The sequence below is a fragment of the Chiloscyllium punctatum genome, chromosome 46 (assembly GCF_047496795.1).
Source record: "Chiloscyllium punctatum isolate Juve2018m chromosome 46, sChiPun1.3, whole genome shotgun sequence".
Lineage (NCBI taxonomy): Eukaryota > Metazoa > Chordata > Chondrichthyes > Orectolobiformes > Hemiscylliidae > Chiloscyllium > Chiloscyllium punctatum.
This window is the reverse complement of record NC_092784.1, coordinates 50,894,224-50,964,069: the sequence shown is the minus strand read 5'-3', so window position 1 is coordinate 50,964,069 and position 69,846 is coordinate 50,894,224. Positions and strand designations below refer to the sequence as shown.

The 69,846-nt window shown below is 46.5% G+C and overlaps 1 protein-coding gene across 1 annotated transcript; it reads right to left on the bottom strand.

Moving 5' to 3' along the window:
• Positions 1 to 36,245: 36,245 nt before the first annotated feature.
• LOC140468041 (G-protein coupled receptor 54-like) lies at positions 36,246 to 69,596 on the bottom strand. Its single transcript, XM_072564214.1, has 5 exons — positions 69,024 to 69,596; positions 45,988 to 46,112; positions 43,810 to 43,945; positions 40,871 to 41,109; positions 36,246 to 38,505 (listed from the first exon to the last, which is right to left on the bottom strand). Exons 1-5 carry the CDS (start codon positions 69,424 to 69,426, stop codon positions 38,146 to 38,148), a joined length of 1,263 nt encoding a protein of 420 aa, XP_072420315.1. The 5' UTR covers positions 69,427 to 69,596; the 3' UTR covers positions 36,246 to 38,145.
• Between the last annotated feature and the right edge of the window lie 250 nt (positions 69,597 to 69,846).

Sequence of the window (69,846 nt, the reverse complement as noted above, 5' to 3'; positions counted from 1 at the left end):
CGAACCCGGGTCCCTGGCACTGAGAGGCAGCAGTTCTATTTATTGCCCGCCCCTAACTACCTTTAAGAAGGTGGTGTTGAGCTTCCATCTTGAATAAAACTGAGTTGCCATGGCATCTTAGAGTGAAGGTAAGAATCAATCCTCTGGAAGTGTATAAAGAACATAATAGCAGATTTTCTTTACCAAAGGACAATATGAGTTTTTTTAACGATCATGTAGTGTCTGTCACCAGTTCCGATAACAGCTTATTTTTAATTCCAGATTTATTTTATGAAGTGAATTTGAATTCCCTCAGCTGCCGTGATTGAATTTAATCTCAGATCTCTGGAATATTGGCCTGGTTACGAGTCATATAACATCCTCAAATTCAATCTAAACACGGTGGGGGAGGTGGGGGTTCCCTGATTTAAAAACGTCTGACTTACAAACACTCATACTTACAAACTGGATCCCATACAGAGTTGAAAGTGTTGACAATGAAGGAGGCCCAGGATCTGCATGGGGGAGTTGAAGTGTTCAGCACAGGGCGGTGGGGTTGGTTTGTGCGGATGTATTCGGAAATGATCTGCAAGTTGACATCCTGTACAGGGATGTATTAATATTAATTAAGGATCCACCACGTGAGTGCTTGCTCATGCTTAGGAACATTTTTCACTTATTTTATAGTGTACTGCGTTGCACTCCAACTTTCATGCAAATCGACTTACAATTGTACTAACGAATGGAATCAGTTGTAAGCCGGGAACTGCCTGTAGCATATTACACTGCAAGTATTCAGTAAAAGTCAGATGACCAACAATTGTAGTTATAATCTCCCAGCTTCTCTCTCTCTCTGTCACGTCTGTCCTGAAGGTGTCATCTTCCATAGGGGATGCCTCAGAAATGTCGCACTATTTCCTCAATCCAGGATTCCCTGCCACTGTGCCCTCAGCCATCTCCCACATTCTGACCTCATCACAACGATGATAGGTTCCTCTAGTCCTCACTTACCAACCCCCTCAACATCCGCATCCAAAGGGATTGGAAGCCGTTATTTTGTTTGGATGCCAATACCAGACGAATCTCCCCCTCCCCTCCCCTGTCAACATTCCACAGGGACCATTCCACTCCAGGGCACCCTGGTCCACTCCTCCTCCATTCCCAACAGCTCGCAAACACCTGCCCGTCCAATCACAGACAGCGTAAACCCTGTCTGTTTAGTTCCTCCCTCCCTCCTCTGTATCCAAAGGCCTGGACACACCTTCCAGGTGAAGCAACCTTTTACCTACCTTTCACTCAGTCCAGTCGAACTGCATTCGCTGTCCTCCACACTGGGGAGATGAAACGCTGACTGGGTGATTGCTTGGCAGAACACCTACATTCTGTCTTTGAAAATACAACCCTGGACTTGGGGTTGTCTGGCATTTCAACACCACGCCTGTTCCCTGACCAACATCCCTGTCTTGGGCTTGCTGCAGTGCTCCAGTGAAGCTGGAAGAACAGCGACTCCATTTTCCGCTTGGGGACCCCGCAGCCCTTCTGGATTCAACACTGAGTTCAATGACGTTCCACCCTGATTCCATTCTTCCAAGCGTTTTTCCCACTCTTACACCCAGTCCTGCTGTTGAGCACAGGCACATATTCCCAAGTACTCCTGGGACCATTATCACGGGATATCATTCACATTCTGAGGAAGGGTTACTGGATCATTAACGTCAACTTTGCTTTCTCTCTTTCCACAGATGCTGCCAGATCTGCTGAACTTTTCCAACTTCTGGTTGTTCCTTTATATTATGTGGGCTGCTTTCAGCCATTCTCTCCTGTGCTTAGCTTTTGCTATCACTTACTCAGCTTTTCCACTGTCCTGGCCTGCTATGTATTACCTCCTGGTTTACCTACTCCTTTTATAACTCTCTCTGTCTGTGTTCCCTGTCCACCTCTCTGCTCATCTCTTTCCCCACTGCCCCCTATTCAGTATCAACACTGTGATGCTGCTGCTCCTTTAACAGGGTTATGTTCGATTTGGTCTTTGTTTTTCAGAGTGGTCGTAAAGACACAGGTTCCCAGATGTCTTGGTTTGAAGGGTTTTAGGACTTCAGGTAAAAGCTTTTAAAAAAAATTACTTGTACAATGAAAGAGGAGTGGCCAGCCCTCCCAGTTCAGCTTTTCTCTGGTTTGGTTTTTAGCAAGCAGTCAGTTTCTTGAGACTACTCTTCAAAGAAACAGCTACATGGGAGAAGGTGTTCCATCCTGAGCCCCTCTGCCATCTTTCTCTCTCTTCTGTAAGACCTTGGGTTTGATTTTACCTTTTGTGCCAAGGGGTGGTTATGGGGATTGTTGTGGAAATTTGGAACAGCATCGTCAAGTTGGGATGATCTGTTGGGTTTTGGGGTAGGTTACATTATTCTATATTCTGTTCTCCTTTGTTTCATTCGGTAATCTTGCAAATAAATTCTGTTTAGTTTAAAACGGGATGGTTGGGCCAGCTCCTGGAAAATCCACTTTACACCTGCTTAAGACAACGAGCAAAGTTAGGGTCTGAAATGTTTTGAAGGCCTCTGGATTGGTCCATAACAATATCATTCTTTTCCTGACTCCACTGTTCTGATGGAACGTTCAGTCTACCTTCTTCCCATGGATGCTGCCAGACGTGCTGAGTTTTGCTGGCAATTTCTGCTAGTTGCGTGAGCTCTGCCGTCTGTTTTGGTCATGTGGACCGAGGGATGAAGGACAGCCGGGACACTGAGGATTTCTACCCTTGAGGAGGTGGGTTCCTTGTGCCCCACCTGAGCAAGGCAAGATCTCATTGGAAATGGTATCTCCAACGATGCAGCAGACCCCCTGGAGAGTCTGACTTGATTTGATTTAAGCTTTGGGCGTTTGAGTGCCAGCCCAGGACTTGAACCCACAACCTGATTCAGATCAACTGTGCCACATGGGTCAAGCTGTCACTATTGTCGCCTCATTCTTTGCAAACAATTGACATGTGGGATCTGCCAGTGCACACCTCTCGGGCTGATTCACGCCTCAGCGGCCCCCCTGGCACTGTGCCTTAATTCTAAAGAAAGTATGCTGGCGACACAGAGAGAGAACAGGGTGTAGCCGAAAGAAAAACACATCTCTACTTCCTGAGCAGTCTGAGTCACCGCGCAATTAAACTTTCTTACATCTTTGTCCCGTGTTCGACTTTGCCGCAACAGTTTTCAAATTTCTTTCACTGATGTTTCAATTCACTGAGGCCTGAATGGTCCAGGTTTTGTGCTTTAGCTGACTGCCAATTAGTTTAATTGGAAATGAAGAAGGCCAATTTAGCAGCAGGCAGTCTGAACAGAGTCTAGACTCTAGACCGAGCTCCAGCTGACTTTAGCAAAGGTTATAGGCCAACAGATTTGTTTGAAAGCACTAGCTTTCAGAGCGCTGTCACAATCACCTGATGTAGGAGCAGCACTCTGAAAGCTAGTGCTTCCATTTAAACCTGTTGGACTATTACCTGGTATTGTGTGATTTTTAACTTTGTACCCCCCAGTGCAACACTGGCTCCTCAACTGCCTATACCATTTCCTATTCCCCCTCTGTAAAATAAGGCTTTTTAAAGCACCTATTTTTCCTGATATTGAGTGAATTCACACCAACCTTACCCTCACATTTTGCCTTCTCTCAATCACCTAATATATTGGTTGGTGGTGTGCACTGAACTTCATAGAGAAACCACAGAATCCCTACAGTGCCATTCAGCCCGTCGAGTCCACACCAACCTTCTGAAGAGCATCCCACACAGACCCACCCCTATCCCGCTACCCCTGCATTCCCCATGGCTAACCTCACCCAGTCTGTACATCCCTGAACACTACGTGCAATTTAGCACAACCAATCCACCCTAACCTGCACATCTTTGGACTGTGGGAAGAAATCAGAGCACCCAGAGGAAACCCACGCAGACACAGGGAGAATGTGCAAACTCCACACAGAAAGTCATCCGAGGCTGGAATTGAACCCAGGTCCCTAGTGCTGCAAGGCAGCAGTGTTAACCACCGAGCCACCGTGCCATGTCATAGAACACAAAGTTCCGACTTCCAAATCCGTGCTCCAGGCGGGATTGTGTCCACAATCAAGGCCGGAGTGCCAGTCCGATACTGGGTGTGTAGACTTACTATCAGAGGCCCAGTCTTTCAGATGGGAGTGTTAGACGGAAAAATCATTGGTCTGTCAGGGAATAGACTCCGCAATCTTTCACAGGACGGCTGTCTCCCTGATATTCTACGTATTTAATGTGTGCATTTCAACATCATCACAAAGTGGAGCATCATAAGTGTGTAAATTCACGAGAATGTGAACTGAATTGATCCCTGTGCACAGAAGCCCAACCTAACGAAAGTCCAGAGACAGTATGTTCCTGTCATGGTGAAAGGCAAGGCGGTAGGTTTAGGGAATGGTGGATGAAGAGAGAAATTGAGGTTTTGATCAAGAAAAAGAAGGAAGCCTGTGTCAGGTATAGACAGTGGGGGTCGGTAAATCCTTAGAAGAGTATAAAGGCAGTAGGAGCATACTTAAGAGGGAAATCAGGAGAGCGAAAAGGGGACATGAGATAGCTTTGGCAAATGGGGTTAAGGATAATCCAAAGGGATTTTATAAATACATGAAAGACAAAAGGGTAGCTAGGGAGAGAGTAGGACCCCTTCTAAGATCATCAAGGCAGCCTATGTGTAGAACCACATGAGATGGGGGAGATACTAAACATGTATTTTGCCTTAGTGTTTACTTTCGAGAGGACATGGAAGATGTAGAATGTGAGGAGATAGATGGTGATATCTTGAAAAATGTCCATATTACAGAGGAGGAAGTGCTGGATGTTTTAATATGCAGAAAGGCAGAGAAATTCCCAGCACCTGATCAGAGCTCTGTGGGAAGCTAGAGAAGTGATTGCTGGGCCCCTTGCTGAGATATTTGTATCACCAAGTCACAGGTGAGGTGCCGGAAAACTGGAGGTTGGCAAACGCGGTGCCACTGTTAAAGAAAGATGGTAAGGAAAAGCCAGGGAACTATAGACCAGTGAGCCTGACCTCGGTGGTGGGCAAGTTGTTGGAGGGAATCCTGAGGGACTGGATGTACATGTATTTGGAAAGGCAAGGACTGATTAGGGATAATCAACATGGCTTTGTGCGTGGGAAATCATGTCTTACAAACTTGATTGAGTTTTTTGAAGAAGTAACAAAGAGGATTGATGAGGGGAGAGTGGTGGATGTGATTTATATGGACTTCAATAAGGTGTTCGACAAGGTTCCTCATGGGAGACTGGTTAGCAAGGTTAGATCACATGGACTACAGGGAGAAATAACCATTTGGATATAGAATTGGCTCGAAGGTAGAAGACAGAGAGTGGTGGTGGAGGGTTGTTTTTCAGACTGGAGGCCTGTGACCAGTGGAGTGTCACAAGGATCGGTGCTGGGTTCTCTATTTTTTGTAATTTATATAAACGATTTGGATGTGAAAATAGGAGGTATAGTTAGTAAGTTTGCAGATGATACCAAAATTGGAGGTGTCGTGAACAGTGAAGAAGGTTACCTCAGAGTACAATGGGATCTTGATCAGATGGGGCAATGGGCTGAGAAGTGGCAGATGGAGTTTAATTTAGATAAATGTCAGGCGCTGCATTTTGGAAAGGCAATTCAGGGCAGGACTTATACACTTAATGGTAAGGTCCTAGGGAGTGTTGTTGAACAAAGAGACCTTGGAGTGCAGGTTCATAGCTCCTTGAAAGCAGAGTCACAGGTAGATAGGATAGTGAAGAAGGCATTTGGTATGCTTTCCTTTATTGGTCAGAGTATTGAGTACAGGAGTTGGGAGGTCACATTGCCACTGAACAGGACATCAGTTAGGCCACTTTTGGAATACTGCATTCAATTCTGGTCTCCCTACTATTGGAAGGATATTGTGAAACGTGAAGGGGTTCAGAAAAGATTTACAAGGATGTTGCCAGGGTTGGAGAGTTTGAGCTACAGGGAGAGGCTGAATAAGCTGGGGCCGTTATCTCTGGAGTGTCAGAGGCTGAGGGGTGACCTTACAGAGGTTGACAAAATCATGAGGGGCATAGATAGGGTAAATAGATAAGGTCTTTTCCCTAGAGTGGGGGAGTCCAGAACTAGAGGGCATAGGTTTAGGGTGAGAGGGGAAAGATATAAAAGAGACCTTAGGGGCAACTTTTTCACACAGAGGGTGGTGCGTGTATGGAATGAGCTGCCAGAGGAAGTGGTGGAGGCTGGTACAATTATAGCATTTAAAAGGCACCTGGATGGGCATATGAATAGGAAGGGTTTGGAGAGATAGGGGCTGGGTGCTGCAAATGGGACCGGATTTATCTCGGATATTTGGTCGGCATGGATGTGTTGGACTGAAGGGTCTGTTTCTCCCTGTATGTCTATTACAGGCAGCCCCTGCTTGATTGGCACCGCATCCACAAACATCCACTCCCTCCACCACCAACGCTCAGTAGCAGCAGTGTGTACTATCTGCATGATGCACTGCAGACATTCACCAAAGATGTAGGGAGTCTCATTCCTACTGTTGTGAGAGGTTGATGGAGAGTGGGGGAGAGATTGAGTGAGAGGGGAAACGAAGAGAGAGGCAGAGATTGAGTGAAGGGGGGAACTGAGAGAGGAGAGATGGAGTGAGAGAGGTCAGGGAACGGGAGAGGGAGAGATTGAGTGAGAGAGGGACAGAGGGAAGGGGAGAGATTTAGTGAGGGGGGATGGAGAGAGGGGGAGAGATTGAATGAGAGGGGGATGGAGAAAGGGAGTGATTGAGTGAGGGGGACGGAGAAAAGGAGTGATTGAGTGAGGGGGATGGAGAGAGGAGTGATTGAGTGAGGGGGATGGAGAGAGGAGTGATTGAGTGAGAGAGGTCAGGGAGAGGGAGAGATTGAGTGAGAGGGGGACAGAGAGAGAGATGATTGAGTTAACGCGAGCAGGAGATGACATAAAGACGGTTATCCTGCTTTCGTTTCCAGAGGTTTATTTTGAACGCTCTAGCTTGGCAGGAAACCATCGCACTGGCATTGATTTGACGTCAAGCACAGGATGGTGAGGGAACAAAAAGCTGCTGGCACAGGAAATGACTTAAGTTCCCTCATCACTTGTCCAATTTCCTCAGCCACAAGTTAACTGAGGAGACGCAGCGCGTGAAGTCGATAAGAGAGGTTGTTCCCCTTTGTTTCAGGGCTTCCTCATGACTTTGTCTTGAGCCTGCAACAGTTCTGACAATGGGAACGTACAATCACTTGTATCCGCTGTGAGGTGACGGGTTCCAGCGCTCCTAAGAGAACAATGGAGCTATCTATCCACTGGGGAGGGGCTGAACTTCCTCCTGTACTATCCTCAGGGGTCCCACTGTCAACAAAATGCCAGTAAAGTGGCCCTTCACGGTGCCTTTGACTGGAGGGAATAGCAGCTGCTCCCAGCTCCTGGGAGGAGGCTATCTCTCTACTTCAGGTCTTACCTTCAGCAAAACACCTCACTGGTGGCACCATCTATTTAAGACACGCGTCACGGCTTTCCTCTGTGGCCTTCCAGTCAGGAGCTGCACTCTGTCCACGCTCGGTGGCCGCATTAATGAAAACGTCAACTGACGTTCCTTGATTATGTCCATAAGACGTCGGAACAGAAATTAGGCCGTTTGGCCCATCGAGTCTGCTCGAACCATTCAATCATGGCCAATAAGGTTCTCAACCCCATTCTCCCGCTTTCTCTCCATAACCTTGGATTCCCTTGACAATGGAAATCCTATCTGTCTCCATCTTAAATATACTCAACAATCTGGCCTACATGGGCATTGGATTCCACAGGTTCACCGGCGTCTGGCTGGCGAAGTTTCTCTTCATCTCCATCCTAAAGGCTCTTCTCTCCACTCTCAGGCTGTGCCCTTGGATCCCCATCTCTCCTAACAATGGAAACATCTTCCCAGCATCCACTCCGTGCTTTGAGGAGATGCAGATTAAGACTTAGGGAAAGGTGCTCCAGTTCTAACTGTGCTTAGAGGGGTGGGGTTGGGAGTTGGATTAGTGAAGGAGCCATATTGGGGTGTGTACAGTTGGTGTTATTAATGGTCAGGCCTGATCACTTTATGGCCTTGGTGTATGGCATTGCTTCGAAATATCGGCTTGATACTTAATTAGCAAGCTAGCATCCAGACTCTGTTCCTCCACTTTGGAGGCGATGCCAAATTGGTAATAAGACCAACAAGGAGACGCTGGTGGTAGCTTGTGTGTAATTGCTTGTAACAAAGTAAGCACCCGTAATTAAATTTTCTCAAGTTTCACAAGATTGTAACATCAGAACCTAGTCAACCTTGCCTTTTCTTCCTGGAGAGTTACTCCCCAGGAGTTACTGGATATGAGACAATCATCAGGGAGCAAAAAAAAAAGGTCACTGGAGAGATCAAGAAGAAAAAAGAAAATGCTCTGAGATATTATTGGAAAAGGGCACATTTTTGTCTGAGATATCTATCTTGCGCTCATCAAGACAATTTGCATGAATACCAGTTGGAGGAGGAAACCAGCATTTACACTGTCTGAGGTCAGAGTGCCAATGGGTCGACTCTGACTGGTCGAGGCATTGCCATGGAGAGTGCACCGACTGGCGACGATCGACAGTTAACTGCCAAGTTTCATTCAAGCCCTAAATGAGGGCGGGTTGACTCTGATTGGCCGGGATGTGGTCCTGAAAATTGAATAAGTGAAATAAGTGTCACCTGTCCCGTGAAAGCAGGTGGAGGTGCATGACCAAGTTCTATCAACACGTGTCAGAATCTGTGCAGTCTGTGGTACATGCTGACTGACACACCTGAAATTTGTGCCGTGACTGAAGCCAGAGAAGGGAATGGCCAGGTAAGAGAGGAAATTGCCCCTCACCTCCATTTTACGTGGTACACAATTGCTGTTCAGGACATGACACGACACCTTCGGCTGGAGGCAGTTGATGCTATCAACACCTGTCACTTTGCGTAAACACTAATCACCTTGCTGTTTAACTGTTGCGCTGAGCAAGGTAAAGACAGCTTTCGACTCGGACCTACATGCCAAGGGTGTGTCGTTAGATTGTCAACTTGGCTGGCCTGCCCCATCATTTATCACTGTCAAAACCCTCATCAAAGCCATCACCTTCTTCCACAGCTGTTGCTTTCACACGTGTCATGATTCTAAGGTGTTGGGCGTTTGAAATTGATACCCTCCCACAAATTGACAACACTTAAATGCCTCAGTCATCGCTGGAACTGTCAGCGGATCAGAGAATATCCTGCCCTTCCTGACTCAGACTGACTGGGTTTGTTGTCAACGTACACACGGGATTCAGAATATGATACACAGAGGGATTGCCTCATGTGTAAATGGCACATTGTTCCTTACCCGTTGAGCAACTGAACCCCACTGGCTGAAAAACTTCAATCGCATGTTTTGTTGATTTATCTCCAATGCATCACTAGATTATTTTTTCCCTCTCGACAAAGAAAGTTTTGGATTATTACCGGGGCCTAAGGATAGGTCAAACGACTTTGCACCCAAAGGGTACTTTTGTCTTCGAGTGTAGCCGCTGTTATCATGTGGGAAATGGGGCAGACGAGGGGTGCATAGCAAGATTCCACCAAAAAAACGTTGACACTGACTCGCACTGTTTTCACAGCTGACTCAGTGTTTCAGACCCACTGAAGTACTTTGGAACAACATTCACTTTTGTAATGTCACAAAGGCAGGGCCCAATCGATGCACACTGACACCATGATGTCCAAATAGCGTCATAGAGATGTACAGCATGGAAACACACCCTTCGGTCCAACCCGTCCATGCCAATCAGATATCCCAACCCCATCTAGTCCCATCTGCCAGCACCCGGAACATATCCCTCCAAACCTTTCCTATTCATATACCCATCCAAATGCCTCTCAAATGTTGCAATTGTACCAGCCGCCACCACTTCCTCTGGCAGCTCATTCCATACACGTACCACCCTCTGCGTGAAAAAGTTGCCCATAGGTCTCTTTTATATCTTTCCCCTCTCACCCTAAACTCATGCCCTCTAGTTCTGGACTGCCCCACCCCAGGGAAAAGACTTTGTCCATTTTATCCTATCCATGCCCCCTTATGATTTTTTAAACCTCCATAAGGTCACCCCTCAGCCTCCAAGGAAAACAGCCCCAGCCTATTCAGCCTCTCACTATAGCTCAAATGATCTGCTTTTGCGACAGAAACTGAGATCACTGGAGAGAGGGAGCACAGGGTTAGCGTTTCGATTCCGGTGACCTTTATTCAGAACTCGAAAAGGTTAACCCGGTTTCTCTCTCCTCAGATGCTGCCCGACCTGTGGAGTTAAAAGGAAAAAGCTGCACTTTGTGAACAGTCTGGTTCCACATTTATCGCGTTCCAAGGGGCCAGATTCTCCAAGCGGTCGCTCCGGCGTGAATGTGGATCATTTAATGTTTCATATTCAGCACCTAGCCTTTTCCTGTCAGGATGCCACAGAAAATTCTGAAACAAAATTAAACCTTAATTGAGGAAGTAAAAGGCTAATTATGAGGCTTTGTTTTATGGTTTCAAATGATTTTGTTTTAATGAAGGGCACCGAGGGGCAGGAATGATAGCATCATTTAAGATCTATCGAGACAGATACATGTATAGGCAGGGAGCAGAGGGATACAGACCCTAAGAAAGTAGGCAGCAGGTTTAGGTGGAGGATCTGGATCAGCGCAGACTTGGAGGGCAGAAGGGCCTGTTCCTGTGCTGTAATTTTCTTTGTTCTTCTGCTCCAGAGAAACCTATTTGGGTGATAAAGCTACAGCAATGGTTAAAGCAAGCCCCCTCATATTTGCGAACACCTTTGACCCCAATGTTGTTGAGACAATGAGCCATTCTGTGTGACTAGAAGCTAATTCGATCGTAAAATTGGTCGCTGGAGAAAAATGATTTGATTTGATTTGTCATCACATGTACCTAAGTACAGTGGAAAGTTTTGTTTTACAAGCAGTGCAGGCAGATCATAGCAAACAAGGAGATACAGATCATCGGGTGCTCAGACAGAGTGTGAGGTATACAGGTTACACTGCACAGGAGGTTTGCAAAACAAGACCAACATTAGATTTGAGATCTGAGAGGACCGTTTATCAGTTTAATAATGGCAGGAAAGAAGTAGTTCTTAAACCTGCTAGTGTGTCTGTTCAAGCTTTTGTATCTTCAGCCTGTTGGAGGAGATTGTAGAAGACATTACCAGGGTGAGATCGGTCATTGATGATGTTGGCAGCCTTTCCACGGCAACAAGCTACATAAATGGAGTACATCGGTGGGAGGTTGGCTTCCGTGATGGTCTGGACTGTACACACAACCTTCTTCAGTTTCTTACTGTCCCATACCAGGCCATTATGCACCTGGACAGTTTGCTTTGTGTTGGCGCATCTGTAGAAGATGGTGAGGGGCCTTATGGACATGCTGTATTCCCTCAGCCGCCTGAGAAAGAAGAGGCGTTGTCACCATTTCCAAAGACAAGATTTACTCGAAAAGAGTCACAAAGATCTGGAGTACCTTTGGCCCAATGATTCTGTGTTGCTCAAAAACAGCCAGCTAATCATCCTCATCCCGTTTTCCCAACCCTTGGCCCAAAGCCTTGTGTGCCTTGGCATCACAAGTGCACCCAAATATGTCTCAAGGCTTTCTGCCTCTCCCACCCTGACAGATTCCCAGAATCCTCTGGGTGAAAGTGTTTCCCTCACATCCCCATCTAACACTCCTGTCCCTTTCCTTAAATCCACGCCCTCCTCAGTCATTGATCACTCCACCAAGGGGAAAAGTTCCTTCCTGTCCACTCTCTCTATGCCCCTCATCATATTATACGTCTCAATGATATTCCCCATTGCTCTAAGGAAAACAGTCCCAGCCTGTCCAATCTCTTCATCACTGACACTCCCCGACACATGCTTTGCTGACAAAATTGTAGTGAGCAAAAGTCAAAAAAAGTAACAATGCAGAGCTATTTTGATTTCACGTTTCTTCCATTGATAAATAAATGCAATCTATATATTTCGCTATCATAGAATCCCTACAATGTGGAAACAGGCCCTTCGGCCCAACAGGTCCACACTGACCCTCTGAAGAGTAATCCACCCAGACCCATTCCCCTAACCTTATTACCCTATATTTACCCCTGACCAATGCACCTAACCGACACATCCCTGGGCACTATGGGCAATTTAGCATGGCCGATCCACCCTAATCTGTACACTACAGGTAATTTAGCATGGCCAGTCCAACCTAACCTGCACAACCCTGGACACTACAGGTAATTTAGCATGGCCAATCCATCCTAACCCGTATATTACAAGTAATTTAGCATGGCTAATACACCCTTACGTGCACATCCCTGGACACTATGGGTAATTTAGCATAGCCAATCCACCCTAACCTGTACAGCCCTGGACTCTATGGGCAATTTAGCATGGCCAATCCACCCTAACCTGCACATCCCTGGACTCTATGGGTAATTTAGCATGGCCAATCCACCCTAACCTGTACATCCCTGGGCACTATGGGTAATTTAGCATGGCCAATCCACCCTAACCTGTACATCCCTGGGCACTATGGGTAATTTAGCATGGCCAATCCACCCTAACCTGTACATCCCTGGGCACTATGGGTAATTTAGCATGGCCAATCCACCCTAACCTGTACATCCCTGGGCACTATGGGTAATTTAGCATGGCCAATCCACCCTAACTGCACATCTTTGGACTGTGGGAGGAAATGCACACAGACACTCACCTGAGGCTGGAATCGAACCCGGTTCCCTGGTGCTGTGAGGCAGCAGTGCTAACCATTGAGCCACCGTGCTGTTAATTATGCATACTACAATAAAGACTTGGCAAGTTACGTTTAGAATTGTGTGGATACCAAGTTTTTATTTTAGTTAGGTTCGTTTTAAGAAGCTATATATATTTTGGGCGGCACGGTGGCACAGTGGCACAATGGTTAGCACTGCTGCCTCACAGCGCCAGGGCCCCGGTTTCAATTCCCAGCGACTGACTGTGTGGAGTTTGCACATTCTCCCCGCGTCTGCATGGGTTTCCTCCCACAGTCCAAATATGTGCAGGTCAGGTGAATTGGCCATGGTAAATTGCCTGTAGTGTTAGGTAAGGGGTAGATGTAGGGGTATGGGTGGGTTGCGCTTCGGCGGGGCAGTGTGGACTTGTTGGGCCGAAGGGCCTGTTTCCACACTGTAAGTAATCTAATCTAATCTAATCTAATTTTCTTGCCCCTTGGTAGAGATATTTTCTAATCAATCTCTTCCAAGATGTTATTAATCACCCCCGGAGTAGGTCAGACTTGAATCCAAGCTTCATGACTCATGTAGGTATGTATCATGAGAGAGATGATAAACAAGCAATTGGTGCTAACCTGATGTTGCTCTTGTCTTAAGGTTCCCATTCACCACTCTGATTCCCACGACCAACCCCTTCAATTCCCTTTACTTTGTTCAGATGAATCAGTCAGATTTTCCTGCATCAACTTCCTGTGCAAGACCCTGCATACCAATCCGTTTTGTGTAAGGGTCACGCGACCTGAAACATTAACTGTGATTTCTCTCTGCAGATGCTGCCAGACCTGCTGAGCTTTTCCAGTAATTTGCTTTTTTGTTGCTATAATCCAGGTTGGTCGAGTATCTGAATCCTCACATTCCAATGAGTCAGTGTTGGACTTTCTCCCATGATAGAACACCTTTTTGTATTATTGCTCCAAATTGAATATAACACTGTCCCTGACTCTGGTTTGAATACTTTATTCATCACGTTCATGGGGTGGCACGGTGACTCAGTCATTATCACTGTTGCCTCACAGTGCCAGGGACCCAGGTTCGATTCCAGCCTCGGGTGACTGTCTATGTGGGGTTTGCACATTCTCCCCGTGTCTGAGTGGGTTTCCTCCAGGTGCTCTAGTTTCAAAGATGTGCAGGCTAGGGTGGATTGGCCATGCTAAATTGACCAGGGATGTGTAGGTTAGGTGCATTAGTTAGGGGTAAATGTAGAGCAATAGAGGAGGGGAATCGGTTTGGGTAGGGTTGGTGTGGGCTTCTGCATTGTAGCAATTCTGATTTGTAAAACCTATTTCAGAAACCTTTCAGTTTGAGACCACCATTGGAGTATTGTGCACAACTTTGGTCTCACTGCCATAGAGGGAGTGCAGGGGTAGTTCTCTTGGTGGTAGCAGGGTTGGCTGGGCTGTCATAGAATCCCTACAGTGTGGAAACAGACCATTCGGCCCAACAAGTCCACATTGACCCTCCAAAGAGCATCACGCTCCCTTTCTCCATCCCTGTAACCCTGCTTTTCCCATGGCTAATCCACCTAACCTATGCATCCCTGGATGCTACGGGCAATTTAGCATGGCCAATCCACTCAATCTGCATATCTTTGGACTGTGGGAGGAAACCGGAGCACCCGGAGGAAACCCACGCAGACACGGGGAGAATGTGCCAACTCCACACAGACAATCGCCCAGTCCTTTGAGGAGAGATTGGTATGACTGGGCCTGTATTCACTGGAAGGATGAGAGTGGAATCTGATTGAAACGTGAAGAATTCTAACACAGCTGGACAGACATGGATGCAGGGAAGATGCTTCCTTTGGTTGGAGAGTCTAGAACCAGGGAATTAGGAATTAGGTTTTATTGCCACACGGACTTGAGTACACGAGGACACTGAAAAGTCAGCAGTCCCACAGCCATCTTGGATACAAAAGTACAAAATCTTAGAAACAAAGTAGAGAAATGAAGAAATAAGTTAAAAGTTCAATATTACAGTTCTTTGCATTATAAAGCAGTAAATAAAGAAATTAAGTTAAGTTCAAAATTTCTGTCCTTCTTCAGTGATGGCTTACTCCTGCTCCTAGTTTCTTGAATCTTACAGATGTCGCAAAGACAACTAGGGACAGGCAACAAAATCGCTGACAGCCAGCAACACTCATGTCAGCAAATGAATTTTATAACACTTGTTCCAAGACAGTACTCAGGGCCTGATTGTAAAGCACTTAATCTTTACAAAATGTATTCCACAGCTGCTTACAACCCAAAGGGCAAAAGAATGTTAAATTGCATTGCATTTAGGGATGGTCAGCTATATCACAACATCCATGAAGGGCCAACGGTGTTTAAAGACTTCTAAGGTGAATCCTAGAGGGCTGCGTTAGCCATGAAGAGATAATGGCAAACACAACCACTTACAGAGACAGGGCAAGTATTGAAAATTGAGATCTCTTGGTGTTCGGACCCTTAATTATAGCTCTTTAAGGTACTGAGTTGCCCTGAACAATTAGAACTGGCGGATTTAGAAAATTATTAGCAGAGAGGTCCTTTGGCTGAGCTTCCAATTTAGTGGAACCCGATTTTGGAGCAATTTTCCCAAATTTGCTTTGTAGCTTGAGCTCTTTTGGAAAAATGAAAGACAAATTGTGTTTGCCTTGAGGGCAGGTGGTTTGGTTCTCTCTGCTGAATGAAGCCTCCATCTTCACAAACATCAACACGTCCTTTGGTTTCGGCGTAAAGTTATAATCGCAGCCCCTGTTGTCCTGGAGGAAGGAACTGATGTTGATTAAGTCGGTGTAGCGTGTGAAAGGTGGTCACGCCCTTCTGAGTAAATCAATGTGCTCATTGTCAGGCAGATAAAGCCACAACTATCCTTGGCAACAGATGAAAAGCATCAGTTACTGCACATGCTCAGATGCCAACCACTTCGGGCTCCTGTGTCATCATGTGGTTTGTGATTGGTTAAGGCGGTTTGTTTCATCGTGCGAGACCGACAAAACTGTCTCCCCTCCCACCCCCCAACCCCATCCTCACGCAAACCCAAGAGGGCTCCGTTGAAAATCAAAAGGTAGCCGCAACTTTTGCGGATCCCAATAACTCGTGGACGCAAATTAAAACTATGGGTAAGGGCCTCGAAAGGAACGGTTCAAAATGGCTCCCCATCTTGCTGGAGAGGTAGTGGGGTACTGGGAAGGTCACGTGTTTCCGGGGATGTGGGTTCGAATCTCACAATGGTCGATGATGAATTTTGAATTCTATAAAATCTGGAATTGAAATCTAAGTCTGATAATTGTCGCAAAAGCCCATCTGGGGTCATTAGGGAAGGAAATCTGCTGTCCTTACTTAGCCATCCATGTGATTCCTGACCCCTAGGTGCGAATGGTTCTTGACTGCCCTCTGAACTGGCCATGCGAGCCCCTCAGTTCAACAGCATTGAGGAACATTAACGAACTCTGCCCTCGCCGACGATGACATCATCCCAAACAAGAATAAAAAAAACAAGATGGCTGCCTATGCGTGGAACCTGTTGGTGCCATTTTGAATACTGAAACAAATCTCTAGAAGTGTGCCACTCAAGTGAAGTTGGGAAATAGGAGATAGTGAGGACTATAGATGCTGGAGAGTCAGAGTCGATGAAGTTTTGGGAAATAGGTCAGTTGTGTGTAGTTTGTAAGTTGCAAATGCTTCTGCATCAAGAGGATTATGCATTAAAGTACCACTGCAGAAATGTCACCACATACTTCAGTACAAAAGAACATGTTGTACAGTCAGTTTTCTGACTCTGAATTGAATTCTCCTGCCCTCACAGATGAACGTAAAAGATTCCATTGCACTCTGAGAAACAGCAGATGGGTCTTGACCAATATTTGCTCCCCAACTAGATGTAGGACACAACTGAAGTATGGCTTCATAGACTCCCTACATGTGGAAATAGGCCCTTCAGCCCAACAAGTCCACACCAACCCTCCAAAGTGTAACCCACCCAGACCCATTCCCCTACCCTATATTTACCAATGCCCCAAACCTACACATACCTGAACACAATAAGCAACTTAGCATGACCAATCCACCCTAACCTCCACATCTTTGGATTGTGGGAGGAAACCGGAGCACCTGGAGGAAACCCACGCAGACATGGGGAGAATGTGCACACAGACAGTCACCTGAGGCTGGGATCGAACCCAGGTCTCTGGCACTATTGAGTCAGCAGTGCCAACCACTGAGCCACCGTGCCGCCCCTTTGGATAGACAGGGCACTGGGGAGACTACATTGGGGGTATTGTACACAGTATTGGTTGCCTTATTTATAAATAAGTTGGAAGCATTTCAGAGAAGGTTTACCAGCCTAACACCTGGAGCGGGTGCCTTATGAGAAACTGGACTTTCCAAAAGTAAGTCACAACTTGACCGAAATATATGCGAGGATTGACAGTAAGGGTGAGGAGAGGATGTTCCCTGTAGTGGAAGATTCTAGAACTCGGGTTGCTATCTCAGAATAAAGGGTTGCACGTTGCAGACTGAGGTGAAGAGAATTGTTTTATCCCACAGCAGGTCAAGAGACATTAGAACCATCTTCCTGGAATGGCGTCAGAACCAGAGTCCTTGAATCTTTGTAAGGCCGAGGAAGGGAGATTCTCGATAAGTCGGGGTGAGGGGGTGGTGGTGAAGGGAAGGTGGAGTAATCGGACCGGCTGCGGTCGAACCAAATGGCAGAGTGAGGCAGCAAGGGCCTACTTTTCCTCCGGATTTGGACGCCTGCCCGTATTTGTACGATGGCGTGTCGGGTGGAAACTGGCCTCCTTCCCTCACCGCCGCGGTGAGAAAGTGCAGCGAAACACCTTGGTGCTCCGAGTGGCGCCACCACAATTAAAAATGGCCTCCTGCTGTGCTCTGGCCTCCCCCCTAAAGCAAAACAGATGGAAGTGTTGTGCTCAGCAGCAGCTGGAACCCATCAGAAGATGTATCGCTCCAGGCCAGAGCCAGAAAGTGCAGTGGAAAACTTTCCCATACGTTTCTCCTGCTCAACAACTCCAGCAATTATACTTGGGGTGTTTACTTGCGAGAGTATCAGGTCAGATTTCTCAAGGCCTCAGGCTTCCTGCAGAGACTGGATCTCCTGGTCACAGTACTCGTGACTCTCAGTTAAGGAAACTTAAGATGAAGAGTCACTCAGAATGTGCCCTATCTATGGCCAGGTCAAAAACCTAAGCGGGGAAGGGTCTCTCAGCACCCTCTATCGCACATCAGCTCAGTGGTTAGCACTGCTGCCTCACGGCACCAGGGGCCAGGGTTTGATTCCACCTTCGGGTGACTGTCTGTGTGGCGTTTGCATGTTCTCCCTGCGTCTGCACGGGCTTCCTCCCACAATCCAAAGATGTGCAGGTTAGGGTGGATTGGCCATATTAAATTGCCTGCGATGTCCTGGGATGGGCAGCTTTGGGTGGATTGGCCATGCTCAATTTCCTCACAGTGAGGATAGGTGGGTTAGCCATTGGAAATGCAGAGTTATGAAGATCGGGTAACGGAGTGGGTCTAGGTGCGATGTTCTTCGGAGGGTCAGTATGGATGTGATGGGCTGAATGGCCTACTCTCACAGTGGCGGGACTCCTAAGGCATGGGCTTCTATATTCTGCAAACAATTTCAAGCCTCCCCAGGGAACTCCTGATTCCTTTTAGATGAGGCTGCACACATTGTCCTTACTGACAGTGAATGGTACCAGATCAATGAATGACTGGGGAGGTGGGGGGGGGGGGGGGGGGTAAGACACTGGCAGATTCCAACCTTCAAGCTGCTGAAAGGGGGTATACGGGCGGTAGGATGATGGACCAGCTACAGTCTCCCTCCACCACACAGAAACACACAACAAAGGGTAATGTGAAAAGGGTAGGGGAGTGGGAGAGATTGGATAGCTCTGAGCTAGCACACACGCAATGGGTTAAATGGCCTCCATCGGAGGATTGATGATACTCTAATGGGCGTGGTGCCTGCACTCTCAATGTGAAAGACAAGCGAGGTACTACACAGATCCAGACGCCACCAAATAAGACAACATAAAAGATGGTCCTTCTGAAGACAAAGCTCTGTTTGTATGAAGATCTTTTAAACATCCCTGTGGAGCAGATGCAGAGAGGAATAGGGAAATCCAGTAGAATTATATCATTTATTACCAGGGGAGGTTATACTTCAGTTATACGCTGTTTATGATGACGTAGAACAGATTTGGTAAGGTCAATCGAAATAAGCTATGTTCTCGGGGTGAGGGTGTCGCTGGCTCGGCCAACATTTATTAGCCCGAGGGCAGCAAAGAGTCAACCACGTTGCCGTGGGTCCAGAGTCAGGTCGGCCACACTGGGTAAGAAGAGCAGTCCTGTCCTAAAAAAACCAGATGGGTTTTTCTCACAATCGATTCATTTAGACTCTTAATTCCAGAATTGAATTCAAATTCAATAAACCCGCTGTGTCAAATTCAATGAAGCAGTAAATCGCAAAATCAGGATTCAAACACAGGTCCCCGGAACTTGCCCTGGGTCTCTGACTTAACAGTCCAGCAATAACACCACTAGGCCAACACCTCACCCACCAACTGAACAACGAAGCTGACTCGAGCTCCCTCCTCTGTGAAATTGTAGGGGTTGTTTTAGGAGAAAGGTTATTGATTCTGACTCCTTTGACCATTGGAATGGCGTACTCCTTAAAGAGCTGAAAATGTGTTGCTGGAAAAGCGCAGCAGGTCAGGCAGCATCCAAGGAGCGGGAGAATCGAAGTTTCAGGCATTCCCCTCATTCCTGAAGAAGGGCTTATGCCCAAAACGTCGATTCTCCTGCTCCTTGGATGCTGCCTGACCTGCTGCGCTTTTCCAGCAACACATTTTCAGCTCTGATCTCCAGCGTCTGCAGTCCTCACTTTCTTTTCGAAGACCCAAACTAACTCCAAACAGTTGTTGCCGTGTTTTTTAAATCATTTTCCCAACAGCTTGCCATCCAACACCTCATCTCTGGCAACGCGGTGACTCCTGGCAGACATGTCGCCCTCTTGTGGAGGGCCCCAAAACCTCAAGAAAAGCTTACCATGCACTGGAGAGCAATCCGATCCCAACTAGACGTTGGTCAGTGGCAGGGTTAAAACGTTTGGAGCTTTTGTGAAGTAAACATGTTCTTTTTTTAAGACCAAATCCTCCAATTGGAACTGGGGGAGGGGAGTTAACAGGGAGTGGGTGGTGTTTGTTTTATCTAAAGACCTACAATTACAGTCAGTCACCATTGCCACAGAGTGAGTAAGATCAGGAAGCATTTATATAGACAAAAACTGTTGGCGAAGATTGAGGGAAAAAGTTGGCCAAGCTTCGATGTAAAGTGGACCAAATGACAAGAAAACTCACATTGCCTTGTGAGAAAATCAGATCTTTCTTGGCACATTTATCCAGGGAATGTGTGTCACTCCAGTTCCAGGTTTCACCAACTTTCTCTCTTAAAGCTCTGCATGGGTAGCACTCAAGTCCAAACTGCGCTGGGTCAATTCTTGCTCAGTAAGATTGTTGAGGGGGCAAGGTGGGTAAATACAGTTACTGATATGGATGACAGAATAGGCTTGAAGGGATGAACAGCCTGGTCTGGTGGCCCACGTTCCTGTCACGCACATGCCCCAGCTTCTAGATGCCCCACAGCTTCTCCCTGACCGGGGCGGGGGGGGCGCGGGCGGGGAGCACTCTATAGGTGGCAGCCAATTTAATGAACCCCCTACTCCTGGCAGTGGGTAGGGAGTGAGGGGCAGAACCCCCCCCCACCTCCAAACAGCTCATCGCCACCCTCTCCACCCTCCTGGTCGCCACCAGATCAGTGATTCCATCCTCAATGTGAGATAGGATTAATTATGCACCTCCAGCAATCTTAAATGATTAAATTTTACATTCAGTGTGAGGGTGGGAAGAATGGATCTAAGATGAGTGTTTTAAACTTAATTAAGGACCAGTATCAGGGCCTGAAAGCAAAACTGGCTGAAGTGTAGTGAAGTAGGTTAAGGGGGTTAGACCAATCGAGATATGGTGGCAGACATTTAAGGCGATATTTCAGAAGACACAAAACAGATCCATTCCGATGAGAAAGAAAAGATGAGGGCCCTTCCCAGCTCAGATACTGGATGCTTCGGTTCCTGGTGAGTCTATGAATAGGGACTCCCACTTCCACAATGTCCACTCCAGACCCTGATCCCATGTTTGGCACACATCATTGATGAGTTGGCCATTTGGCACCCCCCCCCCCCCCCCCCAGAGCCTGCTCTCCCAGTTCATAAGATCACGGCTGTTCTCGCTGAAAACCTGCCCCCACACTCCCACCCACCTCGACAACCTTTCATCCCTTTGCTCACCAGGGTTCTATCCAGACCTGCCTTTAAAACAATATTCCACTACAGCGATTCCAAACCTTACAAGATAGACAGGCAGGAGGCTGGAAGAACACAGCAGGCCAGGCAGCATCGGGAGGTGGAGAAGTCGATGTTTGTGTGTAACCCTTCTTCAGGACAAATATCCACCCCAAACCTTACAAGTCAAACATTTGCAATCCTCTTAGAGAAAGAAAACTTTCCTAATTTCATCTTAAATGGGTGACCCCGTCCTTTATTAAACAATAATCCTAAGTTCCACATTCTCCCATAGGAGTAAACATCCACCCTGTCAGCACCCTTCAGGATCCTGCACATGTCAATTAAGTCACTGCCCCCTTCATTAATTGTTCAGTCATTTTTATTTAAGTCCTGCCAATCTTCTGACCTGCCACCTACATTTGTGAAATTATATACTTTTCCTTTAAGTTTAACACTGACTTTAACATTTTTAGTTTAGCGGGGATAGTGGGGCCTCCCCTTAAAAGTTTTCCTTTCTCATTGGAATGGATTTGTTTCGTGGATTCTGAAATATTTCCTCAAATATCTGCCACTGTACCTGAATTGATCTAACCCTGAAACCGAGTTCACTTCAGCCAGTTTTGCTTTCATTACCTCACATTTGTCCTAGACCCAATCTTCTCTCCCTCACACTGAATGTAAAATCTGATAATTTATGATTGCTGATACCTAGAGGAGCTGAATTAATCCTGTTTCATTGCACAATATCGGATCTATCGCAGGCTTTTCTCTGGTCAGCCCCAAAAAGTGATGCTCTAAGAAACAACCCTGAAAACATTCTGTCAACTCCTCTTAAGAGTCATAGAGCCCTACAGCACAGACACTGACCCTTCGGTCCAACCAGTCCATGCCGAACATAATCCCAAACTAAACTAGTCCCACCTGCCTGCTCCTGGCCCATATCCCTCCAAAACTTTCCTATTCATGGACTTATCCAAATGTCTTTTAAACATTGTAACTGTCCCCACATCCACAACTTCCTCTGGCAGTTCATTCCACACACCCTCTGTAAGATATTTGCCTCTTATGTCTTTTTAAAATCTCTCTCCTCTCACCTTAAAAATGTGCCCCTTAGTCTTGAAATTCCCCACCTTAGGGAAAAGACAACTCCCATGAACTCTACCCATAACCCCCGTGATTTTATGAGGCCGCCTCTCCACCTCCTACACTCCAGTGAAAAAGGTCCCAGCCTATCCAACCTATCTGTGTAACTCAAACCTTCCTTATCTAGCAACATCCTGGTAAATCTCTTCAGTTTAATAATATCCTTATGTCGATTCTAGGTTGCATTGATTTATTTGATGTTTAGAGTCTATATGTAGATTAAAATCCTCCATAATCATTGCCTTAGCTTTCTAATACGCGTCCACTGTGTCTTCCTGTATACTGCCCCCTAGTGACTTATTTTCTCTTCTTGATCCAATGGCTTCTACTTCATAATTTTCTCAAAGTAGGTCATCCCTTTCTATTGTGCTAACACTATAATTAACGAACAGAGCCACCCCTCCATATTCTCCTCAATTCCTGTCATAACTAAATGTCCTGTAGCCTTCAATATTAAAGTCCCATTTTATTAACCTACAGTGAGGACTTTGTCACAGCTATCAGATCATTCACAGAGTCATTTAGAGGTACAGCACGGAAACAGACCCTTCGGTCCAACTCATCCATGCCGACCAGATATCCCAACCTAATCTACTCCCATTTGCCAGCACCTGGCCCATATCCCTCCAAACCCTTCCTATTCATGTACCCATCCAAATGTGTTTTAAATATTGCAATTGTACCAGTTTCTGCCACTTCCTCTGGCAGCTCATTCATACATGCACCGCCCTCTGTGTGAAAACGTTGCCCCTTCAGTCCCTTTTAAATCTTTTCCCTCTCACCTTAAAACTATGCCCTCTAGTTTTGGACTCTCCTACCCTGAGGAAAAAGGTTTTGGCTATTCACCCTATCCATGCCTCTCATGATTTTATAAATCCCTATAAAGTCACCCTTCAGCCTCCGATGCTCCAGGGAAAACAGCCCCAGCCTGTTCAGCCTCTCCCTACAGCTCAAACCCTCCAACCCGGGCAACATCCTTATTTCAATTTGGGTTTAGTTATTCTGTTTTTGTCCTGATGCCATGAGTTTTCAGATACAGAGACTTCAGATTTTTCCTTTTATGGGTTTATTTAACCTCTAGCATTATCTATTGATACACTTATGGATTTGTACTCTCCATCCTTCTCTGTTGTGGTCTATTTTATCATTTCCCATATTAGCATCTTCCTCTTTTGCTTTATTGACCAAGTCCTCCCAAATTTGATCCCTTGCCTCCACTACATCTCTATATCTTTCATTGTCCAGCTCAGTAAGGGTTAGATGCATGAATAAGTGGGCAGCAGAGGGAGACAGATTCTTAGGAATTGGGCGATAGGTTTAGACAGTGGATTTGGATCGGCTTGGGCTTGGAGGGCCGAAGGGCCTGATCTTGGCTGTAAATTTTCTTTGTTCTTGTTCTTAGTAGAGCAGCGGACCCAGGTGTAGATCCATCCCAATGGTACCAAATCCATGTGCCCCCAGTCCCGGTGCCACAGACTGGACCCTATCTCTCCCACACCGGTCTTTCAGCCAATCACTCATTGCTCGGGCCTTATTTGGTCTACAATTTGCATGTGGCTCAGGAACTAACCCTGAGAGTATAACTTTTCGGGTTCCTCCTTTTTAAAAAAAATTTGGCACCCAGGCCTCCTTACTGCCTGGGCAGAACATCTCTCCTTGCCCCCTTCCCCACCCACTGAACGTTCCCCTCCAGCTGTGAGAGAGGGGGGTCCTAGAACTGGACAGGTAACATGGATTCTCTTTGCTGTGCCTGTTCTTATCAGGACAGGTGTCGAGTTGCGAGTCATCAGAGCTAGTGAAGAGATCATCGCTGGATCGTGATTGGACGTTGGAGGATCGTTTGGTTGTGCTGACCTGCTCTTGGTGGATCTTCATGCTGGCTTCGGCCTAACGCCAATTCAGGGACCAGCCAACCTCAGAGCTATGGCCTCGACAGCTGCCCGCAGCCCTGGGCAGGGGGTTCGGAACACAGTCAGGGTGACTGTGAAGAAGATTGAGGATCGTACGCCACTCAATCGCACCCTGTTTATCAAGAAGGTCCTGTTGGGATGCTGTGGGTTTGCTGCTGTGGATGTGTACTGCCTACTGCCTGCAGGATTTCCCTGGGGCAGGCTACTTCGATGTGACCTTCAGAAGCGCGAAGCAGTGTGAACAGCTCCTGAAGGTCTTCAAGGAGAAGGAAGGGGAGCCGCTGTTTTCCATCTTGTCGGCGACCCCATTGTATGTGCTTCCTGCACAGAGGAATCGGGTTGTTACAATCCATATGTACAACCCTTATGTTCCAGTGGCTGATGTCCTGACCTTCCTGGGAAGGTACGTCCAAGTTGAGGGAGAAGCCACTGATGTGATCGACCCCTTTGGGATCTGGACCAGTAAGCGGCAGGTCAAGGTAACTCTGAGGGCCGATGGCAGTGGGAACATCCTCCACCCACCCTCGAGCTTCGCAATCGGAGGCAGCAGAGGCTACCTGACATATGCAGGGCAGCCCAAAGTGTGCCGAACCTGCGGGAAGTCGGGACACGTGGCAGCGGATTGCAAAGTGACCATCTGCAGGAACTGCAAACAGGAGGGTCACTTGACTAAGGACTGCCAGGAAGAAAAGAGCTGCAACCTGTGTGGAGAGGCGGGCCACATGTATAAGACCTGCCCAAGACGTGGGGGCCCCACTTACGCACAGATGGCTGGAGGTGGCAATGTGAGCCGTGGACCCCCAAAGACCAGTAAGGTCCACCCGGACAGCAGGGAAACAGAGTCTGGTGGCACCCAGAAAGAAGAACAGGCTGGAGTGGAGGAGGCGGCAGCCAGTGGAGAGACACAGCAGCTGATCCTAGCTCTAGCCGGGCAGATGGAAGAAATGGAGGAGGAGGTAATCAAGCAGGCGGAGGAGTGGATACCTGTTAAAAACAGGAAGAGGAAATCTTACCAGGCTCCCAAAGCCCCCCAGCAAAAGGGGAAAAGACAGCTGCACGAGGGAGGGACGGCCAGCTCTTCGGAGGGGGAAGATGGATGCAAAGAAGGCCATCACCACCAGAAGAAGAGACAGAGCGCCGTCGGTAAAGAGGAGGGCATTTCCTCCCAACCAGGAAACAATGGACCCCCCGAAGTCCACCCTCCACCCAGTGAGAACCAAGAGGTACCCACTGGCCCACAACTACAGGCAACCGAGAGCTGTGATCCTCTGACAGTCCCACTGTCAGACACAGAACTGGACAGTGCGGACCCTTGCCCTGGCTCAATGACACCAGAGCGGGTAAATGACCCCAGTGAGGAGCTGGATAGCTACCTCAGCCCGGCGAAGGTCCAGCAGTTCGTGCTAACCATGGGGATGTAGACAAGCTACCCCAGAGACAGGACAGTCAAATGAACAATGGTAACCCCATAAACTGGGGGTTAAAGAAGTTTCAATTTGTTTTCATATAACAGGGCACCCAATCTTCAGGGTTCCGCTGAGGCCACAGCCAAACACCAAGAGACTGGATAGTTAATAAATGTAACTGTTAATAGGGTACTTGTGAATTCGATTAATTCAATTTGTTCTTTGTAATGTTAAGACATGCAATGTATATAACTATGAACGACATGGAAAAATTGTACAAGTACCAGAGATTTATTTATATGAATAAAGTATATTTTGAAATAAAAAAAAACACATTTGTTTTCACTCAGCCTTCTCGCACCAAGTGACCATGGTCACTTCACACATCCTCCCCTTAGACCTCACATGCATCCAAACAGGCTTACCTTGTGGGCATCACTGGCTGGGCCAGCATTCATTGCCCGGAGGGCTGTTAAGAGTCAACCATGTTGTTGTGGGTCTGGAGTCACATGTAGGCCAGAATAGATAAGGATGGCAGTTTTCTTCCCTGACGGGCATTAGTGAACCAGACGGGGTCTTCCTCAACAATGGTCGACGTCCAATTCTTAATTCCAGATTTTTATTGAATTCAAATTTCACCAAATGCCGTGACAGGATTGAACCCAGAACATTAGCTGAGTGTCTGGATTAATAGGATCTAGCGATAATACCACGAGGCCACTGCCTCCCAAGGCTGTGAAAACCTCAAACCTAGCTTTCAATTGCAAAGGCCGAGGCTTCATGTACTCCCACCATCTGAGTTCCTTCATTCGCTTCACTCTCTGTCACTGCCCCCTGTCCCCGATGATGGATGAGATCAGAACTCCCGGTGTTCCGGTTTCCTCCCACAATCCAAAGATGTGCAGGTTAGGTGAATTGGCCACGCTAAATTGCCCGTAGTGTTAGGTGTAGGGGAATGGGTCTGGGTGGGTTGTGCTTCGGCGGGTCGGTATGGACTTGTTGGGCCGAATGGCCTGTTTCCACATTGTAAGTAATCTAATCTAAAGACCCTATAGTAAGGGGTGTGACTACAGCCCCTCCCCAGTAACCTTTCCCCATCCACAAAATGTCGCGATGCCTGTAGCTCAGTCTGTTGCTCATAAACCCTGACATTTGAAAACAAATGTTTACTGCAGGCATGTCTGCCCCCATCACATTGGCATCAGTGAGCGCCCACATGCTGCAGTCATGACACATTACCATGTCTCATCATCCTTAATGTACGATCATTAGATTAGATTCCCTACAGTATGGAACCAGGCCCTTCAACCCAACAAGTCCATACTGACCCTCCGAAGAGAAACCCACCCAGACCCATACCCCTACCCCTACCCCTACCCTATATTCACCTCTGACTAATGCACCTGACACTGTGGGACAATTCACCCTAACCTGCACACCTTTGGACTGTGGGAGGAAACTGGAGCACCTGGAGGAAACCCACGCAGACACGGGGAGAACATGCAAAGTCCACACAGACAGTCGCCCAAGGGTGGAATCGAACTTGGGCCCCTGGTGCTGTGAGGCAGCACTGAGCCACCGTGCCACCCCACTTGATTATTTTATTCCTTTTTATTTCATGTGTTTTTGTTCTCTTTAATATATTTTATTAACTTTACCACCACTTCCCAAACTATTTGACACATCAGTAGTAGAATAGACCACTTCACAGATTCTCAGCAAACAGTTTGTTTCTTTCATTCCCCCACTGACCCCGGAGTGGAATGACAACCAATTCCTGTAGGTTAGAAGCTAAGAAACACTTCTTTCCCCCTCAACACTGAACTCCCCTAATTCCCAAACTCTGCACATAGCCACACTCTCCACTAAATGCCTGGCTTCATACATGTCTGAAGCGATCCAATTAGTTGACCCTGGTAACCGTTTCCACATCTGAGTAATGTAATTTCAGCTCCTGTTCCAGTGAGGACCTGGTACAGCCCTGCTTAAGGCTGGGAGATTTACAATTGAGACAGTAGAAGCAGTCCCTCACTCATTGATTGCCAATAGAACTGGGCCTATCTCTTTTCACTGGGTGCTCCGTCAATCCCACACAACAGAGGTATCGCAACGAAATTCTCCACCCTGTCACACTGAGGGATGATAGTATGTTCCTTTAATTCGGCACAGAGGGAGGCCATTTGGCCTAGCATTTCTGTACTGGCTCTCTGAATGAGCAATTCACCTCGTGCCAACCTCCCTGCAGCCCTGCCTGTAGTTGCTGGTTAGAGGGTCGACTAATTCCATCTTGAGCACCTCCATTGAATCTACCTCCACCACACTCTCAGGTGATACATTGCAGCTCCTCTGCACAAAGGCCGTTCAGCGATGTGGTCAATGCTTCTTTTGCAAATTAAATCTGTGCTTTCAGCCCTTTCACCAGCTTGTTTTCCTCCCAGGACACCTTGCTCAAACCTTCCCTCAACCTCATCCTCTGCAAAGAGCATTTCCAATCTGACTAAAGTGTATTTTGTTTGCTATTGTTGGTATTCCCCGCAATCCGAAAGCAGAGCGTTCCTATGAAACCTTTCACAAGCCAAAACGGTGCAAAGCGAAGAAGTGTCAACTTATTTGGGAAAAGGTTCGCCTTTTCTTGTAAGAGCGAAAATCCTCTATGTATTTTTGTTTTGGTTAGTGAAAGCAGGTACTAACGTAGGTCTTTCGTAAAAGCGAAGAGGCGTAAAGCGAACTTTTGAAAAGCAGAGGGATACCTGCATTTAATTCCTCCCTTCCTCTTGTCTCAGGTAACAGCCTCAACTCTGTGCACGGACCATCCCCTCTCTGTCAGAAGATTAGAGGTTCAATTTCCGCTTGAAAGATGACACCCCAGCAGTAGTGGGGGAGTGTAGCACTGTCAGAGGTACCATCTTTCAGATGAGACACTAAACGCTATGACAACTGGAAGGTTTGAGCTATGAGGAGAGGCTGGATATGCTGGGACTTTTTTGACTGGAGCATACAAGGTTGAGGTGTGAGCTTTGATTTGATTTGATTTATTATTGTCACATGTACCTGGGTACAGTGAAAGGTTTTGCATTACAAGCAGTACAGGCAGGTCATACTGTACAAAGCACATTAGTGTCATAGAACAGAGCAAGGAACACAAAGGTATGGCTGCAGAGAAGGTGAACAGAGAGTGAGATCAACATTAAATGTAAAATTTGAAAGTTCCAGAGGTTTATAAAATCATGAGGGGCGCAGATAAGGTGAATAGCAAAGGTCTTCTCTCCGGGATAGAGGAGTTCAAAACTAGAGGGTGTAGGTTTAAGGTGAGAGGAGTGAGATTTAAAAGGGACCTGAGGGGCAACGTTTTCACATAGAAGGTAGTTTGTACATGGAATGAACTGCCAGAGGAAGTGGTAGTTGCAGGGATGGTTACAACAGCTAAAAGACATTTGGACAGGTATGTGAATAGGAAAGATTTGGAGGGATATGGGTTAAATGGCTCAATGGTTAGCACTGCTGCCTCACAGCACCAGCGCCTCAGCTTCAAGCCCAGCCTCGGGCGACTGTCTGGGTGGAATTTGCATATTCTCCCCGTGTCTGCGTGAGTTTCCTCCGGTGCTCCGGTTTCTTCCCACAGTCCAAAGATGTGCAGGTCAGGCCATGTGAATTGGCCATGCTAAATTGCCCATAGTGTTAGGTGCATTAGTCAGAGGTTACTCCGGAGGCTGGGTCTGGACTGGTTGGGCCCACATTGTCGGGGATCTAATCTAATCTAAAGTGGGGCTAGATTAGTTTGGGAAAGTTGGTCAGCATGGATGAATTGGACTGAAGGGCCGTACGACTCTACGTACTGGAGATGTACCGATCGATCACAAGATGGGTATTGAATGATGCATGGCCCCGTGCACAGAGAGTTTTATTGAAACATTGAAACACCCGGCTGTCTTTGTGGATCAGAAATTTAATAGCACAAAAAATAAAATCAAAGTCAGACGAAGGATGATGGTGAAACGTCGCACAACTTGCGGCTGTAAATAATTACTGAAAGGGGAATCGAGCCAAAAGTACCACAGAGAGGAGCACAAATAAACAGGGAGAAAATAGACTACAGCCAGGAAATACGTCTCCAGAAGCAGAGCACTGGTTACTGCCATTTCGGGACAGTTTATTGAAGATCTGACTGCAAGTCATATCTGTCAGACACTTCTCTGATATGGTGCCCAGCACATACTGAGCTGACTTGACATTCCCCTCCTGTTCTGCAGGGAATTATCCTTGGGATAACCTTGTCTGATTCGGCACAGGGTCCACTCAAAGGAGAACAACTCTTGCTGCGTTAACTGTCCTTGCCAATGGTCAACAGATCGCAATCGATGATGGCCAGTGTAAGGTCGGAAGCCATCTCTCTTACCCGGGGGGTCAGTGAGAGTAGAACGGCGTGAATGCTGTAGATAGATTTTTGAGGAGCTACAGCAGCAAGCGACGGAGAAAGGAGTGGGAGGATAAGCTGATGGGGAAGGGTGGGAGGGGATTTGTGTGAAGACCAACGCAGACTTGCCCAGCTGAATGGCCTGTGCCAGCGCTGTAGATACAATCTGCATTGGACAGAAACCAAGCAACGATGAGTACTGACGAGAACTCTTCTCCCAAATTTTCTTGAGTTAGAAATATTTTTGTCAAGCTTCCTCTCCCCCACCCCCCACCACCCCCTGCCACAAAGATCCTGTCTGCCTCTCAGCCAGTTGCCCTCTTTTGGCATTGCCCTTGGCAGGTCAGGATGAAGCAAAGCGCCCTCCGATGGCGGGTATTGGGATCAGCACCCGGTGCCAGTGAAGCTCCACCTAGTGCTGGAAACGTGCAGCTGCAGAGTGGGCCCATGGGAATCTGCTCATGGGAAAATCGCGCTGAGGCGCCACCAAGAGGCCTTGTGGAGAAGTGCTGACATTGGAAATAACATCTTGCGAAGCTGCCCCAGATCCTGCAGCTGAGGGTTCGAGACCCACTCCAGGACTTGATGGCTGAGGAAGTTCATAACATGGACAAACAAGCCAATGACCAAACAGAAATTGCTAGAGAAACTCAGCAGGGTCTGTAGAGAGAGAGAAAGCAGAGTTAACGTTTCAGGTCTCGTGACCCTTCGTCAAAATTTTGGAGTGTTGAATAAATCCTTTGGGAGAGATTCCTGGTCAACCATGTGAAGAAATGAACAGTGCAGCCTTGACCATAGCTCCAAGCTACAACACGCTGCAACTAAAATTGGACTCCCTGTGTGAACTGTGAGCCCCATACCATCAAACCTTTCCCTCTGTGCAGATACAATCATACAGAACTTGCAGCAAGATCATAAGCCGATCTAAAGCCAAGTCAGACAAAGCATTTCAACTGAAACTCAACCTTCACATTCAGCGTTCAGCAATAGTTAGGAATGACTGCAAACAGGGACTCATTTACATCCGAGAGGCCTCACTGATCCATCATAAGATTGCTTTGGGTAATCGTTTCTTGACACCCAGAAATACCCTCTCACCTTTGATTTGACCAGTTTACCCGTAACGCTTCAACCAACCCCAGCTAAGAAGATAATTGTTTGTGCAAAGAAATCCTAAGTATCAGGATTAAATTTTCCCTTCTCCATCGAGTCATGCAGCACAGGGACAGACTGTTTGGTCCAACCAGTTCATAATCCCAAACTGAACCAGTCCCACCTGCCTACTCCTGGCCCATATCCCTCCAAACCTTTGCTATTCATGTCCTTATCCAAATGTCTTTTAAGCGTTGTAATTGTACCCACGTCCACCACTTCCTCAGGAAGTTCATTCCACACACGAGCTATCCTCCGTGTAAAAAAATTGCCCCCTCATGTCTTTTTTAAATCTCTCTCCTCTCAAAAATCTTAAAACATTGTATAAAACGTCCCCCCCCCCCCCCCCCCCCCCACACACACACACACACATAAAAGCTACTTCCATTTTCCCAGTGCCCCAAAGGTCTGGGTGGGTTACTCCTCAGAGGGTCAGTGTCGACTGGTTGGGCCGAAGGGCCTATTTCCACACTGTAGGGAATCTAATCTAATCTAAAGTGTTATGTGACCCACAACAAATACTGGAAGTGCATAGAGATGTTTCTCCTTATATCCCCTCTAACCCTCCTGTCCCTTACCTTTAATCGATGCCCCCGGTCACTGATCCCAAGGGGAAAGTCCCTTCCTGTCTATGCCCATCATCATGTTAAACATCTCAATCATGTCTCCTCTCAGTCTGCTCTGCTCCAGTCTATCCAATCTCTCCAGTCATTGCAAAATCCTGGTAAATCTCCCTCTGCACCTTCTCCACATCCCTCCTATAATATGGGTTCCAGAACTGCACACAATACTCTAGCTGTGGCCTAACCAACCCATTCCAGCATCACTTCCCTGCTCTTAAACCCCATGCCTCAGCTAAAGAAGGCAAGTAGCCCATAGTCCTGCAAATAAAAGCTTTAAGACGTAGGGGCATTAGGCCATTCAGCCCATCAACTCTGCTGCAATATTCAGTAAGCTCATGGCTGATTGGATGATCATCAACTCTGCTGAACAAAGAGACCTTGGAGAGCAGATTCATCATTCCTTGAAAGTGGAGTCTCAGGTAGATAGGATAGTGAAGAAGGCGTTTGGTATGCTTTCCTTTATTGGTCAGCGCATTGAGTGCAGGAGTTGGGAGGCCATGTTGCCACTATACAGGACATTGGTTAGGCCACTGTTGGAATATTGCATGCAATTCTGGCCTCCTTCATATTTGAAGGATGTTGTGAAACCTGAAAGGGCTCAGAAATTATTTACAAGGATGTTGCCAGGGTTGGAGGATTTGAGCTATAGGGAGAGGCTGAATAGGCTGGGGCTGTTTTCCCTGGCATGTCAGAGGCTGAGGGGTGACCTTATAGAGGTTTACAAAATCATGAGGGGCATAGATAGGGTAAATAGACAAAATCATTGCCCTGGGGTGTGGGAGTCCAGAACTAGAGGGCATAGGTTTAGGATGAGAGGGGAAAGATATAAAGGAGACCTAAGGGGCAACTTTTTCACGCAGAGGGTGGTTCATGTATGGAATGAGCTACCAGAAGAAGTGGTGGAGGCTGGTACAATTACAATATTTAAAAGGCATTTGGAGGGGTATATGAATAGGAAGGGTTTGGAGGGATATAGGCCGGATGCAGGCAGGTGGGATTAGATTGGGTTGGGATATCTGGTTGTCATGGACAGGTTGGACCAAAGGGTCTGTTTCCATGCTGTACATCTCTATGACTCTATAAACCCCACTCTCCTCCCTTGTCCCTACAACCCTGACTCCCTAACTGATTAAAAATGTCTACCGTAGCTGTACACATGGGTGACATAGCAGACCTGAGCGTGATCGACAGTGAGGAATTCTATAGATTCACCACCCTCTTGAGAGAAGCAATTCTGCCTCATCTCTATCTCAAAGGTGCGACTCCTTGCTCTGAGGTGAAGCCCTGTCATCCTCGATTCTCAGGCCTAAGGGGAAACAGCCTCTGTTTAAGATGAGAGCCTTCTTCTCATTAACACTCACTCATGGTTATTCCTCTACCACTGCGGCCCTTCAACGCAGTCAAGAGGCTGGTGCCAACAAACTAGCCCAACCATGAGCTGGCAGGGTTTGGCATCTCGCCAGATTGCAGTGGTAGTGTCACTACCCCAGGCGGGGAGGCCCAGCCGAGTCCCATCCGCTCCAGAGGTGTGTAATACCACCTCTGAATTGGCTGCATAGAAGAGGGGAGGTGATGGCCTGATGATTTTATCAGTAGGCTATCAATCCCAAGACTCAGCTAAAGCCTGGGTTCAAATCCCATCATGGCAGGTGACGGAATTTGAATTCAATAAAAATTTGGAATTAAGAGTCTCATGATGACCATGAATCGACTGTCAAAAAAACTCATCTGGGTCACTAATGTCCCTTTAGGGAAGGAAGCTGCCATCTTTACCTAGTCTGGCCTACACGTGACTCCAGACCCACAGCAATGGGGTGGACTCTTAAAAACCCTGTGGGCAATAAACGATGGCCTAGCCAGTGACACCCTCATCCCGTGAATCAATGGAAAAAAAAAGATTCGACAGAATGCACGTCAATTCAGAAGATTCAAGTGGAGGGATTGAAGGCCGAAATGCAGGATAAAATCTCGGCCCTTTCCTTTAGGTATCATAAGCTGGAAAGTGCTGGGATGTAGCCCTTTACTCTCTTTCTCACTAATTTACACTGCACAGCACAATGCGCACATCGCGTCATCTCACCCACCGTTCAGAGCTGAAATGCAAAATGATCCCAATATAGGAATTATTTCCTATAGAGACAAAATGGACTGATTCCCCACCACCTGACTCCCTCCTTCACACTGGCTAGATACAGGAATACGACACACACACACACTTAACACACGTCGATTTTCCTGCTCCTCGGATGCTGCCTGACCTGCTGTGCTTTTCCAGCACCACTCTAATCTAGACTTAACACAGCAGACAGATTCACTAATGGAGCTGGTACCCATTGTCAGAAACAGATTGGAAGAACACAACACATATCATCCTTGCTTCCTCACTCCAATTTACTTTAACTCCAGCTGGTACGACCAATTAGAATTAGCAATACATGGATTTAAAATTAATTTAAATTCATCAGGATTTGAATCCCCCTCCTTTTAATAATATTTCAATGGCTTTGGGGGGATGCTGAGCTTATAGAGGTTTATAAAATCAAGAGGGGCAGAGATAAGACGAATAGCAGATGTCTTTTCCCTCAGATTTCAAGACTGGCGGGGGGGGGGCATTTTTAAGGTGTGAGTAGGAAGATTTTAAGAAGTGGCCATTTTTTTTTACACAGAGAGTGGTTTGTGTGTGAAATGAACTTCCAGAGGGATGGTGGATGTGGGGACAGTTACAACATTTAAAAGACATTTGGATAAGTCCCTGAATAGGAAAGGTTTGGAGGGATATGGGCCAGGAGCAGGCAGGTGGGGCTAGTTTACTTTGGAACTATGATCGGCATGGGCTGGTTGGGCCGAGCGGTCTGTTTCCGTGCTGTAGGTCTCTATGAACTCATAAAACAGTCTTTATATAAAATGCAAGTTCCTTAATTTTTTTACCCTCTTTAATTTTCAGATGATGGGATGGCTTTAATAGTTATTGAACAGTAATTGAACTATAATGTTGCATGAGCCTAGCAATCCAGCTCCAAATGTCTACACTGTCTACACTCTGGTCAAAACTGCCTCTCGATTGCAACTGGAATTAAACCAGTTTCAGGACAGAGGGTGGCACTCTTGCCTTTGTATCTGTCAGACACTGCCTTTGCCAAGAAAATATACAATGGTTTTTGTTGAGATGCGTCCCGAGCAGCTCTGTGAAGTGGGACTCTGTGCTCTATGGTCTGTTCCCCAAGATGGACACCTAGACAAATATTGACTGCGCCTGGATTCAGTGAGAGGTGCTCATTAGTCTGCCCGAAATCTTCCAATGCCAAGAGTTTGATTTGATTTTGATTTATTATTGTCACATGGTTTTGCGTGCAGTACAGGCAAATCTTACCATACAAAGTGCATCAGGGTAATAGAAGAGAGCGAGGAATACAATGTTACAGCTACAGAGAATGTGCACAGAGAGCGAGATCAACTTTAACTTTGAGAGGTACATTCAGAACAGCAAGGAAGAAGCTGCTGTCCAATCTATTGGTGCGTGTGTTTAAGCCTTTGCATCTTCTGCCTGACAGAAGAGGTTGGAAGAGATTCTAACCGGGGTGGGAGGGGTCTTTGATGATGTTGGCTGCCTTCCCGAGGTAGCGGGAAGTGTCGATGGAGTCAATGGATGGAAGGCTGGTTAGCCTGGGCTGTGTTCACAACTCTCTGTAGTTTCTTACAGTGTTAGCCAGAGCAGTTGTCATACCAAGCCGCGATTCGTCCAGATAGCATGCTTTCTGTGGTGCATCTACAAAACTTGGTAAAAGTCTGTATGGATGTGCCGAATGCCCTCAGCCTCCTGAGGAAGTAGAAGCTGTTGGTCTTTTTTGACCAGTGAGTCAACGTGGGTGGAGTAGGACAGATTGTTGGTAAGCGTAACTCCCAGGAACTTGATGGTTTTGACCCTGTCCACCTCAGCTCCATTGGTGTGGATAGAGACTTGCCCACCACCTTGCTTCCTGATGTCAATGACCACGTATTACAGATTGGAACATAGTCCACAATTCAGCTTGGAGCAGTGGGGAAAGACAACGGTCCAAAGGCCTTTCAGCCACAGTACATTAAGGAGCTGGGAAAAATGTACTTTGTGCTCGATGTTTGACAAGTAACGAGTCTTCAAAATACGAAATGTAATTCCAAATGTACTGTGTAACGTAATGGTATGGGAAGAAAGGAGTTGGTTTGTTCATTATCATAGAGTCCCTACAGTGTGGAAACAGGCCATTCAGCCCACAATGACCCTCTGAAAAGTATCACACCCAAACCCTATTGCACCTAACCCTCACATTCCTGAACACTATGGGCAATTTACCTAACATCTTTGAACTGTGGGAGGAAACCCATGCAGATACAGGGAGAATGTGCAAACTCCACACAGTCACCTGAGGCTGGAGACAAACCCAGGTCCCTAGTGCTGTGAGGCAGCAGTGCTAACCATTCAGCCACCATGTCACCTTATACATAATGTCAACTGCATGCACTCACCTAATATGCTTTTAAAACTGTTATGAATAGAGTTTTGGAAAAATAAAGTTTGAGGGTTATGGGTCCAAACTTCTGGATGATTGGACTCATAATCTAGGCTGACGCTTCAGTGTAGTAGATGAGGTGCGTGACCATACTGGGGTTTTAAGAGGTCTATTGTCCTGGTTTTTTTTAATAAGAGGGTTTAAGACAGAGGTATAGAGTAGCCTACCAGAGCTACAAGAGTAAACAGCTTGTGAGGCCTTGCATTTTTTTTTAAAGTTGCAACAATAGAATCGCCCTGAACGGGTGGGGTGAAGCTCCCACAGAACCAGGATTTTTTGTTTCATCGTTTTCAATAGCATTTGTTGCTGCAGTACCTTACTCCACGCTAGTCTCTCTCAGAGTTTTCTCTTGATGTTTTGCCTCTTGGGCTGCTGGAATTGCATGTGAGACAATTTGTTTTCTGAATGTGCTGTTTGCCAAGAGTGTGTTTATGGGATGTTACCATATTGGAACAGTTAATTAATAATAGTTACAATATCTATTATTCTGTTAGCTTTTCCAATAAAGTTATTCCAATTTCTTCTTTCTTCTGTTGTATTTTAACTGCAGTGTTTGAATAAATTGTGATTTGCTTAATGTTGAGTAGTTTGACCAGTCGAATTGCATCTGGAATGCAACACCTTACATTTCCCTTAAAAATAAGAGAAAATTTGGGTCTAGGCTACCTTCTTGATATATTTCGAGGGGGTTTGGTCTGGTCCATAACAGTTGTTAAAACAAGACCCCATGCTGTTTGAAAAACAATTGAAGTACTCTTGCCTGTGTCCTGAACAAAGGCTATATTGCAGATGTCACTGAAAACACATATCTTTTTATCATGCATTTCCACAGCTGTCTGTGATCCTTTATTGTGCATAAAATGACTTGGATATTTCTAAATTACAACAAGAAGCTACACCGTCAAAAGTAAAATTAACTGACATTGAAAGTGCAGAGGGTACCAAATGTTAATGCAAATCCCCACATTACACTGCAACCTCTTTTCTGATGGGGAGTCACCTCCCAGCATTTGTCTGTTCAGGCACGAGTCAATGATGCTCAACCCTCTTGCCCCCTACATAACCAAGAGCCTGTTAGCAACTTTTACCATCTTCCTCCCATCCATTAGTCATGTGGCTAATCTAGAATTTTGCAGTTTGGAATGTGGCTCCTGTGTTAGCTCCGGTCCTATGTGTCTGGGTGGGTTACCCTTCGGAGGGTCGGTGTGGAGGGCCTGTTTCCAAACTGTAGGGAATCTAATCTAAACTAATCCATCTGACGAAGTGTTATGAATATCTGGAGGGTATTCATCCCCCAGTTGACCCAACGTATGTACTATTTGACAACAATAAGCCATGCAGTCACACCTCACTCGAAGACTGGAAGTTTGGCCTTGACTCTGAGTTGGGTTGGGTTGATGTCAAAAGATCAGTTGAGTTGGATAGCTCCAAGAGAGCTGCGATGGATCATTGGAATAGGTAAACTCCAAGATGGGGGGGGGGGGGGGGGTTGGGTGGTCACTATGTTAGATACGTCATGGACGGAATGGACTTAGAATCATACAGTGGAAATGAGGCCCTTCAGCCAATCGAGTCTACACCGAGCTGTTGGGCTGAATTGTGAACTCTCCAACACATGGAAATCATTCACGAGGTCTTTATCTAGAATCTTGGCAAATGTCATTATATGGCTCACCTAATTCCAAGCATCACCAGTCAATGACGAAGAATTTCCATTTGCCATTTGGTTAACGATAACTGATTTATTGATAATCAAAGTCAATTGTCATCTTCCAAGACCTTAAGACTCCTCTGTGACAAACTTCATTTCTGCATTCCTGGAGCCATTGGCAATACTGCTGTCTCTTACTCGTTTCCTGAACATAAAGGGGAAAGCTTTCTTGAAGGACTTTCTGAAACTCTCGCCCATGAAGGCATAGACGATAGGGTTGATCAAAGAGTTAGCGTAAGACATGCAGTTGGCCCAAGTTTTGATCTTGTAGGTCTCATAGGTGGCCTGGAAGTTGATGTAAAAGCCCTGGAAGAGGATGAAGAGTTGGATGGGGCCCCAACAGATGGTAAACAGCAAGACAATCACCACCACCATCTTGGTCACCTTGGTCCTCATAGCGACCGACCTCTCCGATAAGTGGGGGACTTGCTGCAAGAGAGCACATGGGAATTAACAGACAGCACTTTCACGAATAGCAATGCAACCTCATCCAAACGTCTGTTGTTCTGGTCCCACTTTTATCGAACCCCTACAGCGTGGAAGCAGACTATTTGGCCCACACTAACCCTTCAAAGTCCCACTCCATCCCTCATGGCCAATCCACCCTAACCTGCACATCTTTGGACTGTGGGAGGGAACTCATGCAGACACGGGGAGAAACGTGCAAACTCTACCCGGTGAGTCACTCCGAGGGTAGAATCGAACCCAGGTCCCTGGCGCTGTGAGGCAGGGGTGCTAACCACTGTGCCACCCATTTCATTGAATAGATCCATGGCAGATGGCAAAATATGAAACTAGACACGAATCCTTTTCTTGACGATGCAGTTACTCAGAGTGCACCATTACAGATCTCAGCCCCCTACGTACCAATGCTCAGGAAGTTCCTTTCTAATCTCTTCCAAGAGGAATAAATGTTGATACAACGGCTGGTGGGCACCATAACAAAACAATCAAAAGTTCCACAGAATCTTAGAAAGGAAAATGTATCCAAATGAAGTTAAAGTGTTAATTCTGGTTGTGACAATGCACCTTGCAGGGCCCTCTCTTTTATAGTTGACTGGTTCCAAGCTGATGGACCCCTGCCCACTCCCCTTCTACAAGCAGGAAAAGGGGTAGGCAGGTCCTGGTGCCACAGAGCCCCTCCCCAGTCGCTGCCCGTATCCTTTAATGAGCACCTTGGCCATGAGGCAGAGCCACGCTCACTAGGAAGGGGGGTACCACTCCAGCTGACCCACTGCCCCCACCTGTGATAGGCAGCTGAAGGCCAGGAGGGTGGGACTGAGCTGTGACCAAACGTTCAGGATCAGCCTCTTCAAATACTAAAAGGAGAACGTCCACCTCAGCAAATCTCGACACCTCCTACTTTTCCTCTCCTTGAGTTCCCTCGCTGAGGTCGGTCTAACCCACAGTGCTGTGACCATCACAACGGGTGAGCCAGTGAGGTGGGACTTGAGTTCACCCTCAGCCATAACAGGATCGAACCCCATGCTGTCGGCACCACTCTTAGTCCCATTCAAATGTTCTCCAAATACTTTATCGAAAATGTCCCTCACCCTCTTCCCCCAAGTCTCTCCCTGTCATCCTCTCCCCCAACTATTCACACACTCACACTCTCTACTCACCCTTTGTCTCTCTCTCTCTCTCTCTCCTCTTCTCCCTATCCCCACTTCCAGACTCTCTAACTCCCCCTCTCCCAATCTCCAGTCTCTCTCCATCCTTCTCCTGATCTCTAGTCTCTATCTATCTACCCCTCTCCCTATCCCCAGTCTCTCTCACTCCCTCTGCCTATCTGCAGTCTCTCCCTCTCTCTATACCTCCTCCCTACCCCCCAGTCTCTCTCTCTGTCTCTCTACCCTCCTCTCCCTATCCTCAGTCTCTCTCTCTCTTCTCCAACCCCTCTCTATCTCCAGTCTCGCCCTCCCCCTTTCCATATCCCCCGCCATTCTCTCTGTCTCTCCCCAGCTCCTCCCTAATCCTAAACTCTCTCTCTCCCCATCCCCTCCCTATCCCCACTCTCTCCCTCCCTATACTGCTGAGCACTCAGCAAGACCTACCAAAAGTGAACTAAAATCCAGGATTCGCGAGATCTTGACCACACCCAGTCAGGGTACTTCTATTGTTCTATACTTTACAAAAAAAAACCCAAGGCCTCACAAGTTGTTTTTCTTTTCATAGATTGCACCACGCCTGTCCCCAAAAAAAGAAACCAGGACAAAAAACAGCTCTTCAAGCCACTTCGTCACTCACTCTCTCTCTTCCACTCCCTTCCCCAGTCTCTCTCTCTCTCGCCCTCTCTTCCCCTCCCTGTCCTTAGTCTCTCTCTCTCCTCCCCTCCCTTCCCCGCCTTGCTTTCTCACCTCCACTCCCTTCCCCAACCTCTCTTCCCCTCCTTGTCCCCAGTCTCTCTCCCTCTCTCCTCCCTCTCCTTGCCCTAGTCTCTCTCTCTTCCCTCTCCCTGACCCCAGTCTCTCTGTCTCTTCCTCCTTACCTTATGCCTAGTCTTTCTCTCTCTCTCTCTCTCTCTCTCCCATTCTCCCTACCCCCAGTCTCTGTCTCTCTCCCCGGTCTCTTTCTCACTCTTTCTTCCCACTCCCCCATCCTCGGGTTTTCTCTATCCCTCCACCCAGCCTCACTCTCTCTCCTCCCCCTCCTTCCCCCCAGTCTCTCTCTCTTTTTCACCTCCCAAATGTGGTTCCCATTTTCCAAACGGATACTTCAAATACTGTGTTGACTGTGAAGGTCACTGGGACACCTCAGGAAGCACCCAGTGAAGGGGCCTTCCCACTCTCTTTACCTGATAGTTGTTATCGATGGGTTCGACCATGGGCTGGCCCACTCGCTTCAACATGATGGTGTAACACACGCAGATGGTGAGCAAGGGAAGCAGGTAGACTGCGAGAAACGTGTACACGATGAAGGCTCGCTGCTGCGATGCTGTCGGAAAGGCTTCGATGCAATAAGTCTGCAGCCCGTACCAGTAACCCCGCTCCAACCTGTGGTACATTGCCATGGGCACGGACAAGAGGAAGGAACCTGCAGAGGGAAAACAAAGCGATGGAAAGTCAGAAAGGAGCTCCTGGATCACGGAAGAGAAATCTGAGAATGAAAAGAGGTGAGAGGTTTACGAACTCGGGATAGGATTCCGTCTTTATTCCCCGGGTTGGGGAATCGAGGGCTAGAGGGCATCAGTTTAAGGTTGGAAGGGAAAGAACAAAAAGGAACCTGAGGGGCAACTTTTTTTACACAGAGGGTGGCACGCATATGGTATGAGTTGCCAGTGGAAGTGGCTGAGGTGAGTACATTAACAACATTTAAAAGGCATTTGGACAGATACATGGACAGGATATGTGCCAAATGGGGTTAGCGTGGGCGGACATTTTGGTTGAGAAAGACCAGTTTCTGCCAAAGGGCCTGTCTCCGTGCTGTAAGAACAGCTAAAGGTGAAGCAGAAAAGTCTTGCTTTGCACTGAGATTTTTAACCCTGTCAAGTGAGACCGTGATATGAATGTTCCCATTTAATCCCACCATTCTATAAAGATTCCATTAATCCTTGTAGTCTCGAGGTGATTCAGCAGAGTGAAGCTCAGAAGGATACATGGGATTTATAATTCCAACCTTGCAGGGTGTGTCTTCAGGTGTCTGGGCTCCTTATCCCAGAATCTCCTCTCTGAAACTCTCCGCCCCTCCATATCGCCTGACAGCACACTCCGACCTACTGCTAATCCTTCGCAATATGCCCTTTTGATCTGAGGTGCAACTTTTTTTCTGCAATTCATGAAGACTCCTGCAGCATTGAGGACATTCTTCTGCGCTGGTGAATGTTAAAGAGGCCACTGGCACTATTTCAAACAGAACAGTAGGCACTTTCCCTGCCCAATGCTGTGGGACATTGCTGCTGGCAGCCCCAAAATGGCTGCCGCAAAATGGCCACAACAAGATGGCTGCCACACCACAGCAAAACTAAGGAAGCCAATTATGTGAAGTTTTTTTTTAATTCATTCAGTGGATTAAGGCCAGGCCAGCATTTATTCCCCATCGGGCAGGTAAGAGTCAACCATATTGCTGTGGGTCTGGAGTCATATGTAGGCCAGACTAGATAAGGACGGCCATTTCCTTCCCTAAAGGAACATTCGTGAACCAGACTGGCAATCGACAATGGAGTCATGGTCATCGTTCGACGCTTATCTCCATTTTTTTTTAAAATTGAATTCAGGTTCCACCAGCTGCCACAGCAGGATTCCAACACAGGTCCTCAGAATATTTTCTGGGTCTCTGGATTAACAGTCCAGAGATAATATCACTACGCCAACACCTGATGTTGACTATAGAATCAGACAGCGTAGAAACAGATTTGCGTTTCTGATTGACCCTAGTTGTCATCTCGTTTTATTGTCATTCTTACCACGTTAACCCAGACCCTGAAAAGTAGCAGGTTATATAGTTGTACTCGTCAGGACAGCTAGGTCTCCACTTTGCTCCCCCTGTCTAGCCCCAGCTCTCCTGTTTCAACGCAAGTACTTCCGCAAGTGTGTGGCAATGAAATGAACTGAAGCAGCCCTTTCCTTGCCAGTGCCTGGTTATAAGTTGCTTGAGGGCCCAGGTCACAACTTTGCTGAGCTCAAGGGTTTGCTTCCAACTTGGCTGGTGCACGTGGTAGCTGAGCCCAGACTGGGAGACACCCCTGAGGGTCAACAGCAAAACGTAATGCCTGAAGACATACCGAGGGATCTGCCTCCAGACCATGTGAATATAAGTCATTGCACAGCCATCTCATACACAAGCATCTCCATTTGGTTCCTTCATTCCTGGCTGTCCGAGCAGCAAGTCCCATTGGGCCAGGACTTAGCTCATGTGAAATAATCTGTTTATACCAAGTTCCCAGCCATCTTTCCTACATGATTTGGAAGGCTCTAGACTGGTCACTCAGTGGTTAGCACTGCTGCCTCACAGCACCAGGGACCCAGGTTCAATTCCACCCTCAGTTAACTGTCTGTGTGTGGTGTTTGCACGTTCTCCTCGTGTCTGCATGGATTTTCTCTGGTTTCCTCCCATATGTCCTAAAATGTGCAGGTTAGAGTGGATTGGCCATGCCAAATTACCCATAGTGTCCAGGGATGCGCAGATTAGGTGGATTGGCCATGCTAAGTTACCCATAGTCCCCAGGGATGTGCAGGTTCGGGTGGATTGGCCATGCTAAATTACCCATAGTGTCCAGGGATGTGCAGGTGAGGTGGATTAGTCATGCTAAATTACCCATAGTGCCGGGGGATGTGCAGATGAGGTGAATTACCCATGCTAAATTACCCATAGTGCCGAGGGATGTGCAGGTGAGGTAAATTAGCCATGCTAAATTACCCGCAGTGCCCAGGGATGTGCAGATGAGGTGGATTAGCCATGGGGAAATGCAGGGTGGGTCTGGGTAGAATATTGACACAGATGCTGATTGGCCTCTTCCCACCCATTCTAGAGGGAGTTCTCCAGCTCTGTGCTAGAGAGGGATAAACAGAAAGTTAACTTGTTCTTCTGTCTTCCTCGACCTTCTGTGTGTCAGTGATGTTGGTTATAGAGTCAGACAGCACAGAAACAGACCCTTCGATCCAACTAGTCCATGCTGACCATAATCCCAAACTAAACTAGACCTGCCTCCTACACTTGGCCTATTTCCCTCCAAACCTTTTTTCTTTGTACCCCACCCCAACATCATGATGTCAATCAATTTTTAGTCACACTCACCGATCCAGATAAGCACACTGACTGCCATCGCTAGCCTTGGAGTGCGGTGACGCAGTGACCGGAGAGGGTAAACAGTCGCATAACAACGATCCACGCTCATCGCAGTGAGCGTGATACATGTTGCCTGGACAGTCACCTAAAGCAAAAGACAGAAATGGTGTTGGTGGGATTGCGGGAGGGCAAATAGCAACACTCATTAGGGGTTACATTTGGAGTGGCCTTTGCATTATTAAAGGTGCCTTCTGTGACAATAGTGTGGCTTTAAAAGGTCATTTTGTCCTGGTTTTTTCTATAACAGATTGAATGAGAGGCACAGAGCTGTCTGTAAGAAAGTAAACAGCTTGTGAGGCCTTGGGGTTTTTTAAAAAGTTGAAATAATAGAAGCAGACTGGCTGGGTGTGGCCAGCTCTCACAGCCCAGGATTTGTAGGAGTTTTTTTTTCAGTTTTAGGTTTAGCTTTAGGCAGTTGCTTTTGTGGACTTGAAGTAGTAAAGGTTATCTTTTCCCTCTCTTGGTCACAGCTAGAAGCTGGAGTTTCTCTCTGCTGCTGGGTTACGTGTGACACAAATCTATTTTTTCTGAATTTAACTTTTTGCCAAAGGATGTGTTGATGGGATGTTACTATATTGGAACAGTGCATCAGTAAAAGTTACTGTATCTACTTTGGTACGGTTGCACTTGGACTATTACGTACAGTTCTGGTCACCACATTATAGGAAGGATTTGGAAGCATTGGAAAGGGTGCAGAGGAGATTCACCAGGATGTTGCCTAGTGTGAAGGGAAGGTCTAATGAGGAAAGGCTGAGGAACTTGAAGCTGTTTTCGTTAGAGAGAAGGTTGAGAGGTGACTTAATAGAGACGTAGAAGATGATCAGAGGATTAGATAGCGTGGACAGTGAGAGCCTTTTTTTCTTGGATGGTGATGGCTAGCACAAGGGGACATAGCTACAAATTGTGGGGTGATAGATATAGGACAGATGTCGGAGATAGGTTCTTTATTCAGAGGGTAGTAAGGGTGTGGAATACCCTGCCTGCAACAGTAGTAGACCTGCTCAATTTAAAGGCATTCAAATGGTAAGTGGATAAACAAATGGATAATAATGGAATTGTGTAGATTAGACGGGCTTCAGATTGGTTTCATAGGTCAGCGCAATATTGAGGGCCGAAGGGCCTGTACTGCACCATAATGTATCTATGATTCGGTTAACTTTTTCAATAGAGTTAAGTTATTCTAAGTCCTTCTTTCTTTCGTTGTATTTCAATTGCAGTGTTTAAATAAATTCTATTTTGCTTAACGTTACATTGCATCTGGAATATGGCATTTCACATCTTTAAAATAAGAAAGGGTGAGGGTCGAGGCTAGCTACTTAGAATATTTTGAGGTGGTTGGTCTGGTCCATAACACATCTCCCCTTCCTCTTTTTCAAAGGGCCATTAGAACAGTAATTGGCCATCTGCCTGATTTGTATCCTGGTTATTCATGGTATTTCTTGACACCCTTTTCCAGTGAAACTTGCAGTGATGAAGGATCCAACCACCTTCCCAAATCAAAAGGCATTTTTTGGGAAAGAGTTTCAGTTTTCCAATCCCATTCTTGTGTGAAGAAGTGCTTCCTGCACTAACTTCAATTTTACAATCCGCTCCCTTTTATATAATCATTCCTCTGCCTCCAAAGGAAATAGTTCTCCCTATGAAATCCTTTAAACCCCACAACCAGATCATCCATCAATCTCCTCTGTGTAAGGGGATACCATCCAAATTTAAGCAACGCACCTTTATAACTTATCAGTCCAACTAAAGCGTTGAGTTAGCAGAGTTAGTATTTCTCTGAGATTGAGTATCTATAAAGGATATTGCTGGGGATAAAAGGTCAAAGTTTTGTTTTGCTGTTCATGTTAAAATTTTTCTAAACTTAAGCTTTTTTTCTTTCCCATTGTGTTCTTTTGTTCAAGAACACTGGCAGCCTCTTGTGAATATAGACTCTTACTATCCATCATGGGAACCAACTGCAAAAAGTAATCCTACGATCTATCACGCTGGGTTTCACTCTGGGATTTCACTTGTTCTGTATTACCACCAGCTTGTAAACCATATAAACTGAGTCCACCCTGCACATTAGCACAGACCAATCCCAATCCACTGCTAATCGGGGATCAACTAGAGACAGCCACTCATTACCTGCTGTAAGTAGTTAACAAATTTGCACATGAAGTCTCCAAATACCCAGCTGGGCAGTGGATAAAGTGTGGCTGTAAATGGAACACAGCATACCAGGAAGATGATGTCTGTCGTAGCCAGATTTGCTGGAAATACAGAAAGAAAAAATGTCAGTCTCTTAGTCTTCAATGCTTTGGAATTGTAGCAGATTACACTGTTCTTCAAAACAGAGGAAAATATAGAGAAAAGAACTAAAGCTCTCCTTTCTTGTGGAGGTGGGATATTGGGTGTAGAACCTGTGCTCTCTGTCACCCGCTGCCCTTTCTATCCCGGGATGGATGGGAGGACAATATTTCTGTTTGTGAAGTCCTGCACAGCATGAAAGCATCTCCTAATCTACCATCCAACTTCACCCTGAATGGAATTGGTCACGCTGACAAACGGTCATCTTTGGACCGAGGAGTGGTTTACTTCAGATGAAGCATGATCCAGAGAGGGAAATAATGAACGAATAAATCAAAGAGTCCAATCATTCAGCAGTAAAATATCCTACGGCACTTATCTGAAGACGAACAGTGTGGTGTACTTGCCAATGCTGTTCTCTTATTTCACACAGTCAGTAGTACAGCAATATGCCTTTAAGAAACATGCTCATGATATTATCACTGTGTGCTCTAAAGGGCTCATACCCCATTGTACTCCAGTATCACATGAAGCCTGACACTCCAATGGAAGCACACTCCTTGTTGTAAGCTAGTGGCTTAATATTAGCCCAGACACTTCTGTGCCTGAGGAATGAAATGTTGGTTAGCTGTAACAAATGTCTGTTGGCTTCATCAATACCAGAATAAACAGATACACATATGTTATTCCATGTCAAATACAACACCCTGATGAAGACAAACTCAAACTAATTGCCCTGATCAATATTCACTCTCAAGCAATACCAAAACAGATATTATTCACCTCACAGCAAGATTCCACACATGTACAAATCGAATGCCACATTTACTTATCTGACAGTGTTTACATTTCCAATGTAACATTTTGCTAATTTGGTACACTGGGATGTCCTGTGGAAGTGAAAGGAGGTATATAAATGCAAGTTCTCTTGAAAACTCTGGAATAATTTAAGAAATGGTCCTGTAGTGTCATGTGTTGGATGGGTAGTTCAGGATGAGTTAAAAGGACTTCATCTTCTGTAAGTATTCAACTTGATCACGTTTCTGATATTTTTCCACACACTACTCCACCCCCTAACGAAAGCAAAGGTGATGCATTTTCTTTTAAGAACGCCCAACATTTTGCCACTTTTATGAATTTATGTGATGTTCTCCCCTCCATCCTTTCATGGTTAGATTGTGCCAAGTAACATTGAGGGATAACCGAGATCAAAGAGATCACTCGAGTCAGTTGTTGGCTGTTATTGTTGAGGGATGTTCATAATTTTCCTTTAGATTCAAAAACTTCAAAGAAGAGATTTTGCTTTTTTTTTAAACACCTGTGACACCGCGTTTGTAAGTAAATAGTTTTATTCTGCACTGAACAGGTAAACTTTCTTGCAATGAGGTAAAAGATTTTCATTCATCACCACAAAAGTATCAATTCCCAGAACAGTGTAAATGACACACAGGACATGATCATAAATCACTCGGTGCTGAGAGCTTTGATTAAATGAACGCAATTGGACTCCAAAAGCACCACAATATCTGCAATGTCCCCAGGAGATAACATTAAACGTCAGTCAATATCCAATAAATTACCATCGATCCAAATGCCTCTCATGTTAATTCTTATTAATTCTGATATTTCATGTTCCATCTGCTGTGGGACTCTGGGACTAGGGCTGTAAACTGCCAAATCATGACCAGGCCACTCAGAAATAATGAAATATTTCTTTACACAACCCTCTTCCTCAAAATGGCGTAGATGCTGGATCAGTTGTTCATTTTAATTCTGAGATAGAGAAACTTCTGTTACACCAAAAGTATTAAGGGACATGGGCCAAAGGCTAACTAAGTTATGCTATAGAGTGACCATGATCTTACTGAATAGCAGAATAGGCTTGAGGGGCTGAATGGCATACTCCTGTTCCTACCTGTGGAAGACTCTCCTGCAATAATCAGTAAGTGGTGTGTCACTGTTCACTTAGGGAGTCTGTGTTGCTGGGGAAATCATGTATTTTTTAAAAACATTTATTTATGGGATGAGGGTGTCGCTGGCTAGGCAGCATTTATTGCCCATCCCTAATTGCCCACAGGGCAGTTTAAGAGTCAACCACATTGCTGTGGGTCTGGAGTCACATGTAGGCCAGACCAGGTAAGGATAGCAGCTTTGTTGCGTAAAGGACATGAGTGAACCAGATGGGGTTTAACCTGAAATATCAGCTCTTAATTCCAGACTTTTATTGCATTAACCAGAGCGGATTCGAATCCAGGTTCGCAGAACATGACCTGGGTCACTGGATTAACAGTCCAGTGATAATACCATTAGGCCATCACCTCCCATGCATGTGGTAGCCTGGAGCTACAGACAGTGTCAGTAGAGGCTCCGAGGTCGTCTCTATCATGTGGTAGATCAGGAATCTCTCCTGCTCTTCCTGTCTGCTATTGCCATGGTGTTAGAAGGATTCACAGAAGCTGTTATTCAACCTATTTGGCCCCACCCCTCCCTTGGCCGTCGAGTCCTGGATTGGAACCCGAACCCAGAGCTTAGGCTCAGTGGGAGAAATGCTGTCCACAAAATGTCTAACCAAAATCAGTTGGTGCCAACTTCATTAAGAATGGGAGCATTTCTCTAGAAAGGGAATAAAAGGAGATGACAGGGGCTAGAATCAAGGTACAAATTAGCCATGCTCTCCCACCATTGTGCAACATGCTTAATCCCGATATTGTGTAAAGTGGCCATTTGGCCCATTGAGTCTGCACCTACCCTCTGAAGAACCTCTCACCTCGACCCACCCCCAATTTCCCATGGCTAATCCACCTAGCCTGCACGTCCCTTGGCACTATGGGAAATTTAGCATAGCCAATCACTCTAACCTACACATCTTTGGACTGTGGGAGGAAACTCGAGCACCCAGACAACAGGGAGAATGTGTAAACTCCACACAGACAGTCGCTTGAGGGTGGATTCCAACCCGGGTCCCTGGCGCTGTGAGGCAGCAGTGCTAACCACTGAGCCGTTGTGCCACCTAAAGAGGCTCTCACTTGAGTCCTGCTCCTGCGCCAATTGCTCTCAAAGATTTTACTCTGTAGACAACCTATTAGTCCAACTAGCTACTTTCACTTGACTTCACAATTTGCCTCAGAATTGATGGGAGGAATCATAGAACCCCTACAGTGTGGAAACAGCCATTCTGCCCAACAAGTCCACACTGACCCTCCAAAGAGTAACCCACCCAGATCCATTCCTCTACCCTATTACTCAACATTTGCCCCTGACTAATACATCTAACCTGGACACTATGGGTAATTTAGCACGGCCAACCTGCACATCATTGGACTCTGAGAGGAAACCGAAGCATCCGAAGGAAACCCACGCAGACACGGGGAGAATGTGCAAACTCCACACAGACAGTCGCCCGAGGCGGGAATCGAACCCGGGTCCTTGGTGCTGTAAGGCAGCAGTGCTAACCACCGTGCCGCCCCCAAATGATGTCTACGTTTGACCACAGAATATTGAGCTGATGCCTGGTTCCGAACTGTGGTCTCACCTTGGGCTCCACATCCAACTGGTTCCTTCTTATGGATTTCAGCACCACCATGCGACAAGAGTCCGACCTTGTGGTTAAAGGTGGTGGGAAAGGCACTAGCTACATTCAGCACACCTGGACCTCGAGTTGAGGGGACAGTCTGTTCAGTGTTTCTCTTGCTGAATATCAGTTTCAGGGACTTGTGGTTCACCCCTACACTCTGGGTGACCGTTTGTCTGATGTGACAACTTTCTCAATGAAACAGAATGCTGCAAAGCCATGGGAATACATATGTGTGGTGGCATGATCACGTGATAGAGAGGCGTGAACACGTGACATAGTGGCGTGATCATGTGCTGTAGTGGCATGATCGCACCCCAAACCGCCCTCTCTGCTCTTTTGACCTGAAAATGACACTGGCCACAGGTACTTTGAGCAAGGTCGAGAGCCGATTTTGATTTTCCTGGGAGAGTAATGTCATCCTGACTTTGCAGCCCAGTAGCACGAGGTGTAAAGGATGGTGAGGGGCTCCGAGCCAATGACTTCATGGAGAAAGAGCACAGGTATTAGAATGCACACACACACACTTATCAACCTGTGGGGTGAATTTGTACTTGCAGAATTACATTTTATTTTGCTCAAAAACTGCATGAATCCACGTAAGATTCTGTAAATCTGTTTTTTTAGATTAGAATCAGTCTGAACATTGTGGCACAGACAGCCTCACAGGGAATTAACACCTTTATCTGGGCCGACATGACACCAATTGTTAAAGTGCACCTGAGAATGTAACTTTTTAAAAAGAGTTTTGCGATTCAAATATGAAAGAACTGAAACCAATATGATCATTCAAAAAGATGAGAGACTTAAACAATCCGAGTCTTTTTCAATATATGATTTCAGTTACATCACACTGTAAATCTTTGCTATAAATTCTGTGTCTTACAATCTTATTCTCCACAACCACCTGATGAAGGAGCAGCACTCTGAAAGCTAGTGCTTCCAATTAAACCTGTTGGAATATAACCTGGTGTTGTGTGATTTGTAACTTTGTACACCCCAGTCCAACACCAGCATCTCCAAATCATTTAGAATTCCTGTCAGCAACATCTCATCAAAATTGACCTTAAAATTGGGACGGGGGTTCCCCTTTTGTCTTAAAGGTCCTTTTGCTTCCCGTCACCTCCCTCAGGTACGTCAGTCAGGAACCTTCCAGTACCCTGGAAGAGGGAAGAGGTCAGGGATACAACGAAATCTTGGTCTGCTGTGGTCAGCAGTGGTCAGAGAAAGGTTGGGACAAATCCCCACTCAGAGAAAATACCATTCTAGGTCAGGCCAGTGTGGGGAAGGTCACTGCTCACTTAGGAAGCAACTTTGGAAGGCTCCTCAGTAAAAAGTGTCGCCATCTTCCATTTTCTTTGAGATGGAAGGTTAATATTGGGCTCAGTTCAATTTATAGAATCCCTGCAGTATGGAAACAGGCCATTTGGCCCAACAAGTCCACACCAACCCTCGAAGAGTAACCCACCCAGATCCATTCCCCTACATTTACCCCTGACTCATGCACCTAACTGACACCTGCACCCTGGATACTATGGGCAAATTAGCATAGCCATCCACCTAACCTGCACATCTTTGGCCTGTGGGAGGAAACTGAAGCACCCAGAGGAATCCCACGCAGACACGGTGAGAACGTGCAAACTTCACACAGATAATCGCCTGAGGCTGGAATCAAACCCGGGTTCCTGGCATTGAGAGGCAGAAGTGTTAACCACTGAGCCACCAAGCCACTCAATGGTCTAAAAGCCTCCGAATTATAATAAGGACTTAAAGGAATCGCATTTAATAGCATCTTCCGTGACCACAGCACTTTACAATGGAATGAAGTATTTCTGAAGTGCATCACTGGTGTAGCACAGGAACAGCGGGAGCCAATTAGCACACAGCAAGCTCCAGCAAACAGCACCAATGACCAGAGGATCAGTGTTGCCCAAGGTAGTTATTCATCCAGACACTGGGAGAACTTCCACCTTCGTTATGAGGTTGACTGATGACCAGACAAGAAACTGGACCCAGCCATTTCAGTCTGGAAATGATTCAGGAACGAAGCAGCCCATGTGATAGGTGCCCCATCCACCAGGTGACACTTTCACTCTGTCCCCGCAACCATAAGACATAGGAGTGGAAGTAAGGCCGTTCGGCCCATTGAGTCCACTCCACCATTCAATCGTGGCTGATGGGCATTTCAACCCCACTTACCCGCACTCTCCCTGTATCCCTTAATTCCTTGCGAGATTAAGAATTTATCAATCCTGCAGCAGCAGTGCCTGCCATATACCAGATTGTATTGAGCAACTCCCCAAGAACCTCTCAACATCACCTTCTGAAGCTGGGGCACCACCACTAGGAAGGGCAGCAGATACATGGGAGCACGGTGCCTGCGAGTCCCCCTTCAAGCCACTCACCATCCTGGATCGGAACTCCGTCTCCGTCATGCTGCGCGGGAAGGACAGCCACCCGGAAGGTGTTTTCTCAACGACTGGAAAGCAGAAACGTTCTCTTCTGGTTCCTGAAACCACTGCAGCTCACAGCCCTCAGAGGGGTGTGTGGGATCAGGAAACATTAGAGGGACCTTGGATCGCCACTCCTTCAGTGGCGCTGTCTCAAGATCCTGGGACTCACTACCTAACAGCATTGACGGTACAGTCTCTCCAAACCACATGGAGTGCAACAATTCAAGATGGCAGCTCACCCACCACCTTCCTAAGGGGCTTTGGGGTACAGGATGAGTGCCAGCAACACCCACATCTCATGAAGAAATTGCCTTCCGTTCCAACACAGGACTTTCCCTTTCTCTCTTCCTATTCCTGTCTCTCTACACATCTCAACCCCATCTCTAATTACTACCCGTACTGATGAAAGGACAAATCTCAACTAAGACTGCCTGAACAGCTGACCATTTCTGGTATTTCTTACTGTCTTTGGACTAGAGTGGCACGGTGGCTCAGTGGTTAGCACTGCTGTCTCACAGCTCCTGGGTCCCAGATTCAATTCCAGCCTTGGGTGACTCTCTGCATAGAGTTTGCACATTTGCTCTGTGCGTGGGTTTACTCTGGTTTCCTCCCACTATTCAAAGATGTGCAGGCTAGCTGGATTGGCCATGCTAAATTGCTCATAGTGTCCAGGCTAGGTGAGTTAGCCATGGGAAATGTGGGGTTATAGGAATGGAGTAGAATGCTCTTCAGAGGTTTGGTATGGGGATACTGTGAATGCCATATTGTCTGTTAAGTATAACAATAGCAATAGGACGGCATGGTGGCTCAGTCGTTACTGCTACTTCCTTACAGCGCCTGGGACCCAGGTTCGATTCCAGCCTCAGGTGACTGTCTGCTTGTACATTCTCCCCATGTCTGGTGGGTGTGCTCCCGTTTCCTCCCACACTCACAAAGATGTGCAGATGATTCAAATTAGGTAACTCAGTGTTCAGGGATGTGTAGGTTAGCTGCATCAGTCAGGGGTAAATATAGGGTAGGAGCAATGGCTGCTGCCTCATAGCACCAGGGTCCCAGGCTCAATTCCAATCTTGGGTGACTATCAGTGTGGAGTTTGCACATTCTCCCAGTGTCTGTGTGGGTTTCCTCCCACAGTCCAAAGATGTGCGGGTCAGGTCAATTGGCCATGCTAAATTGCCCACAGTGTTAGGTGCATTAGTCAGAGGGGAATGGGTCTGGGTGAGTTACTCTTCGGAGAGTTGGTGTGGACTTGTTGGGCTGAAGGGCCTGTTTTCACACTGTAGAGAATCTAATCTTGTAGCAAGCATTACCTGTCCCACAAAAAAAAAGCCTACCTAATCTGTGGTAACCAGGAAGGCTTGAATAGTTTTATGAATTTTTTAGCTTATTACATTGGTTAACATCAAACGTTAACTGCCAGAAACACCACAATTAAATTTAATGTACCATCCTCCAGATATTTAAATTTTCACCACCTCTTTACACAAAAAAAGGAATGTTTGCTATGAGTTTGCATTATAATATTTACAGTGTTTGCGAGTCAGATGGAGTGGATTACAAATATCATCTTTGAGCTCTGGGACGTGCATTCAAATCTATCTCATTTTGATTGGATTAAGATCTTTTCTCTCTGATCATTACTGGAAGTCTAAGTGGAATCAATTTGCCTATTTTCTACCACTAGAGAAGGATTAGTATTTTAAAAGTGCTGCTGTTGGTCCCAGTTGGCTCTTCATAAATGTATTTGTTGAGGATCTTAAGAGTTGTGAATGCAATGCAGCTACTGAATACTTTACTTTCAATGTCACAAAGAGTACAGTTACATTGCATGTTGGTGTCAATTCGCAGAGGGTGAAACTCCCATGAATCAGAAGCTCTGGGTTCAAGACACACAGCAGGATCATCATTTTAAAAAAAAAATCAAAGTTGATACTGCACGGTAGTGCTGAGAGACTGCTGCACTGTCTGGGACATCTGGAGAGAGACGCACTGGTTCCTGTTGAGATACATGATGCAGGACTCTGTGCTCTACAGGCTGTTCCCCGGGACGCACACTGAGACAAACATCGACTGCACCTGGTGCACCATCAACGTGGCAAAAGATGCTCTTTGGTCAGCCTGAAGCTTGTTGGTCTCCTAGAGCAATGAAGTGACCCTGACCGAGTGTTGCAGTGTGGCACACTCCAAGGGCCAGGACTACATACCGAGGGACGCACTAAAGCTTGGGGCAGCTGCCGCCAAGGCACAGTAGGGAAAGACCACCGTCTGAGGTCTTCCTGTTGAAGGTAAATAGGGGCCCGTTCAGTTATCGGATCTTCCCAATATCTCAAATGCATGCAAATAAAGTATTGTACAAGTAAGAGATGCCTTTGATTTGTTTGGATAGAGTCAAACTCCAATGTTTGTTTCCTTGATATGCTACTGCACAGAACCTGACAGCGTTTGTGACTGTGCCTACATACAAAGATATTTTTTGTGAATAAAGTATATTCTTGAAGTAAGAAGAAGTCTGAAGTATTGCCTTCCAGGTGAGACAAAATTCCAAAGGCCTGTCCGCCCTTTCAAGGTATATGGAAAATTGTACGGTACTATTCCGAAGGACAGGCTAAATAAAGAACAACAAGGGAATTCCTGGAAGCTGGCACTCATCCTGGGATTCTATCAACAAGCATATTGACCGGGACCCAATGCAATGAAAAAACGGGTAACAGTTCAACAATGAATCCAACTAACTCCTGAGCTACAGACCTTCACAAAAAACTTCACAAAAAATGACCAATATTATCTCTCGATCAACATCAAAAAAAAGATATTATCTGCGTGGTGATTGTGACGAGGTCAGCTAGCTGGACCTCATTGAGCTGTTAATCTGGTCCAATCAGAGAGCCCTGGCTGACATTATAAAGAAAGGTTAAAGCATAGGAGCAGGCTGCCTTTAGAGTAGCCAGAGGTGGGAGGGATGGTTGGCTTCCTGGGAGGGTGAGTATTGTCTGCACTGTTTTTTATGTAAATGGACTGCCTTATATGTACTTGTCATTGTTACTATTTTGTGATGATTGAAACTGGGATTTGTGGTTTGTCCTCATTTCCCTGAAAACCAGTTGAATGTCAGGGTTTGGGGCCTGGCTTAGCCACCCCTCTCCCTGTTTCTCTGTATACAGCTGTTAAATGTTAAATGTTTGTAAACTGTATCATTTAATAAAATTTTTTAAAAAGGTTGAGATTCAGAGCTACTCACACTCTGATACCTGGCTCTGTAGGAGACAGTGCTATAGTCAAGAACAGTTCATGTATGAATAAAGAGTGACTTGGCGATGGGATACCAGTCTCTGTGGAGTTATTTTAATTTGAACACTAGGACGTTGTTGGCTGTGGGAGCTTACTGGGCACTAGTTGGTCTCTACATCTTTGATATGTCAAAACCGAGTGCACTTCATGCACCATGCATTGCATTTGAGGGAGGAAGAGCCCATAAGAAATTAAAAGGACTTAAATTAACTGTGTCCATTTCTGGTCTCCCTGCTATAGGAAGGATCTTATGAAACTGGAGTTGACTCAGAAGAGATTGAGCAGAATGTTGTTAGGAATGGAAGGTTTGAGTTATAAGGAGAGGCTGGATAGGCCTTGACCTTTTTTTACTGGAGCATAGGAGGGTGAGAGGTGACCTTAGAGAGCTTTATAAAATCATGAGGGGTATAAATAAGGTTAATGGCAGAAGTATTTTCCCTAGAGTGGGGGATTTTAAGATTAGGGGTCATATTTTTAAGGTGAGAGGAGAAAGATTTGAAAGAGACATGACGGGCATTTTCTTTTTACACAGGGACTGGTTGATGTGTGGAATGAACTTCCTGAGGATGTGGTGGATGTGGGTACAGTTACAATGTTTAAATGACATTTGGATAAGTCCATGAATAGGAAAGATTTGGAGGAATATGGGCCAGGAACAGGCAGGCGGGGCTAGTGGATTATGGTCAGCATGGACTGATTGGACCGAAGGGTCTGTTTCCATGCTGTATGATTCTATAACAGCTTAAAGTCAAGTCATTTAAAATCTTGACATTCCTAATAGCTCCCTGTGAGACGTCAAGAGACACAGCTTATTATCACAAGTACCCTTACCATTATCTACAGCTGTAAACACTTGCACCTTATTTTTGAGTAATACAACTTGCTCACCAACCCCCCCCACGGACAAATTTAACCTTTAACACCCCACTGCTGCCTCACAGTGCCAGGGCCCCGGGTTCGATTCCAGCCTCAGGCGAATGCCTGTGTGGAGTTTGCACATTCTCCTCGTGTCTGCGTGGGTTTCCTCCGGGTGCTCCGGTTTCCTCCCACAATCCAAAAGATGTGCAGGTCAAGGTGAATTGGCCATGCTAAATTGCCCATAGTGTTCAGGGATGCGCAGGTTGGGTGCGTTAGTCAGGGGTAAATGTCGAGTAATGGGGAATGGGTTTGGGTGGGATACTCTTCGGAGGGTCAGTGTGGACTTGTTGGGCCGAAGGGCCTGTTTCCACACTGAAGGGATTCTATGATTCATTGTGAGGAAAACACTGTCTACAGCTAACAACAGTGCAACTACATAGTCCGGGGGGCACAGCAGATAAGGTCAAAGGTGTTCAACTTTCCAAATGGTCAGCAATCCATACATACCTAAATCAAGAATGACCATCCTCAGATAGAAAGGAGCATTGTGACCTTAGTCATCTTCAAATGGCAGATAGAGTTAAAATAGAAAGTTAAGGAACAGCCAGTCATGGATCAACTGGTCAAAGAACAGCTGGCTTAGGGGCAACCAGTGAAAGCACATCAGTGAAAGATTTTTTTATGAGTGCATAGTAGAACTTAAACAAACATTAGAATCTGAAAGAACTGCAGATGCTGGAAATCAGAAACAAAAGCAGAAAATGCTGGAAAAGCTCAGCTGGACTAGTTTAGTTTAGGATATCTGGTCAGCATGGGCGAGTTGGACAGAAGAGTCTGTTTCTGTGCTGTACATCTATATGACTGGCAACATCTGTGGAGAGAAATCAGACTTAGCGTTTCAGGTTGAGTGACCCTTCAAACCTGATGGTAGCGAGGACAACCTTGGTTTTTATGCAGAACATAGGGTGGGGGAGTTGGGGTTAAATGGTAGCACGGTAGCTCAGTGGTTCGCACTGCTGCCTCACAGTGTCAGGGACCCGGGTTCGATTCCAGCCTCGGGTGACTGCCTGTGTGGAGTTTTCACGTTCTCCCTGTGTCTGTGTGGGTTTCCTGCCAAAGATGTGGGGTTTTTTTTCATCCAAAGATGTGCAGCTTAAGTGAAGTGTCCGTGCTAAATTGCCCCATAGTGTTCAGGGATGTGTAGGGGAGATACAGTCATCAGGAGTAAATGTAGGGTAACAGATTAGGGAACTGGGTTTGGGTGGGTTATTTGGGTGGCCTGATGCATACTGTAGGGATTCAATGATAGCTGCAAATGAGAACTGTTAGTGGTTAACAATGGTGGTGTGTAGTAGCAGACTATGTGATAACAAGGCCTGGTGTGTGAGGGTTGGGGGTAAGGACATGGGACTCGATATTGAGTCCAGAAGGTTTTTTTTTTAGATTAGATTACTTACAGTGTGGAAACAGGCCCTTCGGCCCAACAAGTCCACACCGCCCCGCCGAAGCGTAACCCACCCATACCACTACATCTACGTCTACATCTACCCCTTACGTAACACTATGGGCAATTTAGAATGGCCAATTCACCTGACCTGCACATCTTTGGACTGTGGGAGGAAACCGGAGCACCCGGAGGAAACCCACGCAGACACGGGGAGAACGTGCAAACTCCACACAGTCAGTCGCCTGAGGCGGGAATTGAACCCGGGTCTCAGGCGCTGTGAGGGTTGTAGGGTCCCCAAGGTTGTAGGGTCCCCAAGCAGAACATGAGGTACTGATCATTGCTGGAGGTCTGCAAGGAGCCTGAGACAGAGATATTGGCTGGGGAATACTCACGAAAATCAGAATCCATTTACGTTAATCATTTTGTGCAAATATTTCCCACTGCAATCAACACTGAACTAGGTTAGAGACAAAAAAAAACTGCAGATCCCAGAATCCAACACTGAACAGTCCTCAGACTGCAAAGCCAAGCAAGATTCTCAGGCCGTCAGGAAGAGAATCAAAGTAAAGAAAATCAGAAATTGCTGGAAAACCCAGCAGGTCAGGCAGCACCTGTAGAGAGAAAGCAGAGTTAACCTTTCAAAGTCAATAGTCTTCCCACCCGGCAAACTACCCATCTCCCATATCCAAAAGAGAACCCCATTCTTGGAAAACAGTGAGAACTGCAGATCACCTCAGTCTGTAAAGTTAGGGTCAGAGAGTCTTGGGGAGATGCAGTAGTGGTAAAGGCAATCATATGCATAAACGTACAAAATTTTTTTAAAAATCAATAAACTCTGGAGGCAAATGTTGTATAAAAGAGTCTGAAAGGGTTAATACTGAGGGGTGCTGCTATCCTATGGAGTTGTGAGCGGAACAGCTTGGATCTTGAAGGAATAGGATCTACCATCTGATCCTCCTCAAAGCATGTGTAAACGGGGACTTTCCAAGCAATGTAACCCACAACTCGTTGCCGACGTGCAATAAACTGAGACTTGTTAACGAAAGGAGTCCCTTCTAGTTAGACCAAGAAGTGGATTTCCTTCCGCCAACCTGAACCAAGCAAGTCCTGTCGTTTCTCACACTTCATGAGCAGCAGCTCATCCGACCCAGTGATCTGGAGCGAGGCCATGCTCTTCGGGAACTGGGCCGACCAATCCTTCATCCCCTTCACCGTCAGGTCTGACCACCTGAAGGTACTGGGTATTTGGTTCGGAGGGGCTGGGGCGTGCACCAAGTCTTGGGGGGAGCGTATCAAGAAAGTGAGGCAGAAACTGGGCGGATGGAAGCTACGATCGCTCTCCATTGCGGGTAAAAACCTGGTCATCAGGTGTGAGGCACTGTCAGTGATGTTATATGTGGCACAGGTCTGGCCTATTCCCAGAACCTGTGCCGTTGCAGTCACCTGGGCCATCTTCCATTTTGTATGGAGATCAAAGATGGCCAGGATCTGAAGGGACTCGACGTACAAAGCTCTGGGCAACGGGGGAAAAAATACACCCAATGCCACCTCACCCTGATGGCCACCTTTGTGTGTGGCTGCATCAAGCTGTGCGTGGATCCCCGGTACGCAAACACCAAGTGTCACTACGTACTGAGGTTCTACCTGTCCCCGGTGTTGCGAAGGATGGGCCTGGCCCCGCTGCCGCAGAACACTCCAAGTAGTTGGACCGTTCCGTATCACTTGTCCTTCGTGGAGAAGTTTATGAAGAAAAACACCTTTGACCACAAGTCCGTCAGGAAGTGGTCAGCACGTAGTGTCCTTGAGACCCTTCGGGAAAAGGAGAGGGCAGATCCTATCGAGCGGTTCCCTGGGCAGACTGTCAGAGCCATTTGGCAGAATGCCTCATCACCAGAACTTTCCAACAAGCACCGAGACATGGCTTGGCTAGTGGTGAGAAAGGCTCTGCCTGTGAGATCCTTTATGCACACCCGGACTCTCTGCCACACCGCACGCTGCCCTCGAAGCGGCTGTGGAGGGGACGAGGCTGTCACACACCTCCTTCTGGAATGTGCCTACGCAAAGGAAGTCTGGAGAGGAATGCAGTTGTGCTTGTCGAGGTTCGTCCCGAGCAGCTCGATGACGCGGGACTCCATGCTCTATGGTCTGTTACCGAGACGAACATCAACTGTGCCTGGAGGGTCATCAACTCGGTGAAAGACGCTCTTTGGTCTGTCCGAAACCTATTGATCTTCCAGCTGAAGGAGCTGACCCTGACTGAGTGTAGCGGTTCGGCACATTCCAAGGTCCAGGACTACGTGTTGAAGGATGCGCTGAAGCTTGGGGCAGCTGCCTTCAAGGCGCGGTGGGGAAAGACCACCATGTAAAGTCTGCCTGCCTAAGAACAGGGGGCCCACGCAGTAAGTGGGCTCCGCTGACGCTTCAGCTAAACATATGGATATATGGATGTATATGTGAATGATTACTCAATCTCTGTATGCAAAGAAATGGAATGTTTACATATGTACGGCATGACCAATTGTACAGATCAAAATATTTTTATGAATAAAGTATATTTTTTGAAATGAATAAAAGATCCGGCACAGCCATACAACACTAAATCCATCTCCTCACATTGAATGAATGATTATAATTTATTGCCACTTGTGCTCTTCAATGAGCAATGCAGGGAAGGCTTCGACTGTCACCACAATCCACCGCCATTTTGAATTGTTTAAGAAGAGAAAGAGAAGGCGGAATCAGTCCATCTTCATTCCACCACATCCACCATGGGTTCTGAGACGGCTGACCAACAACACCTGTGCCGGTGTCCCTCTGTCGCCTTGCTGCCACCTGTGCCAATGTAGAAGATGTCACTCTTCAAGGGCCATCTCTTCATTGCTGGGCCCACCTGGCCGCTGATTCCAGGTCCCGTGCTGGACCCACACTTGCCCAGCAACCAGGAGACCGCAGCTCCGCTACTGCTACTGCCACTGCCAACAGGGAGTCCCCAGGCCCACCACAACCAGGAGCTGACACCACCACCTCACCAATTACCTGGAGACCCTGCTCGGGGCCTATGAAACCAAGAGTTGCCACCACCGCCTCACTGATTACCAGAGGTCCCTGCTCCGGGCCTACTCCAGCCAGGAATCCTTGGCTCCACCACCAGGCCAGGCCGCCACCTTACCAAGAGTCCCACTCCTCTCCGTGATGTCACCCCCTCCAGCACCACCGACATGAAGAAGATGAAGGAAAAGGTAAAAAGAAAGAAGAAAAGAAAGGGAAGGAAAGATGGGAGAAAACAGCTGTCTGGATTAGACGGGCCTAGGAGCCCAGACGCAGTCTACCTTTTCAGTGCCACCATCTACTTCTTGCTCTCCCTAGTAACAATTGTACAAAGTGTTGGGGAGGCTGCATCTGGAGTACTGTGTACAGTTCAGGTCCCTGTATTTAAGAAAGGATGTCCGGGCACTGGAAGCCGTTCAAATAGACTCACTGGGCTGAATCCTGGAAAGAAATGGGTGACTTATCAATACAGATAACCAGGTTGAGCCTTCATTCATTAGCATTCGGCGGAATGAAGGGTGATCTTATTGAAACATACAAGATTCTGTGGGAGCATGGCAAGGCAGGAGCTTGTGAAGAGGTTTCCAGGGGTGGGGGAATCTCAAACTAGGAGACAGGCAGAGGGGACATAAACGTAAAACTGAGACGCAAAGGAATTTCTTCTCTGAGGGCAGTGAATGTCTGGAGCTCACTACCCCAGATATCTATGGAGGCAAAATATTTAAAGAAAAGGTAGATAGATTTCTAGCTGAGTTGAGGGCTATTAGGGACCAGAGAATAGTTTGCGGCCTGCAGCAGATCAGACATGACCTTGTTGAATGGGGGTGAGGGGAGCAGGCTGGAGGGGCTGAGTGGCCCACTTCCTTTCCTGTTTCCGTATTTAAAAAGCTCAAAGCCTTCTTACATTGCAACATTGAGGGAGCAAAATCTGTAATTAAGCAGTAGATTGTTTTGTTTAGTTCAAGCGGCATTAGATCAACAAAATGTCATGCAATGATAAATGCCTGAGTCAGTGGTAAAGCAGCAGGACACTGTTCTTTCCACTGGGATTTAAATAGTTTGCAATGCCGGAACTGTAGAATGATTGATTGGTTGATTGTCACGTGTACCAAAGTACAGTGACAAGCTTTGTTTGTGAGCAGTACAGGCAGAACACAGTCAGCAAGGACATACAGATCAAAAAGGCTTAGACAGAGGTGTACAGGTTACTTTGCACAGGGCATGCATGAGGTGAGATCGCGTTACCAAGATCAGCGTTATTTGAGGCTAAAAAGAGTCAATTCATCAATCAGTCTTATAAGGGCCGGGAAGAAGCTGTACCTGAACCTTTTGGTGTGTGTGTTCAGGCTTCTGTATTTTCCCCCTGACGGAAGAGGTTGTAATAGAAAATTAATCGCGGTGGGATGGGTCTTTAATGATGTTGGCAGCCTTTCTGCTGGAGAGAGAGGTGTAAATGGAGTCCATGGATGGAAGGTTGGCTTCAGTGATGGTCTGGGCTGTGCACACCACCTTCTGCAGTTCCTCACAGTCCTGGGCAGAGCAGCTGCCGTACCAGGCCATTATGCACCCAGACAGTTTGCATTCAGTGATGCACCTGTCGAAGTTGGTGAAGATCCTTCCAAACATGCTGAATTTCCTGAGCCGCCTGAGGAAGACAAGGCCTTCGTGACTGTCGCATCCACGTAGGAAGTCAAGACAGGTTGTGGGTTATCCGAGGAACTTGACGCTCTCCGCCCTATCAACCTCAGCTCTGTTCTCCTCCTTTCTTTCTGAAGTCAACGATCAGTTCTTTAGTGTTGCCCGATGTTGAGATAGAGAGAGGTTGTTCTCATTGCAACAAGTCACCAAGCTCTCTATTTCCCTTCTCTGCAAACTTGTAGATGATATTCGTTTGGAATTTGGCAACACAGTCGAGGGTGTGCATGAAGTACAGTAGGGGGCTGAGGATGAATCCTGTTCAGGTGGACAGGAGATAATGGCTTCGACTCAAATCTAGGAATTCCATGAACACTCTCACTTCACTGAAATTCAAGTTGAAACCATCATCTCCTGACAAGCTGAATAACCGTTTTCCAGCTCCAGTGCTTCAAGCTATTTAAATACTAGTGAAAAGACGAGTGTTCTGCACTGACTCGGGCATTTATCATTGCAGTTTGGAAGACTGCTCCTTGACAGATTTTAGCTCGAAGCTCAGAAAGCACTACAGAAGTACAATCCTTCCTCAGTCAAAAAACGCTCACTTGTTCCACAGCCTGGCATACTTCATCCAAAATGAATATACTGCAGTTGAAAAATGTGAAACCATTTCACAAGGGATCTTATTTCACTCTGATGGTGCATGTGCATTTGGAGTGCATTATTAAAGCAAAATTACATTCCAACAATAAAATGTCTCACACCCACACACAGTTAATTTTTAATACACATTCATTTCTTAAGTTTATTTCAAACTGTGGTCCCACATCTCCACGACAGAGACAGTTAATAGCCAAATGTTTGGTTTCCCCAACCAAGAACATACCAGAACAGATAGGACTTTCCTTGATTCCTGGCTGAACACTCAATGTGTTTGGTGGGAGGGGTGTTATCCATGTGTCCTGAAACCCAGTCTGAAACTAATCCCTCTGGCCCATTCTCTATCCATTACTCTGCAGAAGTTCAAACATTCACCTACTTTTCCCTTGAAAGATCCACTCACCACTTCCTGAGCTCTCTGCCCAAGGGTAGGTCTGGTCCACACCATCATTATCTGCTCCTGCACTAGGCCAAGGAGGCAACTCCTCAATCCACCCCAGCTGGAGCAGGGAATCGAACCCCGAATCTGATCCACCACAGTCGTCTGAGCCAACTGCTACACCCCACCCCCACCCAGGAGTCTGAGCTGCAGAGTGGTAACATGCTCTTTTAGGTACATGTTGTAGCTATGGATAGCAATGGGAGCGGCTCCCACTTTCTTACCATCATATGACTGACAAGGCAAGGCCCCATTGCCTGCCATTTTTGATGATGCTGTCACTTTAAGAGGTTGTATTGTCCTGGCTGTATCTTGAAGAGAGATTGTAAGACAGAGGTTCAGAGTTGGCTAGTTAAAACCGCCATTAAACAGCTCGGGAGGCTTTGGGTGTTTGTTCAAAACAGTCTGAATGGTATGACCAGCTCTCACAGATCAGGATCTCTGGGTCACATCAGAAGCTATTGGCTTCTCAACAGATTTGGAAGCTTCAGTGAATGTTTCCTGGCTGCTACGCTCTCTAAATTTTCTCTTGGTGTCATCTTCCTCCTGAATTGGAGAACTGCATGTGAGAATCTGTGTCTGAACTTGCCTTTTCTTTTGCCAAGGGGTGTGTTTGTGGGATGTTAGGACACTGGGACAGTTAATTAGTAATAGTTGCTCTATCCATCGTTCTGTTACGTTTTCCAATAGAGTTGTTATTCTAAAATCCTCTTTCTTTTAACTACAATGTTTAAATAAATTGTTGCTTAACCTCAAGGAGTTTGGCCAGGATCTGGGACAGATACCTCACATCTGCCTTTAAAGTACAAAAAATTAAGGGTCTAGGCTTCCTTTGTAACCTATTTTGAGGGGGTCTGGGTCTGGTCCATAACACATTGATATGTATTGGAAGTATTTACAAGTAGCTCATCGACCTGTTCCTGCCACATTACAAGCACGGCTTCCTTAGTTTAATCCAGCACAGAGGCGGGAATACCAAACACCACACCACAGGATCTTTCATCTTTACCGACTCCTTGTGAGAAAATATTTTATGCATTTGATTACAACCCTCTGCATTAAAAAAAATTTAACCTTGCTTTATTCCTGTGTGTTATTTTATACATTTATGAACCCATCTTCCATTGTTAGTCGCTAACAGTTTACACTCACCCTCCTAGCGAAGGGTGATTGCTATCCAATACTTTATGTGTCCAACTGTTCTTTGGGCTCTATCCCTACTTATTGCTTACTCCTTTACCCCCCCTCCCCCACCCTAGCTTCTGCATAAAAAACATTTTCCTCACTACTATCAGTTATGAGGAAGGGTCACCAAACTGGAAACATTAAGTCTAATTTCTCTTCACAGATGCTGCCAGAACTGCTGAGCTTTTCCAGCAATTTCTGTTTTTGTTTCTAATTTAGACCATCCATAGTTCTTTTGGCCTTGATCAGAGAATGAGGGGAGACCTTACAGAAATTTATAAAATCATAAGGGGCATGGATAGGGTGAATAGTCAAGGTCTTTTCCCCAGGGTAGGGGAGTCCAAAACTAGAGGGCATAGGATAAAGGTGAGAGCAGAAATATTTAAAAGGGACCTACAGGGCACCTTTTTCACTCAGATGATGGTGCATATATGGAACGCGCTATCAGAGGAAGTGGTGGAGGCTGGTACAATTACAACATTTAAAAGGCATCTGGATGGGTATATAAATAGGAAGGGTTTGGAGGGTAGATTAATTTAGGATAGCTGGTCAGCATGGATAAGTTGGACCAAAGGATTTGCTCCCATGCTGTACATCTCTCTGCTCTACGACCTGCCAACGTTGAACTGTGGAAATTGGACCCTTCAGTATAACTGCTGTTGGGTATGATTTCTTCAGCGGCACCTCTTGATCTCATTGATTGCATGGGATCTGAACATGTCCCACATTAAAAAAAAGCTGCAGTGTTACAGCCCGAGAGGCGTATTCCACTTGTTTACCAATCCATATCTCCACGTCATCCTCATCCACGCAACTGTTGTCTTGGATGTGCTCAGAAACAGGCTCTCCACATTATTTTCAACGTGGTGTTGTGTCGTGGGTTAACATTCCATACTGAGTGTATCCAAAAGAACAGTTGTTGTCACTGGATCAATGTAGTCATCAGATAGGTTAGTTCAAACAAAACACTCCAATTTATGGTTGCAATCTGATTCTTTGTGAGGTTAATTGAGGGATAAATATTGGCGTGGAACCCCAGAACTTCAACTTTGGGCAATAGGATCTCTTGGATCAGTTTTCCGGGACAGACTGGCCTTTGGTTTAACATCTTATCTGAGAGACGGCTTTTCCAACAGTGCAGCACTCCTGCAGTGCTGAACTAGTATTGTCAACTGAGAGTTTACGTTGCTTGGATCAAGTAGTCATCTTTGCATTGACTGGACAATGCAGCACTATTTCCAACAAATCTGTTGGAACAAATAGACTTTCTAACCATTCCTCAAATTCACGGCTGAGAATTTCAGTCAGGGCATGGGTACTAATACATAGAGATATCACATAGCTGATATTTGGACACCAATTGCTCAATTTTTAAACAGAAATCTATGCTTTCACAAACCTTTTATATCACAACATGGCAAATTAACATTCCAGCTATTTATAAGGTTTTAAATCTGTGGTTCTCACATCGAAAACTGGGGGTCAGTGCAAATGAGTATTGCAGCCAGTAGTTTCAGGCTGTTAAATGTTTCTGTAACTGAACTGAAAGGTTTGTTTCTTCTGCAGTGCAATCACTATTTGTATGTTTGATGAGACTCTTGGTCAATTCTAAGTTTGCCACTTGCCTGGTTGAGCCAGCACTGCCGACAGTAGTCGTGAAAGGGGTGAGTGAAAGAAATTCTGCATTTTTTAGAAAGATTAGGAGCATTGATACTTCATTCAGTCATACAGTCCGAGAGTTATGGAGATGTAGAGCCCAGAAACAGACCCTTCACTCCAACCCATCCATACCTAAATTAATTTAGTTCCATTTGCCAGCATTTCGCCTAAACCCTAGGAGGACTGCAGATGCTGGAGAGTCAGAGTCAAAAAGCATGACGCTGAAAAAGCACAGCAGGTCAGGCAGCATCTGAGGTGCATGAGGGTCGAAATTTCGGGCATAAGCCCTTCATCATACCCGAAACATCAACCCTCCTGCTCCTCAGATGCTGCCTGACCTGCTGTGCTTTTCCAACACCAAACTTTGACTCCCTCCAAACCCTTCCTATTCATATACCCATCCAAATGCCTGTCAAATGCTGTAATTGTACCAGCCTCCACCACTTCCTCTGGCAGCTCATTCCATACACGTACCACCCTCTGCGCAAAAAAGTTCCCCCTTAGATCCCTGTTAAATCGCTCCCTCTTACCTTAAACCTATCCCCACGAATTTTGGACTCCCTTACCCCGGGGAAAAGACCTTGTCTATTTAGCCTATCCATGCCCCTCATGATTTTATAAACCTCTATAAGGTCACCCCTCAGCCTCCAATGCTCCAGGGAAAACAGCCCAGCCTGTTCAGCCTCTCCCTGTAGCTCAAACCCTCCAACCCTGGCAACATCCTTTGAGCCTGTCCCACCCTCACACCTGATCATCAGCATCTGTTTAACAATAAGGGGATCACCCATTTAGGACAGAGTTGGGAGTTCTTTATCCCCCTTACAGAGAATAATGGACCTTTGGAACTCTCTTCCTCAAAAAGAGCTGGAATGTAGAGTCTTTGAACATTTTTAAGGTAGAGCCAGACAGAGCCTTGTTAAGCAAGTAGAGGGGAAGGCGAAAGATTGTTGAGGTAAGGTGGGAACATGGAGTAGGCAGAGTATTAAATAGTGGAGCAGGCTTGAGGGGCCGAATGGACTACTATTGATCCTGATTAATATGTACAACACTGTTTACACACCTTCCAAGCATAACCCTAGATACTTTTCACTAACAAAGCTACTGATCATAGCCTTAAAGTTTCAGCTGACCCAGCATCTACAATTTATTTGAGGGGGAAGGAGAGAGATGGAAGTGCCCTCCTGACAGTATTTTTGAATGGTCTTTTTCTTCATCCAAATACAACACTTTACTCATTTGTAAAGATACATTGCAAAATATTTTGACCAGAAAATTACAAAAGGTGCAATAAAAATTCAACCCCCTGCACTGCAGCAAGTGTCAAATCCACACAGCCATCTGAATAGCATCCCACCCTATCCTTTTACATTTCCCATCTCTAACCCACAGATCCCTTGACCCCATGGGCAACTTAGCACTACCAATAGATACTAACCTGCACATAGAAACCCACATAGGCACGGGGAAGCATATGCAAACGCCACATAGACAGTCACCCGAGGCTGGAATCAAACCCAGGTCCCTGGCACAGATCAGCAGCAGTGCTAACCACTGAACCACTTTGTCTGTTTGTCTGCTGTACTCACAGTGCATCCCACCACCATCCAGACTCAAGATACAGTGAAGGGGAAAGTGAGGACTGCAGATGCTAGAGATCAGAGCTGAAAATGTGTTGTTGGAAAAGCGCAGCAGGTCAGGCAGCATCCAAGGAGCTGGAGAATCGACGTTTCAGGATTCCTGAAGAAGGGCTCATGTCCGAAACATCGATTCTCCAGCTCCTTGGATGCTGCCTGACCTGCTGCGCTTTTCCAGCAACACATTTTCAGCTCAAGATACAGTGAAGCCAAGGTCAGTCATCTGTCTGTGAAGCAAAAACCTTTAAACCCCTAACATCTGTGCTGCACATGTGCCCTCCTCAGGGGTAAAGTAAAATTGTCCAGACTCCTACCAGAGCAGAGGGCTGCTGTCTCATTTACAGAGAGAGAGAGACCTGGTGGTGGTTTAACCACAGGGTCACCACACGTCAGGCGAGGAGAGAAGCTGAGAAGGAGATCCCTTCACAGTAACCTCAGCAGGGAGGAGCTAGGGCATGAGGTGCCCATGACTACTGCAAAAGTTGACTCCAAGGTCAGGGATGCAGACTGGCACATTCCAAGGTCCAGGACTACATGTTGAGGGATGCACTAAAGCCTGAGTCAGCTGCTGCCAAGGGGCAGTGGGAAAAGATAGGAGGTCTTCCTGCTGAAAGTAAATGGGGGTCCATTCAGCTATCAAACCCTCCCAGTCTCTCAAACACAAATATAATCTCCTTCCAGTTTAAGCTGCCTTTGTCTTGTTGGGATTCAGTCAAACTCCAATGTTTGCTTGTTACCTTGATATGCTGTTGTACAGAACCAAGCAACTTCAATGACTATTCACAAAAAAACTATATATAAAGTACATATTTGAAATTTTAAAAATCACAGGCTAGTTGGGGATCTGGCTCTAAATATTGCCTTTCCCCTGTATGTTCACAAACAGCCCACAGCCTCCACCGTTTAGAAGTCGCATTTTCCTTTTCTCTCTCTCTCTCTCTCTCTCGAATTCCCCGATTCTAATCGATAATATATACATTACACACACACGCCTCACCGATGTAGAAATTGGTGGCTGTCCTCATCTGTCGATGTTTGCTGATCACATAAATCACCAGCGAGTTTCCGACTAGTCCCAGCAACATGATCAACGCGAAGAGCAGGGGCACCAGCCAGGAATCGGTGAGGAACGGCGGGCTCTCCTCGCCCGTCAGGTTGGTATCGGAGCCGATACCTGAGCTGGGCTCCCCTCTGCCCCTCGCCCAGAGCCCGGAATCGGTGGCCAACTCCAGCAACGTCGCCCCCGCTCCTCCCCGGGGACTAATCGATTCGATACCTCCCCGATTAGTAACCGATACCCCGGCGGCGGCGGCTCTCTCCGCGCCGCCCGTGGGGGGCTCGGTCAGTCCGGAGTTGGCACCGATACCGCTATCGATACCTGGCCCGTTTGGGCGAGACATGGCTAGTTCCGATTAGAGCAGGTGGGGGAATCGATATCAGTCGCGGGTCATCGGCCCTCCCGGCAAATAGTCGAAGGCAAATTCAAACTGACTCCAATCACATTTCGGAGAGGGGAGAGGCAGGAGAATTAGCTCCTCACTGTCCAAGCTGCAGCTCAAGACTGGACTCACTTAACATATCTACTGCCCTCTCTCGATCAGCAAACGGGGTGGGGGGGGGGGGGGGGGTCTCTGAGCTCCTGCAGTTGCTGGGACCTGGAGTCTAATCGATGCCCCAGCCCAACACGACTTCCTTCCCTCAAGGGAAATACAAACCAGCCCCTTTCATCGTGTCCCTGGGGCTGAGGTGTAGACCAGTCTGTGTAAGAGATGTCTCTGGATGGAGTCAAACTCCACTGTTTGCTCCCTTGATGCAGAACC

Excerpts from the sequence above, each read along its gene's own strand:
- LOC140468041 (XM_072564214.1), bottom strand. The coding sequence starts at position 69,426 with ATGTCTCGCCCAAACGGGCCAGGTATCGATAGCGGTATCGGTGCCAAC. Across the intron at positions 43,946-45,987 it reads TTGTTAACTACTTACAGCAG|GTGACTGTCCAGGCAACATG; the intron begins GTAATGAGTGGC and ends CTTTTGCTTTAG. Across the intron at positions 38,506-40,870 it reads CCATCGATAACAACTATCAG|CAAGTCCCCCACTTATCGGA; the intron begins GTAAAGAGAGTG and ends GCTCTCTTGCAG.